Source organism: Ochotona curzoniae, unplaced genomic scaffold, assembly GCF_017591425.1.
Source record: "Ochotona curzoniae isolate NIBS_2020 unplaced genomic scaffold, NIBS_Ocur_1.0 contig_2688, whole genome shotgun sequence".
Classification (NCBI taxonomy): domain Eukaryota; kingdom Metazoa; phylum Chordata; class Mammalia; order Lagomorpha; family Ochotonidae; genus Ochotona; species Ochotona curzoniae.
The window spans coordinates 2,048,615-2,117,992 of NW_024465553.1; the positions used below are offsets into that span (position 1 = coordinate 2,048,615).

General features: G+C 59.3%; 1 protein-coding gene across 4 annotated transcripts; it reads right to left on the reverse strand.

Annotated features, from left to right (window-relative positions):
* Positions 1-24,187: 24,187 nt before the first annotated feature.
* DLK1 (delta like non-canonical Notch ligand 1) lies at positions 24,188-29,989 on the reverse strand. Of its 4 annotated transcripts, none has more exons than XM_040975535.1 (6): positions 29,756-29,822; positions 28,591-28,651; positions 28,097-28,227; positions 26,245-26,386; positions 24,960-25,179; positions 24,432-24,674 (listed from the first exon to the last, which is right to left on the reverse strand). In XM_040975535.1, the coding sequence occupies exons 1-6, from the start codon at positions 29,820-29,822 to the stop codon at positions 24,432-24,434; spliced, it is 864 nt and encodes a 287-aa protein (XP_040831469.1). The 4 variants fall into 4 exon arrangements, with proteins under 4 accessions (XP_040831466.1, XP_040831469.1, XP_040831468.1 ...); XM_040975534.1 differs by having other exon boundaries at positions 24,432-24,680; positions 24,900-25,179; XM_040975533.1 differs by having other exon boundaries at positions 24,432-24,746; positions 24,900-25,179.
* Positions 29,990-69,378: the final 39,389 nt, after the last annotated feature.

Sequence of the window (69,378 nt, forward strand, 5' to 3'; positions counted from 1 at the left end):
GCGCCCAGCCTGCCCTGGCACACACACAGCTCAGTGGAGCAGCAAGACCCCCACATGGAGCCCAGCCCAACAAAGCCCACCATCCCCACCCCCAGGGAAGGCACCCGCCCAACTGTCTCTGCTTGGCCGAGGGCTTTCCTGCTTCCCGGAGGTGGGCAGACAGCAGAGCCAGATGCCTCGAGCCCCCGCCACCAGAGGCATAATGGACCCCATTGTCCCCAAGAAGTGGGTGCCTCCCTGCCCCCAGCTCTGCACACTCCAGGGAAGGACATCCAATCATAAGGGGGACGCCCTAACTTGTCTCCCCTGCTCTTCCCTCCTGAGACACCCACATCCAGCCACCTCTGATGTCCCGGCATGCTCCAGGGAACAGCGCGGTGGGGAGGGGTCGCACACATCGGTGTACTAGGGCTGCTGTGCTCCTGGGCCACAGGCTCCCAGGCCAGGGGCTGGAGGGGCTATGAGTCTTATGGGACATGTGGGATGGGGAAGCAGAAATCAGCAGGATGGGGGACGTGTGTGTACATGGGGGGCCAACCAGGGCTCATGGAAGGTTCCAGAGTCATCACTGCTCAGTACAGGCCACTGTCTTCTCCCCGTAACCCCCAGCCAAACCAGGGACTGGCAGGTTCTTTCCAGCTGTCCACTCGGTCGGTCAGAAGTAGGTGCCGTCCACTGTGTCTATTCTCACAGTTCAAAGGGAAACACAAAAGACGGCATGGTGGCCCTGGTGCTGGCCCTGCACTTGGTGAGAGGGAAGGCAGAGGACAGGAGCTCAGGTGCCCGGGAGCAGGCAGTGGTCAAGAGGAAGCAGAGGATGGGGCCGGGAGGCCAGGCTGCTGCAGAGCAAGGTGACCACACGGGGCCCAGGGCAGAAGCTGGGAATGCATGGTATTCACGGACACCAACAACTGAGAGTGTCCACCAGACTGGCCATGAGCCCGAGGCCGTGGCTCAGCAGCCCTTGAGCGTGGGCAGCAGTGAGGTCACCACAGTGAGATCTGAATCGGGCAGGGCCCAGCGGCTCATGCTGGTCGTTCACACGAGTTAGCTGGCCAGCCTGTGGCCACAAAGCCAGCGTGATGGCTGTGCCTGGGGCAGAAGCAGGATTGTGAACCAGGCACAGCAGTGAGGGCCAGGGTGGCCTCCCTAGAGGCCACCGAGGCAAATCAGGCACCAAGACCAGCAAGCCAAGCTGCCAGATAGGACAACCGAGGCCCAGGGGAGGCCAGTCATTTGCTGAGGGCCACAAAGCCACTCGTGGGTGGGGCCAACAGCCTGGTGGCCCCGAACCAGCATCTGAGCCTAGAACCCAGGGGGCTCAGCCATTTCCAGAGCCAGAACCAGGCTGAGTCCCCCACACCCCGACCTCAGACGGGAGCTGCCAGATTGTGCAGCTAGAATAGAGAAATCAAGTCAGCCCGAATTCAGCGGTGTTATGCTGGGGCCCGCCACCTGCCCTCAGCCCTCATTGGAGGCAGCTAATCCCATCCAGGTGTCTCCTGGACGCCCTGATCAATCAGTCACTGCAATTGAAGCCGAGGGTAATTAATTATTCAATTTTGAACTGTTCCAGCCTAATGCATCTGGAATGACATCCTATAGCCTGGGTGTTCTGCAGGCTGGGGCCACAAAAGGCAAACAGGTCCTGACAAAGCCCCCCACCCTGAGCACCTGACCGCCTCCCAGTCTGCACTAAGCCTTAATCAGCCAGAGTGAAGCTGCCCCTCACACTGTGCTCCTGGGCGAGCAGGTGTGCAGCTTGCCTTGGGGGTTGCTAGCCCTAGTCCTCCTGGGGACCCGTGACCTCCCTGCTGAAGGGACCCTAATTCATCAGTGTGTTGTCACCTCCCTGCTTCCTGATCCCTGCTCTGCCTGTTGCCCAACTCCAGACCCTGAAGGAATATTGGCACCCGGGGTCCTCTGTGGACACGAGTGGCTGCTGTCCGCAGCAAGCTTACACCTAGCAGACAGTTAGGGGCTTTGAGTGGACATGTTCCCCTCTGTCTGCTCAGCCCATCCCCCTCTGCTGTGGGCCCAGTCCCTCTCCTGCCCACCCCCACTCCTACAAGCAACAACAGCGTGAACCATCCACACTGACTCCCAGCCAAGCCAGGAGCAGACCCTCAGCCTGCCTTCCCAGGGTCCCTTGTTCTGCATGGGCCACACACCTCTGGGAGTGGCCCCTGCCCCAAGTGGCACTGGGCTGGCATGGTTTCGGGGCGGTTGTGTCTAATTGCTGCTCTGGCCTAGCCGATTAGCACAGTAACCACCAGCCCCAGGAAGGAGGTGGACTTCCAAGTGCCAAGAGCTAAGCCGAGACTTTGCAACTCTGTGAGAGGCATGGATCCCGTGGGCAGGCTCGGGCTGCATCCAAACTCGGCCCCAGTCCTCATCCAGCCATCCTGGTGGGTACCCTGGGACTCTATTTTCCCAAAAAGCAGCTTGCTAGGGGAGGGAGCCATGGCGCGTGCTGGGCAGGGTGGCGCCCAGCCCCAGGGCGGGGGACACTGAGCCCATGGCTTTCTAAGAAAGGATTTGGCCAAGGCCTGTGGCAAGAGCGTGACCGCATGGCTTGGCCACAGCCGAGTCTGTCTGGGTGGATTGTCTAGGAATCGCTTGTCTCTGAGGATGTGGTCAGAGGCGGGTGGGAGGAGGCGGAGGGTTGGATGCCCGGTGTCCCCTGTGGGCAGCCATGGGCATCCCCAGCGCCTGGCGGAAGCCAGGGCCAGCTTGTTTGAATTTTTTACTTTTTGAAGCCAAAACTTGCCCGGCAAACACAACACAACACAACACACACACACACACACACACACACACACACACATACAGAAGCAGGTCCCCGGGGACCTCTTCCCAGCTTTTCCCTGGAGCGGGTGTCTGCACAGCAGGAGGCCACGGCGGGCAGCCAAGGACCAGTGCTACTGCTCCTTGAGCCCCAGGCACGAGTGGCTTTGCCAGTGTGGGTGGCTTCTTTGCACCCCATGCTCATACCCTTGGATGCCTTCTGCTCAGAGGAGACCCCTCCACTGCTCCCCATCACATACTCATGCACACAGGGCTTTCTGGAAGGACTCTCTGAGTCGTTTTGGGGATCCCTGATGAGCTCAAGGGACCCTTTGGGCACCACAAGATGGCCGCATGCCACCTGACACTGTCAGGATCCAGGCACCCCATGATGGATGTGCCGAGCCCCGAAATAGGTTTCAGAGCAGGTGCCACACGCGGTTCCAAATCCGGACTCATGGAGCTATTGGGTTTCCTGAGTTCTCCCGCAGCCTTGGTTACGGGTTAGCATGAACTTTCTCACCCCGTAATTATAGTTCTGGCATTCAAAAAACACACCAACACCTCTCCCACCCTTGGCGCCTGAATCTCATTCCTCCCCACTCCCAAGCGCTCTGCGAGCCGCAGTTAATCCCGGAGACTGTGTGTGACTTTCCCTGTCCCCGCAGGCCTGCATCCGACCACATACTCATTGGCCCGTGCCGGCTACCTGCCTTACAAGGCAACACTGCCCGCCGGGAGATGCCACTTTGGGACAAGGCAAGAGGACCGAGAATGTCAGGGTCCTCTAATGTGCTGAGCCCAGCCATTCCACAGCAAGCCGTGTTCTGCACAGAGGCGAACTTGGCGCTTCCAGCGGGCTGAGTGGAAAGAGTAAGCCCACAGCTTCCTTGGCTCGAGCCACATGGAGCAAATGGAAGCATCCAGGAGTTTGCCTCTGCCTCCACCCCCAGCCACTCTGCTTTCACTCTCATGTTTGTGAGCCACCTTGGAATAGATGAAAAGAGCCCCTCAGCTCCGGCGGCAGCCGGGGGACCACGGCCCCGATCTGCCTTCAGTGATAGCATCCAGGACGGAAAAAAAAGACCCTGGGTCCAAGAGCCCTCTCCTCCCCGCCATCCCCCCGGGGCCCCTCAGGAAAGGCACGGGAGCTCTGCCCAGGGGTGACAGAAAGCTAAGGAAAACATTGACTGGGGAGGAAGCCCAGGCGGGAGCCATGGGGGCCGCGGCAACCACAGGTCTCCCCACCCCACCAACGCCACGCCATGCGCCTTCCATGAATAGCACCTGTGTTCCCAGTGCGGGAAGGGGCCTGCGTGGCGCCAGCTCTGCCTCCGGCCGTGGCAGGAGCTCCCCCAGTGCCGTGGGAGGTGGGTGCTGTCTCAGTGCTGGCCCAGGAAGGGGGAGCCCTCAGGTGTGGGAGCCAAGGCTAAGACAGTGGGGAGGGGGACCCCGGGAAGCCAAGGGCCCCAGCCCTGAGGCCACCCCTCCCCAATGTCCCCAGAGCCCATGGTGGGGACACAAGGGTTTCTGTTCCTTGCTGTTCTCACTAAGAAAGAGTAGAGAGGGGGTGTCCCCAGGCCAGGACCAGCACCCCAGCTCTGTCCCCGCAGTCCCCCTCCCAGCGCCTGGGGCCAGCTCCTGGTGGCTGTCTACTTGTCCTTTTTTGGCCCTCCAGGGGCTTGGCCACACCCAGCTCATGGGGGCTTACTGGGCCATTCCTAAAGGAGTACAGGTCCCTGCCACCAGCTGCCACTTGCTCCCTCCCGCCTGCGGGTCGGGAGGGGTCTGCGCTTCTCTTAGGTCACCGTACAGAAATGGTGGCATGTGCTGTGCCTGCACACGGCTGTAACCAGATCGCACAGAGCCCCTCGCCCTCCTCCCGCCCAGCCTGTGGCCTCCCAAAAATAGCCTTGATGTATGTGAGGCGCCCAAAGCCCTCCTGGTGCCTGGCAGCTTGGGCAAAAGAGGGTGGGGTCCTTAGAAGTGTCCTTGGGCTGGGCTGGCATCAGTGTGGCCTGGGTTCTGAGACCCGCCATGACACCAGGGAGGGAACTCTGCTGTGTTCCTGCGGGAGGGAGGGTGTGTGGGCGGCTGGGGCCCAGACCTGGAATGCACAGGGGCTAGAGGAAGCTTGGCTATTGAGACTGTACCCTGAACAGCAAAGATCCCTCACACACCCCCACCCTGCGGAGCACCCCAAAATGTCCCCATCCGCCCAGACAGCTACAGTCTCGGAGCTGCACACAGTAGGACCAGCCTGCTGGCACCCTGTGTGGGAGCCTGCTGTCGCATGTGCACTCCTGTGGCATGTCACAGGGTCCCTGAACTCTCCTGCTCCAGGGAGCAGCTCCAGCTAGGTCCCACCTAGGTGCTCGTGTCTTCCTGGCATGGCTGCAGAGAGGGAACTCAGGGGACCAAACAACACACCAGGAGCTCAGCAAAGCAGAGCACAAGCTGGCGGCCCGGAGCAGGGGCTCACCAGGAGCAGATGCTGGTGGAAGGGGGAAGGCAGTGGAGGTGCAGGCCAGGGTGGGATGGCTGCTTGCTGCCTAGGGACCAGGCTACTCTGGAGGCTGAGGGACACTCATCCTGGCTTCCTCGGCCCTGGGATGGTTCCCGTCAGCCCTGTCCTCTCAAGGCAATACCCACATCCTGGCCGGCCCCAGTTGGCACCCTGGAGCCTAAGAACAGCATAGCTGGGCTGTTAGGGACCTGGAGATGCTGGGAAGTGTGGCTAGGACCCCAGGCAGGGCACCAGAAGCTGCCCCATGAAGCTTTGGTGCGGCCCTCATCACTGTGAACTGGCTCTGTGACAGACCTGAGCCAGGGAGGTCCTTGGAGGTCCCGGGAGAGACCCCATGGCACCAGGAAGGGCTCAACAGACACCACCTCCCAACACGGGGAGCGGGCCAGGGAGCCCAGAGCGGTGCTGGGTCCCGGACCAGCTAGCGGCCCAGCAGCCTTTGGTGCGAATGTACTGCCATCGTGTGGAGGCCCAACCCACCAAAGTGGGACACCCCCAGCCCCCACACCCCAGCCAGGCCGCCCCCAGGGCCCCCAGCCACAGGCCTAAGTGGGCCCAGATGGCCTTGGCAGCATTGGGCTGTTGGAACGGGCTGGGCTGCTGTGCCCCAGAGGCCCAGAACGGGGCTTAGCCCAAGGGAGTGGGAGGGGGGCTGGAAGGAACATCTAATCCTTGGGCCTGTCCAAACCTGAGCACCTGGGGCAAGAGGGAGTGGGGAAGGCAGCCAGAACCTGGTCTCAGTCCCGCCCCCCCCCCCCCCCCCCGCCTGGGGCCCCAGGGCTCCGGGAGCTGCTGCAGCTCACCCTGGACCCAGCCCAGCCTCCCTCCCACTTCCACTCCCAGCTGCACCCCTTCCTGTTGCCCCACCCCTGGTCCACAGGGGGACCCGGGTCCAAGGAGGGCTTGTTTCCAAAGCCTAAGAGTGCAAAAGGGAACTTTGGCCTTATCCCTCGACCACACACACACACACACACACACACACACACACACACACACACGGCCTTCAGACGACCCCAGCTGGGGCTCGCACTGCCCCCACCATCTGTGGCTGTGCACTCCCCCGCCACAAGGTTCTCCCAGCCCCACGAGAGATGCTCGCACCAACCCACCCTTACAGACACTTAAGGCACTAGACTGTCACCTTGGCCTCCTCTCTCCCTGGACCACATCCAATCAACGGGACGCCTCCCAGCCCTCCCACAGATCCACACTCAGAGCCTCCCAGGCCTTTCCTTGGGAACGTCTAGAATGCTTCCTTGGGAATTTCTAGTACGTTCTTTTTTGGGGGAACTTCTAGAAAATTCCTTTCTTGGGAACTTCCAGAATGTTCTCTTTATGTCTGCTGAGCTCTCACCTGTCTCCTCAGGGGGCAGAGAAGCAGCTATACCCCCAGTGGAGTCAGGGGGGTCTTTGAGGGACCTGGACCCCTGGCCTTCAGCTGAGCTTCCCCTGCAAGGAGGGACACGGGCAAGCATCCTCCCCCGGGGGAATCTGGGAGGTGCCTGAGCAAGCTCTGGGTTGTCTACCCAGGCATGCCCACTAGCACCCCCAAAATTTCCCCCACCCCCCCCTAACAGGAACACTTCAGAAAATTATGGCTCCAATCATGTCCCCACTCCCAACCCTGACGAGCAGGATCGGGCCTCTTCATTAAAGGCTGTGCGCAATCTTGGACAAAAGAGGCCTAACGTCCTCAAATTATTCCCCATTCTACTAAGTGCCATCCTTTGCCAGGCTCTCAAGGATGTCTGCGGTGTCCAGAGCTGCCAGGAGACCCTGCCTCCGATACTGCTAACCTGGCCTGGGAACGAGAAGGGCTTCCAGCGGGACTCAGCAGGGGGCTGCAGCCGCAGCTGGAGGCCAGGACTGCCCCACGCAGCAGCCCATGGCAGTACCCACCATGTGCCAAGCGGATTCGCACAGCCCCAAGGGGATGCTGGCTCATTTCACACACCAGGTGGCCATTGTCAAAACGGAAAGCAGGAGGGGCTCTGTGGGCACCAGCCCAGTGGACACCTCAATCTTCTCCATGCCCATTTGACAGCTAGAGGAACTCCGGTGGAGGGCACCCAGGTCGGTGGGCTCATCCAGCTCCTTGGGTGCCAAAGCACATAGGGCAGGCAGTGTGCTGGGCACTGCAGCATGTGTATCCCAGCTCTGCATCGCCTGCCGAACAGGCAGAACTCCCCTGTGCCCTTGGAGGGGCTGGCATCGCCCCAACAGGAGGCCCACCCTCTGGCCACTCAGGGTCAGAGGTTCTGCCTGCCACTCCCTCTGCCCGCCAAGGGAGCCAGCGCTACCCAGGCCAGATGCACATTGCTGTCCTCCAGCACAACCACTGCTCTGTCCCACAGGAACTTCAAGCTGCCCCCAGAGCTGCTGGAGAAAAAGAAGCAGACACACAGGGGATGAGGGGAGATGGAGAGTGTGCCTGAGGAGGGCCCAGCAAAGGGCAATCAACAGAGACCACAAGACCCTGCCCTTGGCCTTGAGCAGGGAGCCGTGCCTGTGGGAGGCAGTTCCAGTTGGCATGTGTGGGCCCTTAGGGGTGTGCTGGCAAGGGAAGTAGCCTCTAGGATGAGCTTAATGAGCTGCTGGGGCATGCGAGGAGGGTCCTGCTGCGGGAGCAAGGCCATCACTAACCACCCACCTGCCAGGAAGTGCGCCCAGCATCCTCACACTTGTCCCTGGTCAGTGACTGAGGGCAGGAGCAGCTCTGGCTCATTTCACAGGTGGAGGGATGAAGGCAGCACAGCCAAGGGACTCCCCATCACCCAGAGTCCAGGGCAGCCCTGGAAACGCTCAGGCACCCATCTCCCCCTGGCACACAGCATCCTGCCTCCGCACCTTGAGGGGTGTCCAGTGCTGTGCCTTGAAAGGTCCTGCAGGCATGCCAGCACCCTAACTGGTGTCCCACTGCCAGCGGCAGGGGCTGTCAGCAGTCCTGAGGAACAGCACCACTCCTTGCCTGTCACAGGAACTCACACCTGTGTCCACACACCTAAAGGGGGACCAGGGGCCACAGCTCCCACCCCCAGCGGGGCCTGGCGGCTGTTGGTGCGTGGAGCCTGCACGCGGGAGCTCCCCAGGCTTCAGCGGAGTCCTTGAGATGCTGCTACGGCAGCTCAGACAGACTCACTGGAAGTGGAGCAGCAAGTATGCAGCCTGAGCCCCGCTCGCTTCCACGTCTCCTCCTCTCCCTGCGTAGGCCTTTTCTCTCCTCCTGCCTGTCCTCCACTCCCCCTTCCCCTCTCTTCCTCCCCAGCCCCCTCCTTCCCTTCGCTCTTGGTGCCCCCATGGCTCACTCCTCCAGGGACTCCATGCTGGCTGGGATTTCCTAGCCAGTGCCAGCAGACGAGGGACCTGACCTCCTCACAGGCACACATGGCTCAGCTCTGTGCACAGGGATGTTTCTGTGGTGTTCTCTAGAGGGGTTGGGGGAAAGGGAGTGGGGTTTCTGACAGCCCCTACCTGACCTGACCTCTCTGAGTCCCCAAAGCAGGGACGCTGGGCTGTGAGAGCAGCACAGCTCTTAATGCAGTCTCTGCTATGTGGCTGATGCTAAGGAGAGTCTGCTGATGAACAAATGAATAAATAGAATCTGATTTAAAAAAAAAAAGAACCTCTCTGCTTCTGCACAGGTGTGCCCAGATGTGGGGCTTGCAGGTTCCATCCCTCCCATGAAGTCACTGCCCTCACTCTGAGAACACGCCTTCCAGGCCCATCCAAATCGGCTGCCAGAGCGCGCCGGGTGGCCCAGCAGACGAGGTCCTGCGTTCAAATCCCGACTCCAGCTTCCTGTGGCTATGTACTGCGGGAAGCAGTGATGGCTGGAGTCCTGCTGAAACCGTCATCCTTGTGGGAGACCCAGGTGGAATTCCCAGCGGCACCCACCACGGGTGCTGGCGGAGTGAACCAGCCAGTAAGTAGAGGCTTGGGTAAGGCGAAAGGCCTTAATGGCATGCTCATGACTGTTGCTGCTAGGCTTCCCCAGAACTCACCCAAGGGTGACTTAGCTCTTCATCCCAGCACTGAACCCTTGGCAACGTGCAGCTAGCAACGAGGCGGTGGAGGTTGCAGCACCCTTCGGAAATTGCTTTACTGGGACCGGGTCACAGTGTTGTGGGTTAATCTGCCACCTGCGATGATGATGCCTAATGTTCGAGTCCTGGCTGCATCTCTTCTGATCCAGCTCGCTGCTGTTATGTCGGGGAAATAATGGTTGGGCCCCTGCACCCACACAGGAGATCTGGATGGAATCCCGGGCTCCAGCTATTGCAGATAAAGTAGATGGAAGATTTCTCTCTGTATGTGTCTCTCCTCTTTCTCTGTCACTCTGCCTTTTTTAAAACATATTTTTAAAGATTTATTAATTTTATTGGAAAGGCAGATCAGATTTGTAGAGGAGAGACAGAAAGAACAATCTTCTATCTCCTGGCTCACTCCCCAAATGACTGCAACAGCTGGAGCTGAGCCAATCTGAAGCCAGGAGCCAGGTGCTTCTTCCAGGTCTCCCATGTGGGTGCAGGGTCCCAAGGCTTGGGCCGTCCTCGACTGCTTTCCCAGATCATTAGCAGGGACATTAACCAGCACCCATATGTGATCCCAGCACTTGCAAGGTGAGGATTTAGTTACTGAGCCATTGAGCCAAGCCCTGTCACTCTGCCTTTTAAACACTTTTTTTATGTATGTATTTATTTGAAAAGCAGGATGACCGAAAAGCAGGAGACACAGAGAGAGATCTTCTGCCCCACGGTCCACTTCCCAGATTGTCACAATGGCTGGGGCTGGAGCTGAGGCTGGAGCCTGAAGTCCGGGTATGCACCCCGCGTGCTGCTCCTCGGGAGCCTTAGTGTGAAGCAGGATGTGAAACAGAATATTCCTGGGGACCATAGCCCCCGCCCAGGGACTCACTCATCTCACCACCAAGACCTGGCTCACCGACTGCCCAGCGTGTCTTTGGCTGAGGAGTCTCAGCTGAGTCCTTGAGGCTGCCCAGCCTGGAGAAGACCTGTGTCAGCCGAGCTCATACCCCCTGCCAGACACATGGAACACCAGGAGGCATGGGGCTCCAAGTGGGCTCAGCCGGAATAGGACAGCTCTGGTGGGCCAACTCTGTCCCACTGGGGCCTCTGCCACGGCTCCACCTGCCCCAGCTTACATTCCCTGGGCCCCTTCCTGCCAGGCTGGTGCCAAAGACTTTCCTTCCTGTCTGCAAATTTACATCTCAGAGACCAAAGGCCAGGGATCCTGACCAGCAGCAGATGGTAACAGGAGTGGTCCAGGAATCCCTAAGGTGGGATTTGGGAGCTGGCTTGGCCACCCGGCTGGGCCGTGAGGACTCTATCACTGTGATGGGAAGCGGTGACGGGGCTTGGCAGTCAGACAGGTGCAGGCACTGGCACCTATGCAGCTGTGGCTTTGGAGGAAGACAAGCAAAGGCTGAGGGTGGTTAATCACCAATTAAAGGCTAATTAAGATAGCCAGAGGGTCCCCAGGGCTCCCTATCAATCTGAGCCTCTTATCTCTGCAGCTGGAGATGACCTGCAGTGGGGCTTAATTAGCAACAGTGCTGAGCCCTGAAGGAGCTTGGACCCTCTGCCCAGGCAAGGCCATGGCTGGCCTTCCTAGGGGCCCCACTCCCCGCTGGGTCTGGCACCCGGGCAGGGTGGACAGTCAGTACTTCCAGGATGGAGTCTGTCCATGGGGGTGGAAGGGACTTCAGAGCAGCTATGTCTCCTGCCACTGGCTCCTGGTCCTCGAACCAGTGTCCCACGACAGCAAAGCCAGGGGGAAGCACAGCCACCTCATGACCAGCCAACAAGGCCGTCCTAGCATCGCGGGGAGGGAGACCCTCTCGGGGCAGGGCTTGGGGAAGAACGCTACCAACTCAGCTGTGTCCTTGTCTTGGCGAGTGCTCTGGCCACTTCCCCAGAGGAGCAGGTGAAGGCGAGGCAGGGAGGCCTGTCAGGTGCAGGTCCACAGCTGAGAGCACCTGCTTTGAAGAGGCGGTGCAGGCCTCCTTGGGGACCTGGGTCAGTTTTCTGCTGCTGGGACAACAAGCTGGCTAAGCGATAAGCAAGAGACTCTTCTGTCGGCTCTAGGTCCTGGAGGCAGTCAAGGCCAAAAGCCTTATGGTGGGGTAGGGACCTCTTGTTTTAAATTATTATTATTCTAAGATGTATTTATTTATTTGAAAGGCCGTGTAGGAGGAAGAGGGAGAGACATAAAGAGAGATCCTCCATCTGCTGGTTCACTACCCAGATGACTGTAATAGCCAGGGCTGAGCCAGGCCAAAGTCAGGAGCCTGGAACTTCTTCCACATCTCCCACGCATCTGCTGCTTTCTCAGGGGCAGTTAGCGGGGAGCTGGATTGGAAGCAGAGCGGCTAGGACTCAAACTTGTGCTCTTACAGGATGCTGCTGCAGCAAGTGGAAGCCCAGCCCACTGTGCCACAGCACAGGCGCCAGCTGAGGATGTTTTTGCTCTATCAGGCAGCATGAAGAGGCGAGCAGGAAGAGGAAAGCAGGAAAAGTCCTATTTCTCTCAGGAGCCACTGATGTGATGATTAGCCCCTCCAGGGTGACCACAGCCACCCTCCCACCGGGGCAGAGCCCTCATGAAGATGCCCTGTGGATACAGCTGCCACGGCCACTGCGTGTCAAGGTGAGTCCTAGAGATGTTCATACCAGAAGGGTAGACAGGAAGACTTGGCCATCGGACACAAGCCCAGGGTTACGGCTCCTGGTCTAGCAGCTCTGGGCCCAGCACAGGACCAGGTATCCCAGGCACCTCTGGGCATTGCCAGCCACAGAGGCATCTGTTGGTCTGGCAGCTGGGGACCCTTCCAAACCTGGAAGAGGTGGCTACTTATGTGGACTGGAACTGACTGTTCAGCCTGGCAGAGTCCTCCATGTGAGTGCAAGACAGGGGAGACAGGGCATGGTGTGCACTCTGCAATCACCCAGGGCAGCGCAGATGTGAGCCACGACAGAAGGCTAAGGGATGTGGCAGGTGCACAGAGTATAGCCCCTCTGATTCCATCACAGCTGGATCATTCCCAATGCCGCTGGGCCGCTGGGGGCAGCTGGGAGAGCAGCCAGCAGGGAGGTCCTATAAGGCAGAGGGCATCCCAAGTGGGGAGCCGCCCCGGCAGGTCAGACTACAAGGGCCCAGCCCTGCAGATGGGCCATGCTCCTACTCACTGAGGGCTCTCTGCACCTCAGAGATCAAGCCTTCTGCTGTGGACATGGGGAAAACCTCAGGAAACTTACTTTTTAAAAAAAAAAGACTTGATTCTTTAAAAAGCAGAGTGACAGACCTTGCAGTCACTGGTTTACTTTCCAAATGGCCACAGCAGCCAGTGCTGGGCCAGGCCAAAGCCAGGAGCCCAGTGTCCCGTGTTGGTGGCAAGAACCCAGGCACCTGGACCGGCCTCTGCTGCTTTTCCCAGGTACATCCCAGTACATTGGACACGGCTCCAAAGCAAATCTTCTGGGACTTGGACCAACGCCTTACTATGGCACACCGGCATGGCCCTGGGACTTGGACCAATGCCTCAGTATGGCACACTGGCAAGGCCCTGGGGCTTGGACCAACGCCTCAGTGTGGCACACTGGCAAGGCCCTGGGACTTGGACCAATACCTCAGCATGGCACACTGGCAAGGCCCTGTCCAAGGTTGCCCCATAAAGGTTTGTCCGCTTTAAGCATCTAAGTTGATAATTTCTAAGAAATGTGCTGAATTTTAGAGCCATCTTCCTGATCTAGTTTTAGAACAATTTCATCTTCTCAGTAAGATGCCTTTCCCCATGCTGGTCCCCAGTCCCATCAACTACTCGCCTGCCTCTTGTCCCTGTCTGTGTTCCTTTTCTGGACATTGCATAGCAAGTGAATGCTGGGACTGGTGCTGTAGTGTGTGGGTAAAGCCACCATCTGTGTCCCTAGCATCCCGTAGGGGCTCTCGTTCAAATCCCAGCTGCTCCACTTCCAACCAAGTCCCTGCTGATGGCTGGGAAAGCTGAGGACGGCCCACATGCTTGGGACCCTGCACCCACTGGGAGACCTGGAAGAGACTCCTGGCTCCTAGCTTTGGACTGGCCCTTACGGGAGTGAGGCTGTGGCTGGATGATCTGTCTCTCTTTGTCTCCCTCTCTCTGTCTCTCTCTATATAAGTCTGCTTTTTAAACAAATAAAATAAAGGGAAAGGAAGCTACAGCTTCGCTACACGCTCCTTACTGCCTGACTGCTCTGCTTCGAGCACATCTGTGAATGCCCACCTTCAGTCCTTGAAACCAGGGGTGGTTCCTTGGTGGCCCCCCTCCCCTGTCACCCAACGCCCGGCAATGGCCTCTGGACATCGGCCATGGAGCGCTGAAGGTTGCGCGTGCGAGCTCGCGTGCTCTGCTTTCCAGCAGCCCGCCCCCAGCCTGGGAACCGCCTCTTGGAGAGTATGTCAAGCCATTTTCCAGAGCACCCGAGCCACTTGGCCTGCCCACAAGGACACGCATGCCCACCCACGCCCGCCACTGTCTCTCTCTAGTGACAACGGTGGTGGACATGAAGTGGCCCTTGCGGTAGTTCTCATTTGCGTTTCCCTGATGGCAGACGCGTCCCAGCATCACTCCAAATGCGCATTAGTCGTTTGTTTCTCTTCTTGGGTGAAACGCCCGCTCGCGGCCTCGGGCGCTTGTCCTTTTGTCACTGTTCCCGCCAAGAGACCCTGACCAGAGACACAGTTCCCACTTTCCCTCAGTCTGCATCTTGCTTTTGTGGTTCTCTGATGGTGTCTTGGGAAGAGCAACAGTCCGTAATTTGGACCAAGTCCAATGTGTCAATATTTCCCTTTATGTGGGGTGCTTTTGATGTGGAATCTTGGGGAACCTTTTCCTAACCGTGCTGCTACAGTGTTCCTGCTGTGCGGAGAGCTCTAACACCCACATCAGAACTACATCCATGTCGAGCCACCCTATTCCTGGACAGGATGAACCGTGTACATGTGGGTCTTCGGCTTTGTCCATGCCACCTGTAGGATAGCCCACCATCTTGCGTGGAAGGGCCAAGGTTCACTGAGCTTGCACTGGACCCCCAATTTGGCTTTCCTGGTGTACTTGCTCACTTTTGTGCTGGGACAATACTTTCTCGGTCTCCACAGCTATGAAGCAAGTTCCGGAAGCAGGTGAGAAAAGGCCTCCCTTTTTGTTCTTTTGCAAAATTGTCTTTGCTCTTCGGAGCCTTTCCGCCTGCCTCTCAGCTGTGAGATCAGCTTGTCAATTTCCGTGGAAGAGCCTGCTGGGATTCAGATGAGAACCGCGCCAACGCCGGACGTCACTTGGGGGGAGAACTGCTATTTTAACAATATTGATTCTTCTCATCCCTGCATACGAAACGTCTCCATTTATTTGGATATTCTTTAATTTCCTTCAGCTATGTTTTATAGTTCTCCAAGAACACATCTCACACCCTCTTTTATTAAATTTATTCCTAAGTATTTTATTCCTTCCGATGCTATTGAGTGGGATTGTTTTCTTAATTTCCTTTTCAGATTGCTCATTGCTGGCATATAGAGACACGATTGATTTTTGGATATTGATTTTGCTTCCTGTCTTGACTAAGTTTATTTATTAATGATAATAGTTCTTTTGTGGGCTCCTTAGGAGTGTCTTGATGGAGCTGGTTTCTCTGCCCTTTTTCTGCCTGGCTACCTTGGCGTGTCAGGCCTGGTAATGCCCAGGCCTGCCAGGACCCACCCGATCACCTCCTGCCCCCAAGATGGCAGTGGACACACGGTGAGACAGCGCACGTTTGGCCCCTGCGGTCGCCAGAGTGAAGGGTTCTGTGTCCTGCCCCACTGGCATACTGGTGGCCTCTCCTTCTCAGGCCGACCTGCTCCTGCCCAGCCCAGCTGTCAGGAACTGCTGTCATGCGTCCTGGACATCGCCCACTGTGGTTTGCAGGTCCTGTAAGGTGGTCACAGGAGTTCTACTTCTCTGTCATTTGAGTTCAGGATGCCACATTCGTAGACTTCTGGCTGTTAGTACAGCCCTGGCTTTCTGGGATGAATCTCGTGTGGTAATCCTTTTGAGATGGCAACACTCACTAGGCTGGTGTTTTGTGCAGGACTTTTTCATCTGTATCCATAGGGGTGCTGGTCTGTAATCTTGTCTCCTTGTGACGTCCTGGTGTGGCTGCCGGGTCGGTGTCAGGCGGCCCCAAAGGACTGGGTGATTTTGTTCCTTCCTCCTCAGTTTTCTGGAAGAAAATATTTGGGTATTGATGTTAATTTTCTCCTTTTAAAAGGTTTATTTTATTTTTATTTGGAAGGCAGAGTTACTGAGCAAAAGAGACAGAGAGGGAGAGATGTTCCATGTGCTGGTTCACTTCCCAGATGACCGCAATGGCCAGGGCTGAGCCGATTCACAGCTGGGAGCCAGGAGCTTCTTCCGGGTCTCCCACGTGGGCGCAGGGTCCCAAGGGCCGTCCTCGACTGCTTTCCCAGGCCACAAGCAGGGAGCTGGACAGGGAGTGGAGCAGCTTGGATTCAACTTGGCACCTATACAGGATGCCCTGCTAGAGGCAGATTGGCCTATGACACTGTGGCGTCACCCCTAGTGTTAGATTTTTCTGTAGCATTGATTAGCCCTGGGAAGCCTTGCACTTACAGATCTTTGGGAAGTCAGATTTTATATTTCTTCTGAAGTTTGGTAGTTTACATCTCTCTAGGAACTTTCATCCCTCAGCTATCTAATTTATTAAGATAAAATTGCTCCAAGCATTCACTTATAATCTTTTTGTTATTGTTGTTCTAGAAGATTTAAGTTATGTCATTTCTGATTTTTGGTATTTTTCCCCTATTCTTGGTATATTTAATGTAATAATTTTAAGGACTTATTTTCATTGGGAAAGCAGATTTACAGAATGAAGGAGAGACAGAGAGAGAAAGATCGGCATCTCCCAAGCAGCCACAGTGGCCGGAGCTGAGCAGTTGCTCCTTCCTGCTGAGGCGTACCAGCAGGGGTTGGTTCGGGGCTTGGTTCCCAGGCCCCACTGCACAGACCCGGACGGAGTTCCATTGTGCGATCGTGGCTTCAAACCTGGCCCAGCCATGGCTGCTGAGAGCATTTGGGACATGAACCAGTTGATGGGGAATTTCTCTGTTGCTTTGCCATTAAATAATTAAAAATGACTAAGCAAGCATTTTTTAAAAGTCTATTTTTCTGATATTAATCTACTCCAGCTCTCTTATTGTTAACTGTGTAGGTATCTTTTCTATACTTTTACGATGTAGTTCATCTATTTGTGTGTTTTTGCAGAAGGTTTGTTTATTTGAAAGTTATAACATCAGGACCTGATACAATGACTCAAATGGCTAATCCTCCAAGCACCAGCATCCCATATGGGAACTTGTTCATGTCTCAGTTGCTCTACTGCCTGTCCAGCTCCCTGCTTGTAGCCTGGGAAAGCAGTTGAAGATGACCCAAAGCCTTGGGACCCTGCACTCATGAGAGAGAGACCCAGAAGAGGCTCCTGGCTCCTGGCTTCAGATTGACTCGGCACCCACCGTCATTCATCTGTGGGATGAATCAGGTGAGGGAAGAAAGAATGGCGGCATCGGTGAGGACACTTGAGCCTGTAGAGTTTCTGTCATTGGTTCTTTTGCTGCCTCCGTACTTTGCAGGCTCCTGTTGTGTGTTACCGTCATGTTTTCTACAACTCTCCCTTGGCCCCACTGGCCACATTTGCAGCCGCTGATGGAAGCCATTGTCCGCCGAGGGACACAGGAAGCCCTCGGACATGCAGCCAGATTCCACTCATTTCTTCTTATCCTGAGTATGGCTGGCTGTAGCTCCCTGTGAGTTTCTTTCAAATTTTTTTGGAAGTCAGATTTTTGGGTGAATAGTAAAGTAAATGTGGATTCTGATTGGCCTTTGTCCGGGGGTTATTTATTTGCTCAATGACTCCCTAAGAGTCTTCTCTCCTCTTGTAGGGGCTTTCACAAAGTCTCACCTTCACTTGAGAGCCAGCCTTCTGTGGTTGTGCCTGGAGGGGGCAGCTGGCAGGTCCGGGGATTTGCTTACCCCCTGAGCAGGTGAGGCTTCCAGCCTGTGTGTGCTGTGCGTGCTGAGGCACTTGTCCCAAGGCCAGGCTGTCCCTACGTTTGTCCTAGCTTTCCCTCGAGGTCAGCCACACACAAGTGACTCCCCGGGGGCCTCTCCAGGACGTGCACACAGCCACGCAGCCTAGCCGGGAACACAGGGCTCCTGTCAGACCCCCTCGGGCCATCGCAGTTTCCATGATCGTATCTGGCGGTGGCTGCTCTCCGGAGCAGCTGGGACTGCTGCCTCCGGCGCCGGGGGCCTAGCCTCCCCTAATTGTTTGCTCCAGAAGCAGCGACTGCTCTCCGGCCTCTCTGGGCCTGGTGCTTGCTGTGGCTCTCCAAATTAGATCAGGACAGGCGACCAGGAGCGGCTGCACGTTGAAACGGCCCAGACGCTGTCATTGCTGCTGCTTGATTGAATAAATGCCTTTCCATTTGCTTTATGCCTCTGGCTGCTCGCCCGAGTCCTGCAGCAGTTGCTTTCGACCATCTTATCCTATTGTATCATCACGTTCGCAGAGGTGAGACAGCTGGACTCTCCTGCTGCCTCCCCCAGCACAGCTAAACCCTTGCTTCCCTGCCCGTTTGAGGGTCCTCGTGTCCAGAGACCAGGAGACAGGGAGGCGAGCCTTTGTCCTGGGAGGAGTCGATGCTCCACGCCAGCAGCTGTGGAGACGGGAAGCCACCAAGGCACTGCCCGCCACCGCTCTTCTTAGCACCTCTTTGAGGGTGACTGGGCAAGCAGCCGCCCTCTGCATGACACCTGGTGGCCAAGGGGTCACCTTGGGGTCTGCTCTGAGCCATTCTGTCCTCTGAGACACCTGGACCATCGTAGATATGATGTGCAGATGAATAGTCACACAGGGAAGCAGGTGTCATCACAGCCCCAAAGGCTGCTGTGGCCACTGGGGCACCGAGCTTCTGAAAGTTTGTATTTTATTGGAAAGGAGGATTTACGAGCGGCAAGACAGACAGAAAGATCAGTGAATCCTTGGTTGGCTCCCCTGACCTCTTGGGGACTGGAATCTGAGTCTAGCAGCGTTTTCCGGGTCTCCCACAGAGGTACAGGGTCCCAAGGCTTTGGGCCATCCTCTACTGCTTTGTCAGGCCACAGGCAGGGAGCTGGATGGGAAGTGGAGCAGCCACTGGTGTCCATATGAGATCCTGGCATACTCAAGACAAGGACTTCAGCCATTAAGCTACCAAGCTGGATCCAACCAGTTATTTCAAATATCAACAGCAGAACCAGGTAAGAGAAAGAAAACTGGCATAAGCATGGGGCCACCTCTGTGGCCAAGTGACCTTGGGTGTTGTTTTCACTTCCTTGAGCCTTGGCGTCCTGCGTGTGATGCTGGGGCAGTGAGTGGACAAGAGCGTGTGTCCAGCACGCTTCGCACTCCGCCCAGCTGGGCTGCAAGCCGCTGACTTCAGCTCCTGACGCCAAGGCCCAGCTGGCTTCACTCGTGCTCAGCACCGCCCCATCCTGGGCACATCCCTGCCCTGTACCTGTCCGCAGGTGCCAGACACTCCCATCCAGCTTGTCAGTGCCCGGTGTCCCTTGAAGAGGGGGGAGCTGTCCTTCATGGAGGAACATGTTGAACACACAGGTAAGGCTGGGCACCTGGAGTCCGCCCTATGCATGCACTGACTCCTGAGGCTTCTATCCAGGGGATGGACTGCGCCCAGTGCCCAGGACACCTCCTGTCCTCACGTGTGATGCCACACCTTGCCCTTTGCCAGGTATTGCCTTGTTTGTTCCCCCGATTCCATTCTTTAGATCATCCCATCGGTTAATTACCCATCTCAGATAGATGGCATTAAACTCATCATCTAAGGGACAAATAGATATGTCACAGCACTCAGTCTTTATGTTTTAAGCTGTATTTACTTATTTATTTGAAAGGCAGAGTTACAAAGAGGAGAGACAGAGATAGATCTTCTGACTGCTGGTTCACTCCTCAAGTGGCCACATCAGCCGGAGCGTGGCCAGGCCTGGTCTCCCACACCGGGGCACTCCAGGAAGCTGGTCAGAAATGGAGGTGCTGGGACTCTGCTCTGGGATGCTGGCGTTGCAAACCTCAGCTTAACCCACTGTGCCACAGCAGGGGCCCCAGAGACAGTAGGTTGTCATATAGATGGCTTAGAGCTAGGGAGTTTCCTAGTGTGCTCCGAGTTTCTTTAAATTCAGAAATGCATTTTATTAACTTCCCACTGACCTCTATGGAAGTGGATATTCAAATCTGCATGCTAAATACATGCACATGAATATTTATATTAAACATGTATACGTGTATGTTTGTATTAAATGCATACACTATTTATATGCACATTCATATTAAATGTATGCATGTACATGTTTATCTTAAACACATACACACCACATATATGCACATTTGTTTTGAATATGCATACTTGTATTAGATAATATATGCACACATTTATAATAAATGCATATATGTGCATACTTAAATGCGCACATGAATGCGTTTATATTAAACATGTACATGTGTTTATATTAGATTGTGCACGTACACATTTATATGAAAACGTACAGATGTACATTTATATTAAATGCATGCGTATGCACATTTACATCGAATAAGCACATATACAGATTTTTATTAAGTGTGTATATTTATATAAATGCATATTAAGTAAGCACACATACACATATGCACACGTGTATATTGAACTCGTGCACGTGTGCCTTTACATGCGTGCATGTGTGTCGAACATGTGCGTGTTAGGCTTGCACATGTGTGCTAATCCATGCGTGCACACATTCAAGGCATGCACGTTTATATTAAATACATGCTGTTTACATGAAGCATATGCATGTACACACTTCTATTGAGCATGGGCATCTGCCCATTTATGAGAAATCCACACACATGTCTCTCCTGACCCTCTCCGGGGTTCCTGTGGTGGGCAGCTTCACTGTGTTTCTGGGCGCAGGGCAAGGCTGTGCCACAAGTGGCCTGGGGTTGCTGTGCCTCCTCCCCGTGTTCTCCCCCTTGGCTGGCTGATCCTGAACAGCATGCCCCTGATCTTGAGCAGTGGGAGAGAAGACCACCCTCATGGCCTCGGACCCCGGCTGCCCAGCTCACTGAGGAACTGACCCCTCAGGGCCCATGGAGCCCAACTTCCTCTGGTCCCTGTCAGAGGGCCCCTCCCTGCCCCTCAGTGCTCCTTCTAGAACCTTCTGCCACCTGCCCGTGTGCTGCACACACCCTCCCAGGCTGCCCAGCCCTCTGTCCAGGCCTGTCTCCCCCTTGCTCTTAGCACATCAGGCACAACAGCCTTGCTTTCCTAGAAAACGTTCACCTGGGTCTCTGATTCTTTTAAAAGCTCAGCTTCTGATGCGTCATCACACCACTGGGGACGGTCACGTCTCTACTCAGGGACAAGGACAACAACCCCCATGTTGTGGGCCACATGTGCCAGGGCTGCAGCTGCCCGTGAGGACACCTCCCACCGGCACTGTCCACCCCAGGTCCCTGCCGATTTGCTCACTCCCTTGTCGGCCGTACCTGCTGGCTGCTTGGAGGAACATGGAGTTCACATTTTCCTGGGAGACACATCCCTTTGCTAAAAGTTTCTATACTAGTGAACTAAACATTGTGGTGTTGCTTCCTCACTTCCCACTGTGTGTTCTGAGCTGCGGGGGCGGATGGGGGGAGCAGGGAGGCCACAAAGAGAGGCCAGCAGAGACGCAGCCGCTGCCCTGCACCAAGGAAGGGGGAGGCTTGGGTAGGTGGGTGGCCATGGAGACCCCTGGAGAGGAGAGCCAGGTCACACAGACCAGACCTCTTCCTGGCCTCAGCGCCTCCACTACAGCTACCTGTCCTGGGGGGCTCAGCAGGCCCTTCTGATGTGTAGGGGGGTGCTCTGCAGCAGTGTCCTGAGCTGAGGGTGCTGGTGCAGTTCTGAGCTGGAAGAGGAGCAAGGAGAAGTGTGGGTGGGGCCCCCCATCTGCCACGTGAGGGTCTACAAGGCCCACATCCCCCCAGATATTGAAAGAACCACGTGATCGCCACCCCACAGAAAACCCTGGGAGGCTGTAGCCCTGAGTTCAGGGGAGCTGGCCCTGCATGGGAACCCCATCACCCACACAACCCAGGTCCATCCAAGCCACCTGCCAGCAGCCACTCCTAGGGAGACCCAAGACCCCTGGAGCAGAAAACCCCCAGGTTCTAAGAACCCCAAATGTACAGAGAGGGGGTAATCAGAGAGCCGTGTGACCTCCTTGCTGGAGGACCCCCAAAAGCATGGGCCCTGATCCCTGGCCCGGTGGATGGTCACTCCCAAGGACACAGGTGCCACACACCACCCCCAGCCACAGCCCCACCTCATACACAATAAGTCAAAGAAACGGTCAGAGTTAGCCCTTGTTGTTTATTTTTGAATAAACAAGGTTTTTTTTTTTTTTTTTTGCATGTCTGGATTGTAGTAAACGGGAAAGCTAAAAAGAGCGCCACTGACATTCCTTGAAAGTTTTGGTTACAAATCCTCCACAGTTCCACTTCCTCCTGGCTCAATTTGGGACCGAATTAGAGGTCATGTCTTAGCCGTCTTTGAGCTTCACCGTTTGTTGCCTAACTACACACAACTCGGCCGCACACAGGTGCGCCAGCAGCCACACATCCCTACCCTCTCAGCAGAACCGGTCCCCCACGGGCGTGGGAGCCGCTTCCGCGACATGAGACCGAGGCGAGCCTGCGGACTTGCTCCCCGCGGGGGTGGGGCAGCCGCATCTGCGCTGGCGTGGATGGATGGCGTGTCCCGGTGGGGGTGGGGAGGAGGGAGAGGCAAGCGTGCGAGGGACGTTCCTGCGGGGGATGCAGCCCTCCCCCAGCGTGGACCTTGCTCTGCTGGGCTGCCCAGGGACGCTTGCGTGTCCCGGCCCCAGCCCATCCCACAGCTGCCTGCACGCCTCTGGATGAAACGGACGGTGGGAAGATGATGGACCGATGCGGGGTGGAGTTGACCAAGGGCAAGGACGCTGGAGAACGTCCGGCGTCCTGACCCAGGTCTCGGGTGGGGAAACCAGGAACAAAATGGATTGCAGAGTCGGCGAGGTGTCTCACGCTGAGAGGGTCCGTGCGGGGGGACTAGCACCCCGCTGGACACGTGCCAACAGTTCTTTCGGATTTTTTTTTTTTTTTTAGATTTTTATTTCTTAAAACAAACTCAAAATGAGATGGGAAAATGAGATGGCAAAAGTCCTGGGGGGTGGGGGGAGCTAGGGTTGGGCTGGAAGGATGAGCAGGGGTTTGGAGTGCGGAGGGGCAGGGCAGGGGTGATGGGCTGCCAGTGAAGGCTTGTGGGGGGTGGGTGGGGATGGGGGCTAGAGACTCAGCAGGGACCAGGGGTCACCAGGGAGGGCAGGGGTTGAGATGGAAGTGTGGGCGGTTTGTGGGAGGTGCTGGTCGGGCTTTGTGAGGAAATGGCAGGGTTGGGACGACGTGTGACGGTGCCGCATGGGGTGATGACGACGTTGAGCATGGGGTGAACGTGAGCTGAATGACCACAGGTGATGATGATGATGGCTCAGAGCAAGGTAAGCACGGCAGGTTGTACCTAAGAAAGCTAAGAATCTAGATTTCTATCTAAATAATTGAAGAAGCAAAATATTCCCAACTAGTCCACAAGGGCTGTGTAGCTGCCCAGCCCTGGACAGACCTGCGAGACTACACACAACTCTATCCTATTTCCTTCTATTTCTGCAAAAAAGATAGATGCTCTCTCTTTTCTAAAAAAATAAGGCAAAAAAAAAAAAAAGTCAAATCCATAATTCAGAAGCTGGCTAGGTCTTTGGGGATGTGAGGATCATTACCTCAGCAACACAAACACACATCCATGGCTGTGTGGCCGGGTCTCACACCACTCCCACCACGGAACAAGATGCCCCGCGAGTGGCCATTTCCACGGAGCCCCGGGAAAGCCTCGCCAAGGGCACTGTTGCTGCCCAGACTTTGCCAGGGGCACTTGCGGTTCAAGCTGCATTGACTTTCTCAACTCTAATCTACGGGAGGGGCAGGGGCTGGGGGGGTGTGGCCTCAGTGTCAGGTGGTAATTCACAGGGGCCAATCTTTCCCAGGTGGAGGGTGGCCAGGGGGCTCCCCACTTTGGGAAATACAGTCAGGGTCAATCCCAAAGATCAAGTGTGCATCCAGGATAGGCCAAAACCTCTCGGATCCCAGGATGAGAGTCTCATCGGATCCCAGTGTCGGGGTCAGAAAGCAGCTTTTGGTACATGTCCCACCCCCCTCCCCATTCCTAATTCAAAGTCTGAGGGCTACAGACCTCTGCTGAGGAGGCTGGGGTGGCGGTGGTGGCCTCAGCCCCTCCCTCGAGACGGGCAGAAAGGCGGGCCTGGGGCTGGGAGGGGACTCACCAGGGGTCATGAGGCAGGGCTGGGAGGGGATGCTGCCCACCTGCCCGCCCGGGGGGGGGGCACTCTGCTGGACACACAGCCGCTGCACTTCTCAGAAATCTCAAATCAATGGAAAGATCTAGGGTTGCAGTGTCAGGCGGGGTATGAGTGCGAGTTGAAGGTGGTGTGTGAGAATTAACGAACAGAAGAGTCTGTAAGCCCTTTTCACAGTGAGTGGTCGCGCACAGCACTCGTGACGGTTTCACGAGAGCCCCGTGGCCACAGCCCCGTGGGGAGGGCGTGGGCACCGAGCCCCGGTTCTGTTGCCTTGTTTTTTTATGATTTTTTTGATATTTTGCTAAGTTTAGAGACTAGAATAACGTACTTATTTCTCTTAAGAGTTTAAAGATGAAATTCTTATTATTCTCGTAGGGTGGTGGGTGGGGGAGTCATGCATGAGGAGGGAGGATTCTCTTAGCAGGTGCGTTTGTCACACAGCCACACACAGACAATAAATGTAAGCGTAGCGTTCACCGGACTCCACACACAAGATGGCAAACTCCACCACGAGGATGAGGACCGACCGCATAGAGTGGGCTCCGCGGAACCCCGCGCACGGGAGGGGGCCCACAGGGACGCGGCCGCTCAGATCTCCTCCTCGCTGGCCTCCTTGCTGAAGGTGGCCATGTCGATCTTCTCCGGGATGATGATGTTGACCGCCAGGTCCTCGCCGCTGTTGTACTGCAGCAGCAGGTTCTTCTTCTTGCGCAGCATGTGGTGGCAGCGCAGATTGGACACCCAGGTCTCGCACTTGTTGAGGAAGATGATGCCCACGGTGCCCAGCACCACCAGGCTGGTGAGCACACCCAGGACAGTGAAGCAGATGGCCTGGCCCTCGGTGAGGAGAGGGGTACTCTTGTTGAGCTCTTTCATGGACACCTTGAGGGTGCGGTGCTCGGGCTGCGACACGGGCAGCTCCGGCACCCCGGGACTCAGGCGGTAGGTGAGCCCCTGGCCACTGGGCAGGCGGGTGACCTGCTGGGGGTTCGGCGCGCGCTTCTTGGCACAGGTGGGGCCCGTGAACTCGGCCTGGCAGAGACACTCGTAGCTCACCTGGGTGTGCTGCAGGCAGGTACCCCCATTCTGGCAGGGCTGGCTGGCACAGTTGGTCACTGGGCGGCTGCAGGTCTTGTCGACGAAGCCAGCCGGGCAGCGGCAGCGGAAGTCGCCCCCGATGTCGGTGCACACACCGTCGTTCTCGCACGGGTTGGGGGTGCAGCTGTTGGCCACAATCTCGCAGAAGTTGCCTGAGAAGCCAGGAGGGCACAGGCAGGAGGCATGGGAGGCCCGGCCCTCGTCGTCCACACAGGTGCCGCCGTGCTGGCAGGGGGAACTGCAACACAATGGGTACGCGGTCAAGGGCCCTCAGAGGCTGTGACAGGGCTGCTGGGGGTGGGCAGGAAAAGGGTTTGAGGTCAGGCAGGGAAGGAGGCACCCAGAGGTGTGGACACCTTGTCTGCAGGGTCTCACCGGCTGTTGGAGGGTAAGGTGCTCATCTCACCCCCACCTCCACCACGACACCCACCTTCTCTCCCACCTCTCACCTCACTGGACAGGTGGGGACACTGGGTCACAACAGCCAGGTCTAGAGCAAGCGCCATCCCCCCTCACTCTTATTTTGAGCCCACAGGCTACTGTGGGGGGCACTTGTGGTCTGCTGAGAGCCGAGGGACACACCGTGTGTCTAGGGGGCGGCAGGGCGGGGCAAGTCCTTTGTTTTCTGGTAAATGACAACTCCAGGGAGGAAAGGGGCTGCCACTGGGTGGGGGGCTCTACAGTGACAGAGTAGAGAGGGAGAAGGGAGGCACGGTGAATGTCTCCCCTTTGGCTAAGCCACACTGCAGCCCAGGCACCGCCCTCCCCCACAGCCCTGCACCATCACCACCTTCATCGGGAAGACAGCGGGTTTTGTCTCCCAGGTCCGGGGGGCTCCTGGGGACCCCTGGATGAGGACCTTGCCTGCACAGTCTCAGGTGCAGCCAAGGGTGAGAGCCAACTGCTGCCAGGAGGAGGGGACAAGGCAGCGCCCTCACATTCAGCCCACGGCTCCCTCCCCAGACTTCCTAGAAAAAATCAATTGCAGAGCCCACCAGGCGGGCAGGAGGGTCCCTGAAAAGATGGGAGGAGAGCCTGACAGACCAGCTCAGCCTCACTGAGTCCCGATGCCTGTCCCAATTGCCTTCCAAAAGGAGCCCCAAAAGAATTATGGAAAGGGCACATTCTCCCCAGGAATCCCTGGACCGGGGCAGCCCCCTGAGGGGCTGCAAAGAAGGTGGAGGAGCACTTACTTCTCTTTTGTCAGGCCACTCGTCCTGCGGGGTCAGGTGGAAAGAGTTTTGGGTAGGGGTGGGGGCAATGAGGGGCAGGAGGGAGAGTCTGGGGTTCCAGAGCTATTTACCCGTTGACCACGCAGGGTCCAGCCTTCTGCTGGCAGTCCTGGCCCGAGTAGCCGGGGATGCAGGAACACTCGTACCGGCCGTCATCCAGGTTCACGCAGGTGCCGTTGTTGGCGCAGGGGCCAGAGGTGCAGGCCCGGACATCTGAGGGCAGAGAGCAGTGGACCTCAGCTCTCCATTGGGGACACAAAGAACTGCAGTTTGTAGGAAGGCAGCCTCCCCCAACCCACCCCAACCCTTGAAGTGAGCAAGCGAGAGTTCAGGAAACTGAATGGGTGTCTTGGAGTAGCCTCACCCACCCCAAGACTTGGACACTCCAGCTTTGGGGAGTGGGTCCCTGTGCCACCTATTCTATAGACTGTCCATTTGAGACCCCTGCTGGGTCCCAGCTTTAAAAAAAAAAAAAAAAGAAAGGCCCACCCCTTGAGGAGATAGCACAAGGCAAGGCAGGATTGGGGGTTCTCTGGGACCCCGGCTTCCTGGCTGAGACCCTGGCGTTCGAACCCCCTGCTGCCAAGCTTGGTTCCTCAGTTTCCCTCCCAGGCTGATCTCTGAGGAGGGGCTTCTGCTGGAGTGGGGCCAGCTGCCCAGGTTTAATTAGAAAGCCAGGCAGGCCGGGGGAGGGAGAGGGGCTGCAAGATGTGCACGCGCCCCTCCCGTGTCGCGGAGACCCAGGTCCGCGTGCACAGGGAGCGCAGCCAGCAACATGGAGATGCCGCCTCTGCTCGGTCCCAGGGACAGCGCCAGCCAGCAGCACACCAGCTCGGCGGTCAGCCTCCTTCTGCAGCCTGCAGCCAGCCTCCCTCCGCAGCCGGCTCCTAATTCTGCCGCCCGCTGGGAATCTCAAGTGCAAGGTGGTCCCCAGCCACCCAGCTCTGCTCCCCGCAAGCCCAACTGAGCGCCTGGGACAAGCCAACTGGCCTGGTGGCAAGGGAAGGGGTCCAGCCAGGGCTCCGGGCGGGGAGCTTTGTCTAGCAGGAAGGAGGGAGAGGAGAGGGTGCTGCTTGTAGATCCCAAAGGGGCTGGGTTCAGGCTAGGATCCTAAATGGGGGCTTCCCTGTGTGCCCCCGATGCTCAGAGCTGCTGCTACTACTGCAAGGGGCAGCAAAGCTGCAGCCAGAGCGTGAGGCAGCTGCGGGCAAGCCTGGCAGCATAGGGAGCTTCAGGGGCAGGTTTGGTCTTCAGTTTCTCTATCTACACCCTGTGTCCGCATGCTAATGCTGGGGAGGTGGTGGGCAGCAGCCCTGCTGGGCGTGTGCTCGAGGACTGGAGTTGGCCTGGACTTGAGGGCAGAGCTTTGACCAGCCAACTGCCAGCTCTCTCTCTCGGGGTAATGGAGGACAGAGAGGGCAGAAATTGATGAAATCCACAGATAAACCCAATCTGCTTCTTCACCCCTTGGCGGCTCCCCTCCAATTCCCTGGCACCTGCCCCCACTCCCTCCCGCTGCTCCTGGCTCCCCCATTGTCCCCCTCCCCCGTCTGCAAGTTCCGTTTTTCCCGCAGCACTGCATGCAGCAATGTGCGAGATTTTCTCAGCTGACACCCCCTCCACCCCCACTCTGGGTCCTTGGCCCTGTGTGTACGCAGGCAGTGACCTAGCCAGCCGGTGTGTAGGGGGGGGAGCTGGGGGTCTCGGCCAGGTGGACACAGCATAACTCTTTATTCAACAGGCAGCTCCCTGCTCCCCACCCCTACGCCATTCCAGCACCTTCCATGGCTTCTTGGTTGCTGACAGTGTGCGAGTGAGCAGAGGAGGGCGGCAGGAACCCATTGCAGGGCGCTGGTTGGACTGGGAGTGGGCACCAAGGAGGGGGCTGGAGCGGGCTAGGGGCAGGCAGCAGGGAGCGCCCACCTGTGTCGCACAGCTTTCCGTCCCAGCCCTCCTGGCAGAGGCACTGCCAGGGCTCCTCACAGAATCCGTTCACGCATCCGGGAGAGGTCACGCACTGGTCACACAGGGGGCCTTGCCAGCCAGGCTGGCACCTGTGATAGAATGAGACGTGTAAGCGGGGTGGGGGGAGGAGGCACTCAGGCCACCTCAGGTGGAACCCAGAGCGCTGGGAAATAGTGGCGCGGGGGTCAGAGAGCTGCGCTGCGGGGTGGGGGAGCAAGGCATGTTGTCGCATGTTGTCGCAGCACCCTGCAGTGGTCTCAGCCGATGGCACCCCCGTCTGAGAAAGGAGACAGGATCCCTGGGCACCCCCCAGCCGGCCCCTGCCTGAGTCTCCCCAGTGGAGGCTCTGCAGGGGGGCGGGGGGGGGCTCTCTGCCGCAGCCCCCGCCCCCACCCAGCTCTGAGGCTCCCGGGCTGCTCCCCCTCCACCCTCCTGCCTCCGCAGCTGCATACCTGCAGATGTGATCCTCGCAGACTCCATTTAGGGGGTCACAGGCCGGGAAGCATTCAGCCCCTAAGGCACAGGGAACATGGTACAAATTCACCCCGCCATCTCCTCCCAAGCTAGGGCGAAGCCCCCTCCCCACAGCTGGCTGGCTGCCTAGTCCGCTGGGAGAAAGCTCTGTGGGCTGCTGGGCCCCTAGGGGACAAGACACACACCCGGTCCCCCGGAAAGCAAGGAACCCCAACGCTCTGGGTAGGAAACCTGGACTGCCTGTGGAGAAGGCGCTGACCCCATCACACTTTGCAAGCTGAGCTCCCAGGGAGGTCCGGGACAGGCCTAGCAGCTTCCCCTGGCAGCTTCACAGCTGCTTGTCTGGAGCTGAGCTTCCCCCCCCCCCTCTTTTTTGCCAGGTTACTCGCAGTTAAGTCAAGCACCCAGGTCTGGGTTCCCTCATGTCTCCCACCACCACCACCCTGCCCCTGACACCTCACATTAAGACAACTGCACAGTTAAGCAGGGCGGGCTGAGATTCCGACACTACTCTGAGGCCTGACTAGGCGCCTATTGCGTGCACCTCCTCAAGCAGTGGTCCAGAGGCCCCACGGCCCCCTGAGCAGTGGGGCAGGGGCACCGCCAAAGACAGATGGCCACTGCAGACGGCAGCGTCGCAGCTCTGACCTAGGAAAACCCGCCACCCAGAAGGGGCTTCCCCACTCCCCTCGTGGGTATAGGGATCTAGAATAGCCAAGTCAACCTCCACTGCCTCCCAGACTCCTGGTGCCCTATACTCATTCTCAGGGGCGCCCCGAGGTACCCATCCTAAGCGCAAGATCCCAGAAGACCCCCGCCCTCTGCCCAAAGCCGCCCTTTTCCCGTGCCTCCTCACAGTGCACCCACGCCCCCCCCCCCATACGCCACTTCGGCCAGGTGGGAAGGGAAAGGGCTTCGGGGGTCCCACACCCACCACCCTCTTCTCCCCAACGGAATTCCAAGGGCGGGCTTAGCATGCAAGGGCGGCGGGGAGGACCAGACAGGTAGAGCGCGGGGCTTAGGGTTAGGCGTGAGAAGCTGGAGTCCGGGCGCGTGGAACGGGGCGCGCGGGGCACGGGGCGGTCGGCGGCGGGTCGCAGGCTTCCCCAGAGGGGGCGCGAGCCAGGTCGCCGAGGGTCTCACCAGAAGAGCTGTGGCCGAAAGCCAGCAGGAGCAACAGGACGGGCAGGAGGGCTCCGGTCGCGGTCATCGCGGGGCGGTCGGGGGCGCGGTCCAGGGAGAGGTGCAGGCGCAGATCCGGCTCCGGGCGCCGCGCTGGGCTTCTGGTTGCGGACACTGAAGGGGGCGCGGGCGTGCGGCGAGGGGAAAGCCAGGGCTGCACCGGGCTGCGCGCTGCGCTCTCAGCCACCGCTGCCAGGAGCTGCTGCCGCCGCGGCGCGCGCGGCCCTTTTCGTACCGCGCCTCCCCGCCCCCCGCCCCGCCCCCGCCCGCGCGCGGGGCCGCCACCCGCCCGCCCGGTGACCCCCGCCCCCCACGGCCGGGCCCGGCGCCCAGCACGCACGCGGCTGAGCTGGCCGGACGAGCAGGTACCCCGCGCACGTCCTGCACACGGACCGCGCACACACGCACACTCATACACACTCTCACACACACGCACGCACGCACGCACCGGCCGGCTTAGGACAAGTAGCTAGAGCCGGCTCGGAGTCCGGGCCGCAGACCCTCAGCACAAAGCGAGTACATACTCCAGGGTGCTGATCACCGAGGCCCCGGGCACAGGACGCCCCCCATGCCGGGTCACAGGCCCAGCAAGGCGCAAATGCGCACCACCAAGATGTGGGAGACGCAGAGGAGCACGCCGCACTCAGAAAAACGGCGAGCAGCTGCCGCACGACCCCGGGGTCCCCGGCACGAGGGTGAGGGAGGGGTGGGCACACTTGCAGGTACACGCGCGTGCAAGCCAAACACACTGCAGCCTACTTGAACACGTGTGAACACACACGTTCACACGCAGGCCTCAGCGACGGCACCCCACACGCTTCCTCCAGGGGAGCTCGAGCTGCTGGTGGCTGGCAGCTGGCAGCTATGAAACCCTGGGTCCCCTCTTCGCGCGGAAGCACGCACAGAGCCGCACACACACCTCCGTCCACAAGCGCACAGTCCTGCTCGGGACCCGAGCGCGCAGCCAGTCAACCTGCACCCAGCCCACACGCGTGCCGCCGGGAGCCCGAGGTTCGCCCGCACTCTCCAGACTTGTTCGGCACACGCTCGGGGTCTCACACGCCCGCTCCCGCTGTCACTTCAAGCTTTGCCGCGACAAGTGCGGGCAACCTCGTACACAAACTTATGGACAGTCGCTCACTCGGCGCTTCTTCCCAGTAGATCCCAGATCCCCCGCGATGCCTCTGCCAGAAAACTTCGGGTCCAGGGAGCCCGTTCGGCCAAGTGCTCCCCACACCACCCACACACAGTCCGCAGCCCCCAATCCCTGCTTCCAGGCCGCTGGAGCTCCAGCCTTCTCCCTTTCACCTCGTAGGGACCTAGGGACGGGAATATAGGGAGATAGGGAAGGAGAGCGACTGGGAGGGGGCTGCGGGTCTGTAGCCTGCGGCTCGGCATTTGATGTGGATGGGCCAGCTAGGGCGCACAGCTTAGTCTGAACAGGAATCTTCGTACTCAGAGCGGGTTCGTCCCCGGCTCACAGCCCCTTCTCCACGGCGCTGGGTGAGGAGCGCATTGCTGCTGCAGCGAACACTGGAAGGCTGGGTGTGCTTTGTCACCTAAGGGGCCCTGGCCAGTCTAGGGACAGAGGGATGTGGCTGGTCCAGGGACAGCCGTGGGAAGGCCAGACTGTGTTCTAGGTGGGGCAGCGGGGTTCAGCAGCTGAGGCTGAGCCCGTGGCTGCGGCAGAGCCCGGATCTGCTCAGGCCTGATTCTACTGTGCCACCCTCCACCCGCGGAAGATGTCTGCTCCTTCAGCTTCTGCAAATGACCACAGTTGAGTTCGGGCAGGCTGGGAGTCCCCTCAGCACCCCTGAACTTCTTTGCCTCTGCCTCCTCCCCCGCCCCCCCGCCGCAGGGACGGTTTTCTCAGATCCAGAACCTGAGTTCAGTATTGACAGTCTCTGGCCCGGGCTGGAAGGGTAGCGGCGGGCAGGCTCAGGGCTGAAGCAGGCTCAGGGCTGAAGCCACTGTCCACTGCAACCGAACACAGAGGTCTCCCTGCTCCCCCCTCCCTCTGGAGGCCCCTGACCTCAGCCTCCAAAATTATCCGGCAGTAGGCAGTGGAGGTGGGGGTTGGGGTCTCAGCCAAGAACCAGGAGAGGGCTCCTGAGGCTCCTGCCAGTCATCTGGGGGCGGGGGGGGGGCAGGCGGCACAGGGACAGGCGAGTCCCTTCTCCAAGAGTCCTCCCCACCCGTTTCTGGAAGGGGGGCGATGAGGCAGGGAGGGGGTCATGTCCAAATGTCACGGGCTTGGAGCAAGCGCCTGTGCCCAGGGCTGACAGCACCTGCTACCTAATCCATCTCCACCCTGTTGGAGCTTCCCGAACTAGAAACAGGGATGGCACACCTGTCCCCAGAGGGACCCTGGGAGTCTCCAAGCAGAAGAGTGTTGTGTTACAAGGCTTGGCCCTGGCGCCTCTCGCCCCCACCCCCCAACAGCTGCAGCCCCAGCCAGCTGGGGGGCGTCACAGACCAGGGCCTGCTGACCGCACTCTCAGAGCCCCCTGCAAGGCTGCTGCGGGAGTGAGGTGGGAGGGGGGCTTGCGGGATCTGTGAGTGGAGAGCCAGGCGGGAGACACGGGCCGGTTTACACTGGTCTCAATAAAGCATTTGTAAATTCAGGCGGCTGGGATTTCTGCAGAGCAGACGCCACTGCCGCGGTGAGAAAGGGTAGCTTGGAAGCGACTGGGGGGGGGGGGGGATCGTGACTGTCCAGGCTCAAGGCTGTACAAGCAGCGAGGAAATGCCAGGCTACTCCCTCAGGGAGAAGCTGGCCCGGCTGCTATGTGCAAGCGGGCCCTGGGGCCTAGGAGCAGGGACTGGAGGAGCCAGCCTGCACCCCCTCCCCAGCTCAGCTTCTCCCTCTCCTCCCCCTTCCCTGCTCTCCCTGGAGCGCCAGCAGCGGAGGGGAGACCCTCCTGGGAAGCCAGCAGTCCTAGATGTGGGAGGTGGGGTTCACAGGTAGCCAGGGCTGTGGTGGAGTACAGCAGAGCCCGGCCCCAGCCGAGGGGGCAGAGTGCAGTGTAGGGTGCAGAGAAGGGGCAACCCCAACCCCTCCTCTCCAAACACCAAGCTCACTCCCAGCCAGCGGAGGGAGACTACCAGCCCTAGAATTTAGACAGGGTCCAGCCAGAGGGCCTGGGCGTGCCAGCAGTGGGGGTGGGGCTGTGCTGGGGGCTCACCCCACCCCCACCTGGACACCCTGCTCTGCCTTGAGGCTTTGTTCTTGCCCGTGCGCCCACTGACCATGTCCCAGTAGCACAGAAAATGATACTCTGGCCTCCACCCACACAATGCCCACCCCTTCAGCACTGTGAGGACTAGGGACTCGGGTCAAGGCCAACAGATACTGGCCGGGAGCCTCTCCCCACCTCGCCTCCTCCGGGAGCCTCAGAGCAGGACCCAGCGGCATGCGGAGACTCCAAGAGGCACACAGCCCACAGGCAGCAGGTCTGGGATCCAAGGGCCCAGTTCTTTGTCGGACCCCAGGGAGTAGAAGATGGACAGGGCTGAGAGGTGTGGGGCCCCCCAGCCGGGACACCCTCAGGGCGCTGCTGGCTTTTCTTTGGGATCGTGGAAGGAGGGGGCTTGTCAGAACCCATGCAGCTTCTAGCAGCCACAGGAAAGAGAGAGACAAAGACAGAGAGCTACAGCTGTGGCCCTTGGGCTCATGGCCCCAGCTCGGAGGTTCCTCTTGGGAAAGAGAGATTTGTTCTGCTCACGGGGTTCCGGGAGGCAGAAGACAGCTCGGGAACACAGGTTCAGCTTCAAGCTCAACCAGAGAAAAGCCTCTTCAGGCTCAAGTGTGCTGCACGCAGCAGAGAGGACGCTGCCGTGCCCCGCCCCGTGCCCCGGCCTCATGAGACACGTGACTGTCCCGGACCCACTCCAGGCTCTCCTGGGCCACAGGGACGGGTAGAAAGGGGAGCCCCCAAGAGCCCCCAAGAGCCCCCAAGGCAGGCCTGTTGCCACTGTCGTAGCACACACTCCTGGCCGACAGACAAGATCAGAAACCGCCCCCCCAGTGTCACGAGTTTGGGTCCCTACGCGGTATGGGCGCCTCGGGGGTCCCAGCCCTCCCTCAGACTCATTTTCTCGCCATCGACATTCACATTAAAAATAGACTTTGCGTCTTCTTCTTGCCGAGGAGGCCCATGAACGTGAGGTCTGTGAATCTGATTGTCCATGTCATCAATCAAATTCTCCCGTTAAAGGCCCTTCAACTGAGTCACGCTGTGCACGCGGCAGGGCGGGGGGCGGGGGGAGAGACTGACAAGGACCCCCACACCCCATACCCGGAGAGGGGAAAATCGGGGAGCTGAGGAGAAGGAGTCTTTTCATCTCTCAGTCTGTCCAAAGCAGGCTTTGGCAAAAAGTACAGTAATTCTTCATTCATCAGAAATTCCCAGAAGTTAATTTTCCATAAGACAGGCGCTCACCTCTTTAAATGCAGTCTTTCATCTCCCCAGCCCCCCCACACTCCCAGGGCTGTGTAAGGGGCTCCCCAAGGGGTCCTGGGGTGCATCTCAGCCCAGCCCCGCTCCTTGAAGACGTGAGGCAGCAGCCCTCCGAGATGGGAGAACAGGGGTCATAATGTGAGTGTGTGTACACACGTGTGCACTGAGGCAGGGTTAGGTGAGCAAGGCTGAGGCTGGAGAACATTGCAACGGCCTGCAGCCCCGTGCTCTTCTGAACTGTTCCGGAACATCCTGCAGCCTCCCTGCCTTGGCAAACAAGAACCCGTGGGACAAGAATACCCCCCTTTTTCCTTATAGCAGAGCCACCTAAGCAAGGAGTCATGCCCAGACCTGACGCTGAGTCACACACTCAGCACTGCCACCCACACGGCCCCCACCCTCCCAACCCCTGCGTGAACAAGTGGCCCTAGCCCCTGCGAGGGACTAAGCACCATTTAGGGGTGCCTATGTCTGTGAGAGAAGCACGTGCCGAGGCCTGACTTCTTCGGCTCCAGGAATTTCGTAGTCTGTGTCTGATTTATGGGGAAGCAAGAACGTTCTCGCTCAATGAGACTGGTGTGTGCTTCCGTGTGCTCACTACTGCGTGGCATGCCGGCGTCAGAGGTGACCTGCCCAGATCTCGGGGTGCCAGCCGCACAGCCCAGCTCTTCCACCCCTGCTGTCTCCAGCCTGCTCATGCTTGGCGCCAACATGCGCCCCCGCCTGGTCCCGGGAGTGAGCCGAGGCCTCCACCGGGCCAGCCGCAGGCATCTCTGCCACCCTGCACCACTCCCTGCCTGGTGTTAATGGGTTTTGCACGTGCACCTGACCCCAGCAGGGCTAGATACTGCTTCAGCCCTGGGCCTTGCAGCCGGTGGCCTGCAGCGCTGCCCGCGGGGTGTTTATGGATTAAGTGAATTAATGAATAAATGAATGAGGTACAAAGTGTTCTCGGAGGGTTACCAGGGGCCCCTCAGACACGGCGTGTGTCCTAGCAACTGGTCCCTGCACACAGCCCTCTGCAGACAGCCAGCCTCTCCCCACCTCTGAGCTTGCCACATCTGATCAGACCGGCTCCCTGTCCGGGGGGCCTCCAAGGTTGCTCAGGAGTTCCCACTGGTTCATCCCTGCTGGGGCACCCCCAAGGTTTTGTCCTGAGACCCCATCCAGGCCCCACAGCCACCCACCTGCCCGCCTCTCCCTGACTCTCCCGGGCCGTTCCTATAGCGACGGCCGCACCTCCAGCAGCCCTACCCAGTGGCGCCCAGCTGAGCTCCCGCCTGGGTGGGAGGCAGGCAATACCCAGCCTGAGTTGATTCCTGCCCTCACCTGTCACATACACAGGCCTGGGTCTGTTCATCACACACACCTCAAACTTCATCCCTGCACAAAAACCTTGGTTCCCTTCTCGCTTGAGGCTGGGTGCTGGGGCCCAGAGAGGCTGAGTGACTCCACATGGGTCACACAGTAAGGGGCCTGGCAAATCAGGGCTTCGATGCGGGGCTGCAGCCCAGCCGAGGAGGTCTGGTTCCCTTGTGAATGTCAGTCCCTCCCAGGCCTGGCCCTAAAGCCCAGAGTGAGACAGAAGGAATTCTGTCCAAGGCAGTGCCTGTCTCTGCTGCCCCTGGACCCGGTGGCTGGACACAGTGCCCACTGCCCCCAGCCTCCCTTTCTCTCCTGCCTTGGGTCTAGCCTGAGCCACCTTTGTGGGTCCTCCCAACACACTCCCCGACCTGCTCCCCTGCCCCGCCTCCTCCAGGGCCTCTGCTACCTGCAGCCACCCTGGCCCCTCTGGGTCCACGGGCCCCATACCCTGCAGACTGAATCACCTCAGTGGCTCCCAACTGGGTCACCCCCACTTGGCTACCACCACTGGCCCCTCTCACCAGTGACTAACCACATGGGTCACACAGTAAGGGGCCTGGCAGATCAGGGCTTCCATGCGGGGCTGCAGCCAAAGGGGCTTGACCCTTTGGGCTCGCTGTCTCCTACCGCCTGCCCTCCACGCCGGCTGGGTCAGTGGGGAAGGAAGGGAGGAGGGACTGGCAGAAGGAAGTGGGGCTGCAAGCTGGGCAAGTGGGCACCTCCACTGCGGTTCTGTGGCCCCGCACTGCCTCCAGGACACAGCTTACCGTGGCCCAGGGGCGAGCTGGGAGAGGGCTGCGAGGCTCGGGCAGCAGCTCCCCAGCGTGCAGGTCTGCCCCCCTCCTCCGCATCCTCTTTCCCTGGTTCCTTTGTCCCGCTCCTCTGATGAGCCAATTATTTCTGATCGTGTTTTACGCAATTCTGCCTCCCCCTAGAAGTGGTTAGGCAGCAGCCTCAACTGTCTGTGGCCAACCACAGGGCCCTGATTGATTCCCATGGGGACCCCCTGCCTGGCACAGCCACACTGCAGCCGTGGCTTTTGTCCCCACTAACCAGGGAAGTGTTGTCTGTGTGTTCCATGTCCTTTAATGATTCCTCTGCATAGGGTCAGGCAGAGTGGGTGGTGAACTTCACAGGGTGGGTCAGACTCCTGAGTGGGCCTCTGTGAATTCCCTTGTGGGGGTGGTCACTCCCCTGGCCACTACCCTTGGCAGGTACAAAGCTCACACTCACCAGTGGGTGCTGGTGGGTGGACAAGGGCTGTGCAAGCAGCCAGGTCAGGTTCAGCCCCTGGCCATCCTGACCCCAGTCTCTGAAGCTCGGCCCTCAGCCTCGGCTCCCACCTTGAGGCCTGGCCAGTCTGCAGCGGCTTCTACCAGCCCCCACCCCCAGACAGCTTGAGTTAACCAAGGCCCCAGGAGCCATGGGGCTGCACGGGAGGCCCAGGGGGCTGAGTGACGCAGGCAGGGTCCTGGCAGAAAACAGATGGTGCACACAAGACAGCGAATTCAGTGGGAGTTTAATCAAAGGGCCATTTGCAGAGGTGTGGGTGGGGGTGGGGAGGCCAGCGAGGCGGCAGCAGCCCCTTCTAAGGCCTGGAGGGGGCGGGGTGAGGCGGTGCCTGGTTCCCTGAGCTGCAAACCCACAGACCTGGAGCAGGAGGCCACGCTGGGCCATGCCATGCTGGGGGGCGGGGTTCTGGGGGTCGCAGACCACGGAGGCTGCCCCCCCTCCATCAACCTGCTGTGCTCCTGGTGGTACAGGCTGCTGGTACAGGCCGTTTGGGGCACAGGCCAGGGCAGGGCTGGAGGTGGGGATGGGTCTGTGGGAGCCAGAGAAGAGGGCACAGCGCCCTGTCCCCAGGGGCGGGGGGAGCTGAGACTACAGGAGCCCTTAGTGACACGAGAGAGACTCAAATCCCAGACTGCCGCCAGGGCTCAGCTCAGGACCCTCCTGCTGCAGATTTTTTGTTTTTCTGTTCTATTTGAAAGCAATCAGAGAGACACACAGAGAGATCTTCCACCCACGCGTTTATACCCCAGAGTTGGCTAGACCAAAGTCAGCAGTGTGGAGTTTAGTCGGGCCGGGCACGTGGGGCCTTACCGGCTGCTCCCAGGGGCTCTGCCACAAGCTGCGGCTGCCACGGAGGAACTGCAACTTGAACTTGGGCCATTGATTTGGTCATGTGCCACTCTTGCCCCCACTTCAGGGTCCACATCAGGGGGGAATACTCACAGAGTACCCGGCCCCTCCTGCCCAGGGTACTCTTCAGGTACGCAGCATCAGGGGGCACTCAACTTTTACACCAGGTAAACTGAGACCCCAAGAGGGCTCCCCCTGGCCTGTGGCACTAACCCTTAAATATCCTACTGTTGGTCCACGTGGAAATGTCTGGTGTCCTTAGAGTTACAGCTCCCCATGCCCGACCCCAGAGAAGGCCCGGCAGCTAGCAACTTAGACTCCTCACTCCGACCCCCACCCCTGCTTTTTAGACTGAGGGGATGCTGTCCTGCTCACAGACTGGTGCGGGGCTGGTACAACGCAAGTGGTCACCACGCTCCCTGCAGTCAACAGGCTGCGTACCAACTGGGCAGCCAGGAGGCCGTGGGCAGGGATTCCCGGTGAGGGCTAGTGCCGAGGTGTTCTCAAGGTTCCTGGGCCCCTGCGACCTGCACACCCCTGTCGGCCCAGCTTGCAGTAAACATTCCAGTTAAGGGGAGCAGTGAGCAACACAACCACCCTGCTAAGGGAAGCGAGAAGCCTCTGGGGCGAATTGCCTGGCACATGCACACACCCCCGAGCCCGCCCCGTCTCAGCCTCCTCCTGCAAGAAGTCACCCCACAGACAGGCAACAGGCTCCCCTGTGTGATGCCCGGGACAGGCTGGCGTGCGGGGCGGGGGGATGTCTGTTCACCTCCCCCAAGGCAGCTGCTCAGCTCCCAACCACCAGCTGTCCCCTGCCATCTCCTCTCTGTGAGTCCCTTGGGGTACTTGTTTCACGCTGTGGCTCTACTCTGGTCTGTAGGCATGCAGCAGCCTTTCACTACACCCCACCCCCACCCTGCTCTCTCCCCATCTCCATCCCCTGCGCTGCCTCAGTCCAGAGCATGCCTCCTTCCCCATGGCCGCAGGACAGCTGCTGGCCTGTCTCCCGGGAGAGGACATGGCGAGGATGCCATCCGCCAGGCATTCCTTCTGTTCCCGCTGCCCCCACCCCGCCTCTGTGGGCGAGAAAACAGAGGCGCCTAATAATCACGGGGCTTCCTTGCCCAGGGTTGGTCTGTCCTGAAATCTGGAGAGATGTTATCCTCAACCTTCAACCGTAGGGAGGCCACCTCCGTCAGACCTTAAAACGTCCATCTCCCCACCCCCACTGCCGACAAAGCCACACCCGGCCTCAGTGTGCGCATCTGTGAGATGGGGCCACAGTGCCTGGCTGGGAGGGCAGCTGAGGTTCTGGGACACAGCAGGCTGCAGCCATTGGTGATGGCTGAGGCCCGGGGCAAGCCCAGGAGAGCCAGGGTGTGCTGGTGACAGTTGGCCAGCAGGCATGCCTATGGGCACCCCAGAACCCGCCTTCTCACTCCCTCCCGCCCCTGCAACACACACACAGCTTCCCCTCTTGTGCACGATGCTCAGCCTGGGCCAGCCGACAGCCCCGCATCAGCTGGCCCCCACCCCACATCTGGTCAAGGCAGGGAGGGGCTGCTAGCATGAATTACAGTGCTTGTTCTATGCTTCTGGCCCTGATTTGTGAAAACATGGGCGGGACCCTTCCTCGCAGGCGAGAGGTGCTGGTCCGTTGTGCGTGCCCTGGGGTGGCGGGGAGAGCACCTAGCTAGGAATCGAACAGGCACAGTACGGGGCAAGTTGCTCCTGACCAATCATCAAGACACAGGGGTCCCCAGCCGCAGGGCAAGCTGGGGTCCCCTTCCCTGCAGCTGAGTGCCCAGGCTGGCCCTGGGAGCCTCTGGAAGACCTCCTAGTGGAGGTGACCCTGGGGACGGACCTTGGAAACCGCACATGCAAGGGAGGGGGAGGCATTCCCGGCAACAGGGCGGGCCAGGGCACCAACGTGCCTGGCTATTTTAGGAGCTGAACAAGAGACCCAGAGAGGGGAGCAGCTGTTCCAGAGAGGCCACAGGGTGCAGGGTCCTGGGCACCAGGTGCTACACGGAGGGGTGGAGGGAGGTCAGCACTTAAAAAAAGGAAAAACCAGCGCCCTCTTGGGGCAGCCACGGTTGAGGAGAGCGCCGGGCAGCAGGAAGCCCCGAATACGCGGTTGAAGGGCCTTCTGAGAAGGGAGGGGTGCCCCAGGGCTTGGGTTTCTGCTGGCCTCACTGGTCGCTGAAGCAGCAGGACCTGCTGGTCAGTGTGTATGTGCAAGGACCGCCATCTTACTGCTGGCGGAGACAGATCCAGCCCTCTGGCAGCTGCAAGCCTACACGTGTATGCATGTTTCCTGGGTCCGCGAACCTGCCCTGGTCGTCCTTCCTGGGGAGCTGGCTTTGCACTTAAAAAGTGTCACCTGTGTGTTTTAAACAACTTCTAAAACAGAAAAAAAAAATGAGGTGAATAGTATATGCTGTGCTGGAGACGCACATCCATGCATGGAGAGAGCAGAGGGCTGGGAAAATTCCAGAAGCATCCACTCTCCCTCTCCCAACACACACTCTGTCTCTGCCCCAGGCTGGGCCCCCTGAAGGGCAGGACCAGTGCCCAGCGGGTAGTCACCACCTGGTTCTCCCTGGGCCCACGGCGCCCCCTGCCGGCGGCCCTCTAACCCTCCCAGTCTGGTGCCAACGTGGTGGAGAGGTGGCGCCCCCATTTCCCTCCCAAGGAGAGGTCTGCTGCTTCAAGAACTGGAACGTGTGGCAGAAAGATAAGCGCGACTAGTTATTAATGGAGACAGGAGAGAGGAAGATATTCATATGGTTTCCAGCCCAGTGAAGGCCTCTCCCAAGTGACAGACTGCTCAGGCCGTGAGCGGGAGACACGGTGCGGGAGCCACGCGGCTTCTTCCTGTCCCCTAATGCCAAGTTCCTGGGTGCAGCCCACACAGGAGGGCAGGAACAGATTCTAGAAACAGAATCCCACCCATGGTTGTCAAGAGTCAAGGGTTAGTGCAGTGGTCTCCTCCTGCCCATTGCCCGCCTGCATGGGAGGCCAGACAGCGGGAGACTGAGGCTGGGCGTGAGGGTGTAGCCCAGACCTGGTGGACACCCTTGGCTGGTGGTCCAAGAGGGCAATGCTTCTGCTATCCTTGACTTTGGACATTTGGGTGTGGGGGCAGCCCCTCGGAGCTGCCTTTCAGCTGCTGGCCCTGACGTCCATTCCCAGGGGTCACAGCCAGCGGCTCTGGCTGCTCCCACCCTGCCGGGGGCCAGCACACACACAGCTGTGTTCCCCCACGTCCAGCCTGTGGGGCCCGGGCGGTAACACCTCCCCACCGCTCAGCCCAGCTCAGCCAAACGGCTCCCTCGGCGGCGTGCTCAGGGTCTAAGCCTGACTGTCCCGGCTGGAGGGGCGCCCAGGCCAGCCCCGGCTGCACCTGGATGGAAGAGAACAAGCAAGGAGGCTGAGGAGCCCAGATGGACCTTTGGCAGCTCTCCCTGCCTCCTTCCCCACACCACGGCCTCCTCCGGAGGGAGTGGCACGTGCCCACCCCTGCCCTCGACCCCTGCCTGGGATCCTTGCCCTCTGCTCCCATGTGCCTCCTCCTGCTCCCCCTCTGCACTCAGCAGGCAGTGCTTGGGAGCAAGTGGCATTTGCAGGCCCCCAGCCCTGAGGCTGCCACCCAGGACATCTGTCCAGCCTGTGGGGCCACAATGTGGCGGAGTGGGAGGGGCAGGCGGCAAGGCAGGGCCGTCTCCCAGCCTAGGGCAGGTGGAGCCACCCAGAGGCCTGGGCCAGTAACTGGTGCCAGTCCCCACCTCCAGGGTGCCCGGGTTGGGGGTGAGGGTGTGTCCGGAGGTAGGGGCCTAGACCCAGCCTAGCGCTAGGTGATGGTGTAAGGGTATGGCGATCACCAATGGCCCCAAGGCTCCCCAAGGGGCAGAAGGAGCAACCGCAGGTGGGGGTGGACACTCAGGCTCAGAGGGGCTGTCCACGGAGGAGAGAGACACAGAGCCTGCCCCACCCCTCCAGCACTCAGCTCAGGGCCATCTTCCTCCCAGGGTTTTTGCATCCACTCCCTCCAACTCTGCTTCCCACGCCAGAGCCTGCTTGGTCACATCGCTGCTTCTCATCCCTGCAGTGGCCTCTCTCTCCTCTCGCTGTCCCTCCCAGCTCTCTGCATTCCCCCGCGGTGGGAGTCTGGAGCTTCTTATCAGAGTCCCTGGGAGCGAACATCTGGTGGCCGTGAGAAGCGGCATCCGGCGAGTCTCCCGTATCCAGAGGAATCCCTGTAAAGGGCGTTTGGAAAGCAGAGAGCTTCCCACAGAAAGCATGTGGGCTTAAATTCAGCTGATAAAAGCAGTATGGGCACATTTCAGAAAGCTTAGGGGAAAGCACGCGGCCCCAGTAACCCTGAGAGCGTCCTTCAGTTTATGATCCAGATGTCAGAATGTGTGAGTGTGCGTGGCACATGGTGTGTGCATGCCTGTCAATGTCCAAAGGCATGTGGCTCTGCCTGTGTGTGAGTGTGCAAGGGTCGGCACAAGCATGTGTGAGTGTGTGTGAGTGTTTGGGGGGGTGTGCATATGTGTGAATGTACAGGGGTGCGTACATGATTGTGGGTGACTGTTTATGTGAGTAAACCTGTGTTAACTTATGTGTCTATACATGTGAGTGTGTATGTTAGTGCATGTGCAGGTATGAACTGTGTGTATGTGAACAGTTGAAGGAAAGAACAGTCTAGAGCTTCCTTGGGCAACAGCTCCGGCCTGATGTGCCTGCCACGGACCACATCCAGGACTTGCGCCCCACTCGGCAGAAGCAATTCTGTCCAAGCACCACGGGCTCTGCCCACCTCCTGGAGGGCAGGTTCTAAGGACCGTCTGGGAGTCTGAGTGCTAAGGAGCCACAGGAAGCTGGCCCCAGGCCGCCATCCTGGCCTCTCGGCCACACTGACCCACGGCTTTACACCATGCTGAGGGAAGCCCTGTGTGTATGGGTGCTGCCAAGGACCCTGGTGCACACTCCCAACCGCCCTCCCCAGTGGTGAGGCCGTTCTGGGACTGTGGCTCACCAGTGGGGGTCAGTAGGGGTCCCCAGGAGGTGGGGCATCTGTGCTGGATCCAGACTGACTTTGCCTCTGTCTGGCACCCTTACCCTGCACTGCCCACACTCGTCTGGACTCCTCTGCTCTCTGTGCCCCTCGGGCAGCAGACAGGACCCCAGCCTCACTCCATCCCTGGTGGAGCTTAGCCTGGGCGTCTCTTAAAGGGACTTGGATACATGCTGTTGCTGTGGCAGCAAAACCTCCCCAGGGAGCAGGTGAGCCTCGAGCTGCGCTGTGTGTCCCGTCTTCCTCTGCCCTCCCTGGAGCCAGCGACAAAAGGCTCAGGGCCTTGCCAGGGGGTCCAAGGCGGTCCCTGGGGCAGCCTGGAAGGAAACTACAGGAACAGTGACTCCTCGGGCGCCACAGCTATCAGGAACTGCCGTGTACCTGTCCCCAGCTTTAGCAGCTCACACCCAAATAGGCCCCCTATGTCCGGAAGTTAAGCTGGGGCCAACCAGTAGCCCAACCGAGGTCCCCACCAGCACCGCAGCCTGTTTCTCTGTGCCCAGATCCAACGTCCCCAAGCCAGACAGCAGGGAACCAGGACCCAGGCCTCACTCTCAGGGCTGAGTCACACAAGAGCAGTCGGGGACTGCACAAATCCGGCCACAGTCAACACACACAGCCACTGGACACACAGCCTTTATCAAGCCCTGTCAGACACCTGGCACCGTCAGTGACTAAGCACCCTGAGACTGAGGCCTCGTCTCAGGTAGATGGTACACAGGCCCCAGTGGGCACCCCCCCACGCCCCACCTGGAACCACACAGCAGCATGCCTTGTTCAGGGCCCGTGTTGATCTTGGAGGGCACACAGGCACTGCCAGTGTTCCTCAGTGGCTTCATGGAAATTATTTGTTGGTCTGTGTAGGTGTTGGGCTACTCCGATCCTGCAGACATTTCCAGGCTAAAACTGCCATGACCGCACCCACGGAGGTAGGTTTGGGGGCCTGGAGAACAGGCCCATCTTGGACAACAAACCCCGGCTTGCAGGCCCCTGTGGGTCTCAACCTCTTTGAGGCTCCAAGCCTGGTGGAAGCAAAAGCTGGCCCTGGGTTCAGGTCTTCTCTGCTTCTGAGGCAGAGGCGTGGCTGACAGAGCCAGGGGTTCCTCGGGACACTAGACCCCTGGCCTGTGCCTGAGCCCTCCGTACCCATGCCCTGCCTACCCGCTCCCAGTTCTCCCTCCGCTTCTGTACATGAACCTGCAAAGCCTATTTCAAAATGCAGAAGAAGATAAGTAACTGATTTTAATTTTTTTTATTTGTTTGAAAAGCAGAGTGACAGAGAGAGACCACTTCCACCACTGGTCACTCCCCAAATGGCCGAAACAGCGGGGGCTGCTCTAGGTGACAGCCCGAGCTTGGAACTCCATCTGGGTCTCCCATGTGGGCAGCAGGGCCCCAGCTCTTGGGCCACCTTCCACTGCTTTCCCAGGTGCGGTGGCAAGCACTTGGACTGGAACTGGCAGGCTGGTATGGGGTGCCTGTAGTGTCTGGCCCCAGAATTTGCTTCTAAACAGCATGGCATCTCCCCAGGAGGTCGGCAGAGAAGCATCCAGCGGTTCTGGGGCCCAGCTTCCAGAGAACTGAAAGCAGGGACTGAAATCAATCCTGGCATGCTAGCATTCGTAGTAGCATCATTCGCAAGCACGAGGCAGAACGTCAAGTGAATGCTGCTGGATGAACTGAGCGAGACGCCGATGCAGGTGCTCCAGTATGGAATGGAGGAGCCCTCAAAGGCCTGTGTGGCGGAAGGTCAGCCAACGTGGGAAGAGAGGGTACTCCCCTCCGCACACGTGGTGGCCGAATGCACCCGAAGACACTGCGCTGAGAGCTGTGAGGCCGTCACAGTAGGACGTAGACTGCCAACCCACTCACATGGGTGCCCTGAGCAGGAGGGGCTGGGGAGCCGGCTGGTGTGGCTGCCATAGTGGCCATGCAGGGGCTCCAACGGAAGCAAGGCTCACCACACCGCAGCTGTGGAGACCACACTCAAGAGCAGGTGCAATGACACCCAGATGCTGCGCGTCTCTCCCTCTGATTTTAGGCATCCAAAGCTTCCTGTGCCCACGCCTCTGCTGTGTATTTCTGCACAGTTTCTGACAGGCTGGTGCCAGGTGCCAGGCCAGAGTGCCTGGCTCAGCGTCCCCCTGCTAGTGCCCTGGGAGGCGCAGGTTTGCCACAAGACCCCAGGCCCCTGCCCCTGGACAGTGCCAGCTTTATGCTTTCAGTCTTGGCAGTATTTGGGAGCTAAGCTATTGAAACCACCTGTGCGTCTCTCTGCTTTTCAAATAAATTAGACCATTTTTTTTTAAAGACTAATTTATTTATTTGAAAGCCAGAACTATACAGAGAGGGGGAAAGGCCTGGAGAGAGACAAAGAAGTCTTCCCTTCGCTGCTCACTCGCCAGATGGCCACAGCAGCCAGGGGCCAGGTCAGGCCGAAGCCAGGAGCTTCTTGTAGGCTTTTCTGTGGGTGCAGGGATCCCCAAGTGCTTGGACTATCTTTGCTGCTTCTCCCAGGCCATTAGCAGGATCCTGGGTCAGATGTGGCACACAGGGAATGCCAGCTTCCTGGCCTGTGGTTTTAGGTGCTATACCACAACGCTGGTTGCAGTTTGTCAATCTAGAAGCGCCTGTGATGGTGGGGTTCACCTGGGACTGTCACTACCCATCTCCAAGGGCCTATGGTTGCCACAGCATGGTAGGAGAGAGTGCCCCGGCACCCAGTGGGCAGAGACCCGCAGTACAGCTCAGCACCTGTGACACCCAGAGGGACCCTTCTAGGTTCCCCAGCCCTGCCCTGGGGAGGGGTCACGGATGACCATGAGCAAAACAGAGGTGCCAGGCCTCACCCCACAGCTCAGTGGTGCCAGGCCTCACCCTGCAGCTCAGTGGTACTATAGTTGCCTGCATAGCCGCAGCCCATCTCTGGGCACCCAGGGGTCCAGGCCTGGCTCCCCCACTTAGGATGCAGCAACCTAACACCTGGGAGGCACCAAGTGATGGCTCAAGTCCTCAAGCCAGTGTCATCTACTGCGGGAGATCCGGGCAGAACTGGGCTGCAGTGGAGTGAACGGGCGGTGCAGAACAAGCAGATGGAAGGGCTCTTGGTCTCTCAAATAAAATGGAAAATGAACGGATGAACGCTCACAAGAGTAATGCTTCAAAAACCACCCGGAGCACTTTTTCTGCATCTTGGTAAACAGGATATTTTTTAAGGCCAGAATACCTCACTGACACTCCAGCTCAGCCAGGCTGAGCTCAGCGGCAGGCTACGATCCAGGGGATTTGGGGAGCCCTTGCCCAGGAGATGGGCAACTCCAGCATTAGCACCTGCATGTCCCAGCCTCATCCCAACACCCTCCCCAAAGCGTCTGCACATGCCAGCCACAGTGAAGGTGGCCACATGGTGCAAACGGAACAAACACCAGCTACGTAATCCAGAACAGGGGGTGAGTGGGACCCCCACACTGAGGGGCCCCAAAGGGACCTTTGGGGTGTGCCACCGGCCCTCCCAAGGGGCACCCAAGGCACAGGTCAGAGGAGCAAGACTTAGAGGTCACTTGAAGTGTCCTGCCCTTTTCCTGCTCCCCAGCCTTACTCTCCACAAGCGGGATCTTTGAAAGCAGTTCCTTGGGAACAGTGTAACAGTGCAGCAGCTGAGCCTGTTCTGCTGTGCGAGCCTCCCTCCCTGGCAGACCAGGACACACCAGTGTTGCAGGTACATAGAGATCTGGTGACCCTTGGACATCCTCTCGCCCTTGCCAGCAGTGTTGCTGCCTTACAACACCTAACACAAGGCCAAGGCCGCCTGCACCACACTGCGTGTTTTAGGAAAGTCGGCATCTTTTTTTTTCCCCAAACATTCTCAGTCCAGAATGTGCAGGTTCGAAGAGCAAACTGTTCTTGGTTTGCTCACTTAACAGAGAGACCTGGCGAAAGTGAGCAGCTCTGGGCACAGCGGGCTCCTACCAGCATTAGATGTGCCTGCTCAGAGTCCTGCTCCTCAGCGGCTGGCCCATCTCAGTGAGCAGCATAAGCTGTGCCTCGGTTTCCCCAGGCAGGAAGTGGAGCCACTGTGACAGTCCTCTGGGCAGACTCCTTCCCTGCAGCTGTGACCCACCCCCCTCTCAAAGCATTTTGCCCACCCAGGAAGGAGCCTGTAGACGCTGGGGGCTGACGCACCCTGCCCCCTGCTCCAGACCTCTGCAGGGGTGAGTCCCCCCCGGTCCCTGGTATGCTGGAGGCAGAATGCCTGGCTTACTGCCCCTCCCTGGTCCGCAATCCTGCCGGGGGCCCCAAGCAATCATGAAATTACACACAAATCCCAGGCTGAGGCTCTGCCTTGGGAACCCGGGCGCCCAGGGTTATCGCGAGGATTAGACAAGTTAATTTGTTTACACTGGCAAGCCAGGGCCCCCAACTGCTGCACACTGTGTCCTTGCAATGACTGCCACCCCCAGGGCCCCTACTCCCACGTAGATGGCTTGAGGACAGGGCAGGGAGGGTTGGGGGGCTCCCAGCCCCTGTTCTGCTCACTGACATGCAAGCAGTTCTAAATGATGCTTCAGCTGGATTCAAAACCAACTCGGGGCATGAGGTGTCCAGCAGGGGACCTGTGGGCAGTGAGGACAGTCAGACCTATGCCACACCTTCCAGTCATGCCCGGGTAGGCCAGGCCACTGAGCCCCCACCGCCCACCCCCAGGAACTCAGGGTTCTCATGTGTATGGTGAGACATGTTGGTGGCTGCTTGTGGCTGCCTAACTGTGAACAGAGCCTGGGAACCCATCAGCTGACAAGTGGTTGGACATGGCCCACCCTATGGCCCACCCTAGGGTGGGGCAATTCCAGCTGTGAACAGGCCATGCCACGAACAGACCCACACAAGCACCGGGGCAAAAAAGCCAGGGTTGGATGCTTCTGAGCACAGGAATCGTCCAGAGTGACAGGGTGTGTCAGAGCTGCCTGGGGAGGAGGGCAGGAAGGCCAAGGTCCCTTCTGCTGGTGACTCGGGCCCTCTTCGTGGCCCGTGGATGTCCTGCTGAGCCATGGGAATTAACCAGAGAGGGCATTGCCACAGGCGAGCTCTCAAAAGCAGGCAGATGGTACGGGATGGAGGGGACATCACAGCCCAGGGCTGCAGTCACGGCACTGCCCCTGTCAGGGAGGGCAGCAGGAGCCAGGGTTCAAAACCCCCATCTGGGGCTGGCACTGTGGCTTCATTGGTAAAGCTACTCCCCGCGGCACTGGCATCCCAGTGGGCACTGGTTCAGTCCTAGCTACTCCACTTTCCATCCAGCTCCCGCTGATGTGCCAGGGAGAGCAATGGAAGATGGCTAAAGTCCTCAGACCCCTGTACCCTCCTGGGAGATACAAAAAGCTGCTGGCTCCTGGCTTTGGATCAGCTCAGCTCCAGCTCTTGCAGCCATCTAGGAAATGAATCAATGGATGGATGGAAGATCTCTGTGTCTTTCCTTCTCTCTCTGTAACTGCCTTTCAAATATAAATAAATGGGACCCAGCGCGGTGACCTAGAGGCTAAAGTCCTTGCCTTGAGCGTGTCGGGATCCCATATGGGCGCTGGTTCTGGTCCCGGCAGCCCTGCTTCCCATCCAGCTACCTGCTTGTGACCTGGGAAAGCAGTTGAAGATGACCCAAAGCCTTGGGATCCTACACCCAAGGGAGATCTGGAAGAGCTCCTGGCTCCTGGCTTCGGATTGGCACAGTACCAGCTGTTGCGGTCATTTGGGGAGTGAATCAGCAGATGGAAGATCTTCCTCTCTGTCTCTCCTCCTTTCTGTATATTTGACTTCACAGTAAAAATGAATGGATCTTTGGGGAAAAAAACAAATATAAATAAATAAACCTTTTAAAAAGATTTCTTTGTTCATCAGATGTCGGCTGGACCGGAGGTGTCCTTTGGGGCCGGAGGTCCTGGGCGTTCCCCCCAACCCTGCCCGGGTCAGGTGGCTGCCTTGGGGAGAGGGGCTGAGAGGACAGAGTGGATAATACGGGCAGCGATGGAATGATAAGGCCAGCTGGTCGACAGGGCCAAGGCCACCCTTGTCACCATGCCTGCACCCCCAGCCCAAGCCCACCCTCACGCCTGTCCTGAGCTCGGCTTGGACAAAGGGTGGCAGTGAGGATGTGGGCTCGGTCCCTGGGGTCAGCGCAGGGGAAGGGCGGGGGGAGCACTAGAACCCAGTCTTGGAACAGTTAAGCCCAGCAGGTTCCTCTGGTCAGCCAGGGGCCGATCTAGCCGGCCCAGCGAGCCCCGGCTGGCGGCGTCCGTGCTATTGATTCCCACTTCATTCTACAGCAGCTTTGGAGGGCTTAGAAAGTGACACAGGAGCAGCCAGATAAATTAGAAGTGGGTGAGAGCAGTAGAACAGGGAAAAGCAGGGCAGGGGAGGGGATAGCGGGCAACACGCCCTCCAGGGAGCACTGAGCCTCCTGGCAGAACATGGGAGCAGGCAGGGGAACGGTGAGGCTAGGGGCTCAGCCAGTGCCCAACACAGGAACAAAGTGACAGAAGGCATGGTCAGGGCCCACTTGTCAGTGGGAGGGAGCTAGCCCCAGTGGAAGAGCCGCATGGAGATCTCAGAACGGAGCTCAAGTTGACCTCTGAGATGGAGGGCAGGAGAGGACACCAAGGCCACTCATTGCGCACTTGCAGGGTGCCTCATGCCAGGCAAGGCCCTGGGCATCATAGAGGAACATATACATGCCGCCACCCCCCACACACCAGTTCTACTCCTGCCTGCTCCTGGGGGACAAGAAACAGCAAACAAGACAGAGTCCGTGTGTCAGCAGGATCAAGGGGCAGCCCCCGGGGCCCCGGAAGCCCACAACAGCGGGCAGGATCAAGGGGCAGCCCCCGGGCCCCGGAAGTCAAACATCAGATGGGGGGGATGTTTGCTGTCTCGGGCGAGGGGAGTGGTGTGGAGTGGTGTGGTGTGGTGTGGTGTGATGCGACATGACTTGACGTGGCATAGTGTGGTGTGAGGTACATCCAGACAGGCACCTGCTTGTGCAAGGGTCCTGGGGGAGGAGCAAACCCTGGGCCCTGGGATGGAGCAAGAGGCCTTCACAGGAGCCCCTGGGGGCTGAGACAGGAAGGCCAAGGGCACGAACAGAAGCAAGAAGGCCGGGTTGAAGCTGGGGGTCAGAGAGAGGACCCCCATCTCATGTTGACTCCAGGGAACACAGAGGCTCCATCTGGGTCTAGGCAGACTGCGGGTGCCCATCTCAGGGCCCAGGGGAGGGACCCAGGGGTCCAGGAAGTCGTGCTGGCTGCAGACAGGCAGCCAGGATCCGTGTGTACATTCACCACCTTCCCCCACTTTCGCCAATTCTCAGCCCCTCTGCCCAGCGACAGGGACTTGAACAGGAAGAGCCTGGGTCCAGCTAGCTGCGACCTGTGCCCCCCCCCCCCCCCCCCCCGTCTTCCAGCTCCTCCCTGCCAGGGCTGTTTGCTTCAGCGGCGCTGAGGAGGGGGTGCGTGTGCAGAGCGAGATCGCCAAGTGCAAGCGATTGATTGCTTCTGCTGGCTGACCTGTCTGAGTTAATGAATGCTAAGCAGATCTCTCTCCCCTTCTCTCTCTGTAAACAGGCGGTCCATCCCTGTAACGACCACGTTTCCCAAACCCAGGGCCACAGCCACCGCAGCCTCACACGGAGAGGCCAGGGATGCCACGGGGCCAGGGGGAGGACCCAGGAGGGGTGGTCTGCGGCCAAGTTACCCGGCCCGCACCCCTCATGCATTCTGCCCGCGTGTCAGGCAGGATATTAAGAGCTCCCAGACGGCTGCTATCTCCCCACGCACCCGCACTTGTAATGGGGTGACTTCGGCAAACCCATTTGGGAGGCTGTTATCTCTGACTTGTGTTTCTGCGGTGGCGCTGGGGGGCGGGGGGTAGGGAGACGCTCGAGAAAATGAACACATCCGCCAGCCGAGCTTCCCCCCTTCTGCTCATCACCGCCTGCTGCTGCTGCGAGCGACAAAACAGCCGGCAAAGCGGCAGCAGCAGCAGTCCGAGGGTGGGTAGAGCGGCCCAGGGCCCAGCGCTCAGGCCAGGAGCCAGCCCCAGTGCTGCCATCCAAGCCCCACCCCAAGCGTCCTGTGGGACACGGGGACCCTAAAGCAGTGGAGTCTCCTAGAGGCAGAACCACCAGCCCAAAGACACACAGCCAGTAAGAAGAAGGAAAATTGCCAGCTAGCTTGTCCTCCAGAGCCCCTGGCTGCCGCTGGTCTTGGTGCACTCACACAGCATACGGGGCTCTGAGGAGGAGGTGACCCCCAAGAGATTCCAGACTGAAAGCTGGGCGGCTGTCCGCTGTGGACACTCCTCCCCCTGCAGCTGGGGAGATTGGGACCAGCATTGCAGGTGGACATGACCCCCAAAGCAGGGAGCCGCTCTGCTACAGACACTGGAGAGGCCAGGGGGGCAGGCGAAGAGCCGGGCAGCCCAGGGAACGCAGCAAGCCAGGCCCAGAGGAGGCCTAGCATCTCTGGAGTATGAGCCAGTGCCATTAGCACCCATGAGCCCCCAGCCTTGGCCACTGCGGACACGGGGAGCAGGGCGGGGACACAGGGCCCCAGGCCCTGCCTAAATCTGTAGAGCTGCAACCTCCATGAACAGCACACAGGCGCATTCTGTGTGGTGGGCGAGCCTGTCCTGCCTCAGGACCCAGGACACCACACCTGGCTGTGACTGCCAGAGGACACGCTGTGACTGCCACGGGTGCATGAAACAAAGTTACCTTTGCGATTAGAGACACGAGCAGGAGGAAAGGTCTGGAATGTGGAGTGCAACTGCCATGGCTCCATTCGTAAGCTTTTCAAGCTTCCTGCTCGCAGCCAGCACGGCTTACTCTGACGCACCAATGCGTGGTCCCCACGTAGGCTCCTGTACACCGCATGCTAACGCTGACCCTCCCTGCAGAGGCCCCTGGCCCAGTCCCCTGCCCCCCCAGCCTCAGCCTCCCGAGGCCAACAAGCCCATCCATCTCCCCGCTTCCCAGGCACCCGGCCGCCACAGAGCTCACCCCACTCCAGACTCTGGGGAGCGGGTGAGGATGAGATGCATGAAGGCGTGAGGGGCATGGGAGGGGTGCTGGGCAGGCTGCATTTTCTCTCCACCCTGCAAGAGACCACCCGTGATCCCCTGTGGTGAAGTAGCAGGGCTACTTCAAGCCCTGCAGGGACCCCCCCCCAGAGCCCATACCTTCACTCACTCCTTCATTGATTCATTCCTGCCCAGCTGTTTGCTCCTGGCCCTCCACTAACTGACTCTGCTCAGTGGGGCATGGGGTGGGAGCTCAGGGAAGGCTTCGTGGAGGAGGAAGGTGGGGGCAGGAGCTATGCAGAGTGAGGGGTCGGCCAGCGGGAGCAGCAGAGACTGCTGGTGCAGTGGGAGGGAGGCCTGTCGGAGGCCCCGGGGGGCATTGGTGTGAAGAGGGGCTGGGGGAACCACAGGGCAGCCAGGCAGGGTCGCCTTGAGGTTCTGGGAGGCCCCAGGGATCATGGGAAGAAACGGATTCAGCTCACGACATGTTTAAACTACCATGCCATTAACCTGGGTTACATTCCCCAGGGGAAACTCCGTGCGGTGATACCAGAGGCTGTGAGCTGACCCTGCCTATGGAAGGTTCCAGATCTATCTGCAGTGCAGCTGGCGCAGGCTGAGGCAGGATGTAACTCACAGCTCATCACATACTCTCTGGATGTACTTTGCCCTCCTTTGGGGTGGGTTTTGATTCACGCCAAGCCTGGAGCCAAAAGATTTTCTTTTAAATCGTGCCTTTCCTGAAAATGTGCAGGCTTGGGTCTTTCCTATTCCCTAAACAATGTACTCATCGCGTTTCTATGGCGTTAGGTATTGCAAGTCAACCAGAGGTGACCCTGGGAACATGGGGAGGGCTGTGTGTTGCACACACGGGGGGGCGGGTCGGGCAGCTTAGTAGGTCCTGGGAGGAGTAGAGGGGGTCGGTCTTGGAGCCCTGGCATGCAGAGACCTCTCCGTGCCCAATTGGGCTGTGGTCCCTCCGGGTCCCCTGCACACTTGCGACAGCTTCATCACAGCCCTGGGACCTGTCAGCATGGTTTCGTGCCCTCTGCCGCTGTCAGGCCTGGTAGCCAGAGCACACGGAGGGTTCAGCAGGCTGCCACCTCTGCTCCAATGCAAAGAGCTGCTGGCTGGCTGGCTGGCTGGCTGGCAGGAGGCAGCAGCAGGCTCGCTGGGCTCTCTCGGGGTCAGCAACCTTCCCAGCCTCTCTGGCAACACACCGTGGGTGACTCTTCAACACGGTGTTCAGTTTAAGCGCATGGGTTCTGTGCCCCACCCTGCGTGTGCTCTTAAGGCTGGGGTCAGCCGTGCCTGATGGTAGCCCAGATGCCCATGCAGGGCGCACCAACACAGGGCTGTTTTTCTGCAGCCCGGGCCAATGGGTAGCTCTCAGCTGCCGCTGTGCCCTTGGGACCCCTGCCTTCGCCCTTCGTGGCTCCTAGCTGCGGCAGATCTGCTCCCTGCTGGAGAGCTGATGTCTGAGTCTAGAGAGGAGGGAAGAAGGGCAGGAAGGTGGCACACAGGCCGCTGGCCAGCAAAGCACATGGGCAGAGCACAGGGGGCACAGAGCATGTCTGCTTGCTTTCTTGTAAAACATGCAAGACATCCATCGCTGTGACCACTGCCCACTGGCCAGCCAGTAGTGCTAGGTGCGTGCCCGCCACTCAACAGCCTCACTAACCCTCCCCAGACCTCCCACACAATGCCAAATGGGAACCCCAAGCCCCTCAATCCGCAGCTCCCAGCACCGTCCTCTCACCCCCAGCCCTCGGACCCTAGGGCCAAGCAGGGCCACAGGGGACATTCAGCACAGTGTCCCCAAGCTCCCACTGGGTCACAGCCCATGCTGGTTCCGTTCAACTGAGAGCATTCTTTGGTGTGGACACACCACCTTCCCTGGAGGGACACTGACATTGCTTTCCTTCGGGTCTCCTGTGGGCACAGGTTTGCCCACAGTGGGCATGTGTTAAAGGCGTGGTCACAGACCCCCTTTGAGCAAGGTCTCAGAGGGGACCAAGAGATGGGCAGTGCCGAGGCCAGCAGGGGCAGTGGGGTTGCGGGGCTCTGGTTTCCGCCTGCCACCAGTGGAGAAGAACTCTGTCTGCCTCTCTCCCACGTGGCAGTGCAGAACTTGTCAGCTATGGGGTCTCCACTGATTGACGTCCCAGATGGCCGTGTCTGGGCCAGGCTGAAGCCAGGAACCAAGAATTCCCTCGGGGTTTACCACACAGGTACAGGGGTTGTCTCCTGCCTTTCCGGGTGCTTTAGCAGGGGCCTAGACTGGATGGAGAACAGTTGGAACTCGAATCAGCATCCCAACACGAGATGATACGAGATGCTGGCATCAAGCACAGTGCCCGTCTTGCAGCTTCGGCCTCCAGTCACCCTCCTCTCCACTGCCCTGCCCAGTTCCTCCTGTAGTGTCAGCCCCTCCTGTCCTCTTGGGGGCCCCTGACCACCCGGGTTGGTGTTTGGGGTCAGAAGGACTGGCATATGGCAAGGCTTGTGCTCAGTGGGCCCTCCCAGGGCGACCACAGACCTCGAGGGCGAGGTGAGGTCACGCCGTGGGGAGACCCTGCACCCTGGCAGGCAGTGGCCTCCATGCCATCTTTCACCACACAGGGCTCCTGGCCGAGACTGCTCAGGCCGCTGTGTGCTGTTTTAGGAGACTGTAGGGCTGTAAAGAGCACACGTTGGTGAAATGCAAAGGCAGCTAGCCAGGCCTCTGTGGTGGTGGCAGCGGCAGCTTAGCCACAGGACACCCGCCAGGCCTCTGGCAATTCCCACGTTGGGGTGTCAACCATATACCTACAGGGGTCTCGGGATGTTGGGCCCCAGGCCGGGATCACGGTGGTAGTGGGAGTTGGGAAGAGGCCAAGCAGTGTGGTCTGGTTGGAGACCCAGGCCTGTTGCTGCCTAGCCAGTGCCATGCCAAAGCTTGTCCAGGGCTCCCTGACCTTTCCTCCAGGAGACGTTGCCCGGTACCTGGTGCACGTTTGCACCCAGCCCCATGCCACGCTCTTTCCTTTCCCAGCGCAGGGCCCTCCTGGAGCTGGCTGACTGCTCGTGCGCCTCGTCTGGCGTTCTCTCAGCAGAAAGGAATGTGCGGGCCCAGCAGTCCCTGGCAACACGCAGGAGGTGCTGGCCAAGGTCAGCTGTGTGGGGCCCCAGCCCCCAGCCCCTGGGCCTCTGGCCGCAGAAACTGCCTGGAACACTGAGCAGGACACGGGGTCAGGGGGCCTCCCTTGCATTGCGCTCATCCCTGCATCAGTCATTAGAGCCCCCAGGGCCCCTTGGCTGGGCTCACTCCACCCTTCCTGGCTCCACTGAGTCCCCAGGAAGGGCCGGGGTCAGGGCGGAGGCAGGGGCCTAGTTGGAGGAACTGGGGCCTAGTGGAGGGGGCTGGAGGCTTGTCTCTACCAATGCTAGCCTGGATGCATGGGGAACTCAGAGCAAGGTCTTATGTTTTGGGCCTCAGTTTCCCCAAACTGCATGTGTGGGCTGCCCGATAATGCAGCCATGAGCATGGCAGAAAGGTCATCATTGTTGCCACCAGGAACATAGGCCCATGGGAAAAGAATAGGGATGGGCAGGCATTGTGGCACTGTGGGCAGAGCTACCCCTGGCCACGTCGGCACCTGTGTGAGCACCGGATCGAGGCCAGCTGCTCCCCTTCCCTTCCAGCCGCCTGCTTATGTACCTGGGAAGGCCGTGGGAGACGGCCCCAGGGTTCAGGTGCCTGCATCCACATGGGAGATCCTCAAGAAGCTTCTGGTTCCCAGGTTCTGCCAGGAAGAACACTCTCTCCTTCCATCGCTCTACCTCTACGATTGCCTTTCAACTCAACAGAAGTTCTGAAAAATAGAAAGAGATGAATAACAATGGCCTAGGGTCCAATTCGCAGGAGCACAGTGTTCCCAGTTAGGGAGCTGAGACTGGGCCATGGCTGAGGCTCCCGAACAGAGCAGGGCAACCAGGGCAGCCCAGTGGTGCCACCCTGAGACAGCCTGAAGGAGAGGCCACCTCCAGACATACTGGTCCCTGGAACCTTCTAGGAAGCCCTGTCTTGACCATGGGAGCTCCTCAGCACGTTGACAGCTCTCCAGGTGTGGAGGGGAGCTGGGCAGGGGGCATCCTGGGGTTCTGGGCCCATCCAGTGGCCTGGGCTGTCCCCTGGGGGAGGGAATCCAGGGGGTCTCTGTCCCCCCAGGGTAGGAGGTGGAGTTCAGGGTCTGTGCTGCACCCTTGGGATGGCATGGAGGCTCTTGGAGGACAGGAAAATGGCGTCTTGCAGGCAGACCAGGCCTGGGGCTCCCAAGCTCTCCTGCATAGGCTCAGAAGTGTGTGCAACCCGGGTCACCCACACTCCCCAGGGTGGCCCCCCAGCCATCCTGTCTCCCCCTTCGGCTGTGCCTTCGCCGACCCCCAGCCCTCTGCACCCACTCTTCCTGGACAGGCTGCTTTCTCCTCCCCGCCTCCCTCAGTCCTGTTGTAGCTCGGCCGGGGGGATGGTCTGCCTGGGCCCCCCAAGAGGAGGGCGGTGTTCACACAGCAAGGCTGAGGCTGAGCAGACCAGAGCCCCCTGGCCCCCAGCCCCCCTCTCCGGCCCCCGCCCCCGCACAGCTGCTGGGGCCTAACCCAGGCCCGTGGGAAGAGGCGGAGGCGGAGGTGATGGGGAGGCCGCCCAGCACTGCGGGGCTGCCTGGGCTCCCGCCTTGGGAGGATCTGACAAACTTGCTAAATTGCAATTCTTTGTGGCTTTGGGGATCTGGGCCCCAGCCAGCGTGTGCATTACACTAGGCAGCTGCAGGCTGCATGGAGCCAAGGCGTGGAGACAGCAGGGCAGGGGGCTCCTTGTCCCCCGTCCACGCAGGGCCTGGCGCCTGCTGGGGTGCTACCCATCCCAGGAGCCCTGTGTCCTGCCGATGAGCCTTCCCTGAGGTCTGAGGGCTGGAGTGGGCAGAGTTACCATATGCCCACCCTTCCTGGGAGACCCCAGGATGTTGAGCAGGTGCGGGGCTCTGAGCCCCTTCTCCCAGGTGAGGCCACTCCCACTGTGCTCTGGGCTGGACACAAACTATACAGGGCTTCCTGGTCCAGCTCTGAGTGGGGCTCCTGGACTTGGAGAGCTGGGTTCCCCCAGGATGCCCCAGCTCTGTGCCCACTGATGAGATCCAGGACATGACGTACCCAGAGGCCAGTGTCCACGTGCAGGCCGTGGTGATGGCAGCAGCAGCTGCCCCCAGGCTCGGGGCTCACAGCAGCTGTAGAGGGTATCCAGCTATCTGAGAGAACCGCCCCCCCAAAACAGAGCAGAGGCCATGAGAAGACACAAGAGAAGCCGGCACACAGTAGGCCCGACGTTTAGTCAGCCCTCAGTGTGTTGCTGGGTCTACGGCAGAGGTCTGAGCCCCAGACAATGAATTTGCATGCACGTACACGGGGCAGTGGCGCCTCTGCTGCTGGCAGCCTCAGCTCCTGGAATAGCTGCCTTTTCATTACACAGATAGGTCACCAGGAACAAAAAAAGACAGACCGGGAGAGCCAGCGTCGCAGGACCTTCATCTGCGCATCTGGGGACCCCGTGGCAGAGGCCGGGGTCTCGCGGGGCTGCCCACTGTGGAGAGGGGTGCCTTCCTCCCGCATGGCTCTGGATCTTTACCTGGCCTGTGGCACCAGGGACAGCGAGTAAAACAGCCCCAACCCTGGGAGAATATGGTCCAGTGTGCGTGGCGGGGCCGAGAACCAGCAGGGCAGACGGCTTTGGTTCCTTAGTGCAGGGCACAGCAGGCTCTCTTAGTCTTTCTCTTTACATTTTTATTTGCAAGAGGAGCAGAGAGGCCTCGCTGATGGGCCTGGCCTCCATCTGGGTGGCCCACTTGGGAGCCAGGGGCCCAGAGGCCTCAGCCCTCACCCACTGCCTCCCAGGGTGCACGCCGGCTGGAGACTGGAGTTGGGCACTTTCCTGGCTTCCCTGAGCCACACAGAGAACCTCAGGGGGAACAAACCACAAAGAAGTCCCTTCCAGGGTGTCCCTCATTTCCCTGGGGAGCCCCCCCAGCTCTTGGTGGAGTCCCCCACCCCTCAAATGTGCTAGGTGGGGCAGGCCAGCCCCTCCCTCTCTGGCGGACAAGCTAAGGACTGTCTTAGCTGTTGTCTCTGGTCCGGGAGCTTGGGATTTACTAGTGGGATCAGCGGGATACGCCTGTCCCCCAGAGGCTTACTTAAAGGCATGTCTTAAAAACACAGCAAATCCTCCTTTTATAGAAAAGCAACAGCAACCGGGGTGAAGGGGGGCGCACCTAGGCGTGGGGGACCCACTGGACTGGTCCTGCTGCTGTGGCTGGGTGGGGTGAGGGGCTGAGGCCTTCATTTTCCTCTTTGCTTCCGGATTCTGCATGCACCCCCGCTTCCTGCTGCAGGTCCCCAGTCACCACCCCGAGGTTTCCAGGCAGACACACAGCTACACACTGCAGCCGGTCAGGCACACGGGTACCCACTCCACTCGCTCTGCCTTAAGGAGCCTCTCTCTCCTCCAAGTCCCCATAATTATGGCCGTTATGCGGCCTCTTCCTCCCGTGGCCTGGATCCTTCTCTCTCTCCCCGGCGGGAAGGAGTGGCGGCCCGCAGAGCTGTTAGGGGGAGTGATTGATGGGCCAGTCGGAGCCCTGGAGAGCCAGCCGGCCTTATTAATCCTGTATACCTGTCTGGCCCGAGACAACTGTTCCCTGTGCTTGCGCACGTCGCCGGAGCCAGCCTGCCAGCCAACCCAGCCCTCCAGCCCTGGGTGAGGCGCCGGGTGGGCCTTCACAGGGGCCCAGTCCCCAATCCTGGGTGTTCCAGGCCTCAGTCTTTGTAGGGTTCCAGCCAGGAGCCCTGTGCCCTGCCGAGCCAGTGCTGTGGGGCACCACCCTGCAACCCAGCACACAAGGTCCTTACAGAGCCCACTACACACATTGTGGCCAGCACATGTGTGGCCAGCAAAGGGTTCGAGGCCACGGCATCCCGAGATGTGCTGAGCTGGCTGAGGACTTATCACAGAGACCTCCTCACCCCAGCCAAGCCCTCCTACCTACAGCTGGAAGTAAACAGCTCTGGGGAGCGGAGGCGCATCCTTCACACACCAGGAGCCCAACCTTGAGCCCCAGGGCCTGTGCACGGACACACGGGGCCTGTGAACTGCAAACCTGAGCCAACAAACTGTGACCACGGCCTCCCATGTGCCAAGGCTGACCCAGGGTCGCCTTTCAGAGCTGCGTGTATCACACATGCGCAGCTCTTTCAAGAACTCGAGGGCTCTGTGCTCCTGTCGCCTGACCTCTTCCATGACGATCTCCCAGGACGCATGCACCAAGCATCGAGCATCGCTTGCGTGCTGGGCGGGGCCTGGTGCTGAAGCGGCTCTGGATGCAGCCGCAGAGCTCACCTGGGAACTTTGGGGCGGGAGGGGACCTTGCTGGCCCCTCAGTCACTTTCTCCCCATCCTCCAGCCACACACACCCTACTGAAGCTACGCAAGGAGCCCCCCCAGCGCCTAGAAGGACAGGTGTCAGGAGCGTGTTCTCTGTCCCGAGCTTCACTCTCCTTTCCCACTGTCTTGCAGCTCTGTACCCACTCTGGCGTCCACCTCGAGCGCCCTGGAGGCTGCAGCGTCTGCAGCGGGCCTTCTGCTCACCTTCCACTGGACCAAGACCTGCAACCTCCCTACTCCCGTGTCTGCTCCATCGCCACCTTTGCTCAGGCCCATTGTCATCAGAGCTCACACACAGAACCTACCCCTCCGGCCTGTGCTCCAGAGGCTGCCGGGCTCCTCGCGTGTGCCAGGAAGGCAGGCAGGAGAGCAGGGAAAACCATCAATGAAACAACTGGGATCTGTGAGCTGGTGCCAAGCCCGCAGCTCTGGGGATCAGCTGTGATGGGAGGATTCACAGTAAGGAAAGCAGGTAAACCCCCAAGCTGGCCTTTATTCCCCCAAGATCCCGGGCCTCCCACCGGCCAAACCCCCAAATGCAGCGGGCTCATGGACTCTCGGGGCCAGACTGCTCAGCTTCCCAAGCCTGACCTAGTCACACAGAAAGCGCTTCGGAGCAGCTCCCTGCGGGAAGCTCCAGGCCAGCCCCAGGCCTCCGCGGCTCCCAGGCTCCAGCCGGCGGGGGTGGCCAAGGTTGACTGAGGCCCTTGGAGGGGGTCCTTCCTCGGGAGGAGAGCTGCCACTCCTGGGATAGAAATTTGGAGCAAGCTTTGCTTCAGATTTGCTCTGCGTGCGGGGTTGGGGAGGGGTCCGCTCTACAGCCAGCAGAAAGAGCCAGCACCTGGATCAGCAGTTCAAATCCCGGCTGCTCTACTTCTGACCCAACTCCCTGCTAATGCAACGGAGGGTGGTCCAGGTGCTTGGGCCCCTGCACCCATGAGGCAGACTTGGAAGAAGCTCCTGGCTTCTGATCGTCCCAGTTCCTGCCTTTACAGCCATTTGGGGAGTGAACCGGTGGGTGGAAGAGCTCTGCTTCCCCTGCGCCAACCCCCTTTCTCTGTAATTCTGCCTTTCAGGTAAATACATAAATCTTCAAAAAAGAGTGCAGAATGATCTCGGAGCCACCGATGGCACACTCCGTGACATGGGCTTGGGCAAACAAGACTTTCCTCTTGATAGCAAGAGGTTGTGGGGGCGCTGCTCGGCTCCCCAGGTCCGCCTGGCGCTCTGGCCTACCAGATTCCTGTCACAAGTGCCCTTCTATCACCTGGGGCCAGGCGCCTGGGCTGCAGCTACCTTGACTGGCAGATGGCCATGCCCGAGTTAGTGAGCCAAGCACACAGCAGAGTGGCAGGCCAAGGCTGGCAGGGCTGGCGGCTGCTCCAGGTAAGGTCTGCTCACCATCTGTGCTATGAACTATGTTGTCCGGCTGCCCAGTGCTACGTGGTGGGTGGCTGGGAGCTCGCAGAAGCACCATTACCCTTCCAATGTTCCAGGGAACACTGCTTGCCAAAAGATAAGCCACTGTGGCTGCACAGGGGCCAGCCTGGAGGGGACAGTGCACTCGGCAGGGCAGAGCAGGAGGGCAGCCACATGCACCCTGGATCCTGTGTCCCTGTCCATATAGAGGCCCGGGGAGGCCCCCTGTGGCCACAGTGTGGCCTGTGCTCAGCAATTCTGCCAGAAATGGGCGTGAGAGCAGTTGTTGCCCTGTGCCAGAAGGTGGCGGCTTGGGGAGACAGCAAGCAGAGTCTTACAGGGCCACGAAGAGGCCCTGAGGCCAGGCTGGCAGGGCGAGGAAGGGCGGGAGTGCGAGGAGGCAGCTTCGGCACTGTTTGGTGGCTCCATGCTCAGGGCTGCGGGGTGGGGAAGGCCTGGACCAGGAGGGCACCCCGGGGGCCAGAGGACAGAGAGCTGTCAAGTACGAAGGCTTGCTCTGGCATACTGTTGGGGTTGCCGAGTGGAGACATCGTGGCCTTTGTTTCTGGTCCCCATCTGGTCTGTCACTCTCACTGCCTCCAAAGCACCTGCCTACAGCATCTGCAATGCTCTGAACTGTTCTCATCTGTGCCCTGCCTGCTGGAGATGTTCCAGCAGTTGGATCTGCCCCCTCCCTCACACTTGGGGTCTGTAACCCCACTGGGCACACAGTCAGGTGAAACAGGGCTTGCTGGGTCTGCGGCTGATGAGCCTGACCTTGGCAATGTGAGTCTTCAGGGATCAGGTGCCCTGGGGGCCTAGCAGAGGACCTGGCATATAGCAGGTGTCCGGCAAACCGTTCACCCAGCAAAGAGGACCATGTCTTGACCAGTGCCTCCGTTGCTGGGGCCAAAGAGGGCCAGGAATTCGCGGGGTTACACAGCGCAGACAAAGGACCCCTCCACCAAGCTATAGCAGCCCAGACCTCCAAGCCAAGCCGGACTCAAGGTTTCATGCTGAGAGGAATTTCTGCTCCCCCAGGCAACACGAGAGAGGGAGTCCATGGCCAGGCAGTTGTCCCCACAGTTTTGGAACCTAGGATCACGCCACAGCCCTTGCTGTGCCATCATTGTCACCCTTCGAGGTTTCAGAGCAGATTCCTAGGCGAAATATGGCCCTCCTAGCAGCCCAGGGCCAGGTAATCCACTCCGGCACAAGTGGGATGCCACGCCACCCCTCAGTTTCAAATGAGAAAGTCAGAAAAACCAAGGGCAGAGGTACAGCGAGCTGGAAGCGATTGCCTTTGGGGGTGTCAGGGGAGTTGGAGGCGCCTGCCTGCCCCCATCCATCACGCCCTTGCATGGTCCTTGAGCGCCAAGCCAGCTTTATTTATGACTCTTCTGGCCGGCTCTTGGCTCTCCAGGGAGGCAGGGATGATAACAAACCCCTCGCACAAAACTTGAGCTATCAAACAGTAATTAGGGGGAATTTCCCCCTTTGCGGGTGGAGGGGGAGCCAGGGACTCCTTTGGCCAGCCCCAAAGCCTTTGGCCATGGATGTATTCTGCTCCAGGGCCAGAGCCACCCCCGCAGGGACAGAGGGATGAGCGGAAGAGAGGGGGGTGGGGTCAGAAGCTGGCCAGGGGCCCACCCGGCGCCTGCCTGTACTGATCCGCACTGAGCAAGAACTCCAGGAAGCAGCTTTCTCTCTCTCTCTCTCATGCTCTCTCTCTTTCTGGAAATGTGAGAGCAGAGGGTGACGGTGGTGCAGGCTGCTGATGGGCAGTTGGGAAATGGGGTTTGGGCATAGCATGGGGAACAGTGTGACGGGTAGAGGGACCAGCATTTGCAAAGCCCCCATGGCTGGAGGCTGTGTTTGCTCAGGCTTGCCATTCCTGCGGAAGCCACCCAGTACCAAGCATTCTGTTTCTACAAAGTCGGGGTGGGGGGCACCCTTTCTGCTGCCACTCCTGCGGAAGCTGGCTTCAATCACCTTGGCCATAGTGACGGCCTCTCCTCTATGTGCAAAGGGTGACAAGCTTCCCAAAATGCATTTATTCTTTGCAAAGTGGAACATAAAGACAGAAGCAGAAAAAGCTCTTTTGTTCACTGGTTCCCCAAATGCCCGCAACAGGCGTGTCTGGACCGCAGAGCAGCCAGAAGCCTGGAACTCAATCAAGGTCTCCCAGGTGCATGTGGGGAACCCAAGTCTATGGGCCACTGCCTGTGGCCTCCCAGAGTACATCAGCAGGAGGCTGGGATCTCCAGCACATCTGGGACTCAAACTCAGGCACCGACCCTGGACGCTGGCATCCCAGGGCCTAGCGGCCTGACCGGCGTGCCGGATGCCCACCCCTGAAGGACAGGCTAAGCAGCTGCCTCCCACAAGCTGGGAGGTGTGCGAGGCTATGGCAGGCCTCCAGCCTGCATGAACGCCGCTGTGCAGTGCTGCGGGCCCGCCCGCCAAGGGGCACACAGGCCAGCTGAAGCTGATGGCCACCCTGGAGCAGCTGGTCAGTCTGGGGCCCACAACCTCAGCAGCACCCCTTCCCACTGGGCCACCCTGTCTCCCGACTTGTGTGGGAGGAAGGCCTGGCTCCTGCACAGCCCCTGAGCTGTCCCTTGGGGGCCTGCGGGGGACCAGACCCAGGGATCTCTCACAGCAATGAGGAAAGCACCAGCCCGGTCCAAATGCTCCCCAAGGGGCTGCTCTGCGAACAGCACTCAGCCAGGCCTTGCCCAGGAAAGCCCGGGCACTAGGCTGCCCCCACATCGTCACACAGTACACGCTTGCCTGCAGTGCAGCTGGCAGCCCGGAGCATGGAGTTCAGGCGCCGGTGTCCCCGGCAGGGCCCTGCCTGCCCCCATCAGGGGCTCCTGGCTGGGGTCCAGCAGGAAATGCCGGAGCTCCCCTGCTCCGTGCTGGTGGCCTCTCCAACAGGCAGGGAGATCTGCTGGGTGGGACCCCAGACCCCTGGCCTCCCAGGCTGTGGGCGTGCTTGCAGAACAGGAAATTGGGCCCCTTGGGGCCAGCGTCGCTGGCCCAGGCTAATCACGGGGAGGGCTTGCATGTGTGCCCGCTCAGCCCCTCTGGGCCCAGCCTGGGCTACGCTGAGAACAGGACTTTGTGTGGATCTGTGACACAGGGCCAGGGCTCTTCTTCCAGGACACAGCCCGGGCCTGTGTACACGTGGTGGCTCCTCTCTAGGACCTGGTTCCACGCGGCCCCCTTCCTGCTGCTCATCTGTCTCTGTCGCTTCCTCAGCTCCCATCTCCCCTCCGGTTTGAGTCACCTCCAGCTGGTCTTGGAGCCTTTGATGGGCAGGGCCAGGGACAACCACCCCTTCCCCAAGTGCCCGCTCGGCCAGTGGCTGAGTCAGCCCCTGCAGTGAGCCTCCAGGCACAGGCCCGTGGGGAAGACGGTTGTGCCCTGTCTCAGGAGTGGCCCCAGCTGGCGAGGGGGCCAGGCAGGCCTTGAAAGATCCAGCTGCTGCGATTCCTCGGGCCAAGCAGGCCCTTCCATGAGAGCCCAGCTGCTTGGCACTGCATGGGCAGCACCTGGGCGAGACCAATGTGGGTGGAGGTTAATCCCCGTGTCCACCCAGCCAGGGAACACTTGATCCGCTGGCGAGAGGCTGGGGGCACGGCCTTCCCTCCGTGGCTAATGGATATGCCTTGGAAGCCTGAGCCCAGGGCTACCAGAGCAAGGATGCTGGGCCACCTGCTCTTAGCACTGCAGTGCCTCCACTCGGGCCATGCTCTCTCTGGTCCTTCACCAGCACACACGGAAAGGCAGAGACTTCCTGCCTGTCTTGGGGCCTCTGTTGTGGACAGTAGCTTTCTCTTAAGGGACACAGAGCCAGATATTTCACAGGCTCCAGTTTGTGCCCCTCTTTCCCACTACGGCCCCTCTGTGCAGACTGCCAAGTAGAGCAGGTCAGGAATGGGGAGCCCCTGTGGGCTAATTCCCACCCCCGTTAACCCTCTCAGATGCCCAGCCCAGCCCCCACAGGTGGGCAGCTATTGAGACCGTAAGTGCTTTGCCCCCTTTGCCAGCCCGGAGCTGAGCCTGAAGGTCCCTCACTCAGCCATGCCCACCCACTCAGGCAGCTGCTCCCCACAGTCCCCCACCGCTTCCACATGGGGGTCACCGGCAGCCCATGCTCACAGAGCAGCCCAAGCAAGTCACCTGGGCTGTTTGTCCCACAACCTGAGGCAGGCTCCTTCTGCTAGACCCCCTGGGGCCTGGGGCTGGCAGAGCACAATGTGTCCAGCTTCTTGGGTGACTCTGCCCACTGCGGCGGCAAACCTCGGACAACGGCACATCGGCGTGCGCTCTGCCAGTGAGGGAATCCTGCAAGCATGCAGGGCCATGCGGCAGTCTTCTCTGGGCCTCGACCCCTCCTGCAGGACACAACCATGTGCACTTTGTCCCAGACCTCCTGTGCCCACACTCCCACGGAGGCCCTTGGGCCCTGACGGCGCCCATTCTGCACCACAAATGGCCACTGCTTACTGGAACATTCCCTGCATGCAGAGCTGGTACATGGGGTCCTTGTGCCTACTTTCCTGGTGGGTACACTGAGCCCCGTGGAGTGCTTGCATGGCAAAGTGGTGATCCACAGCTCCCTAGACTGTGACGCCAGTCAGATTGAGACTTGGCAAGGCCAAGTTCCAGGCCCTGGTCTCCCTGCCATCCTCCCTCCCTGGCTTCCTCCCACAGCAGTTGTTCGAGGTCTGTTGGGTGCCAGACATTGTCCTCCATGCCAGGGCTGCAAGGGCACATCCGACACGGGCTGCTGTGGGGACACTGATCCTGCTGCAGATGCTGCCCAGATGGGCTGGTGGCGGGAGCAGGAACAGACATGACCTCCGGATGCCATTCAGTCTGCGCAGCCACAAGCAGGAGAGGGCGCTGCTGAAGGGAGGGGGGCAGGGGAGCCCCATGAAGAAGACAGAAAGGCTTTGTTTCCAGCAGCCCCCAGCAAACCCAGGCATGGCTGGAGCCCCAGAGGCCGGCGTGCAGCCTGAAGCCTGTTCCCTGTTCCCGGCCCGCAGCTGTTTGCACACTCGTTGGAATCCGTGATGACAGCGTGGCTGTTGAATTCCCAGTAAGAGTGAGGGGGTAGGGGGTGGGGGGAGAGGGAGATATGTCAGGGTCAGGGCTACGTCTTGCATAAAACATTTTGATTAAATTCTGCTGGCTGGGGAACTGCTCCACAAGCCACACTCGGGGACTCGAGTTGTTCCCTAATTGGAGCCGCTGCCTCGCCCGAGCATCCGCTGCTCTGTGCCTTTCCTGCCAGATCCCTCCCAGCAGTGACCCCTCGGGGCCAAGGGAGGGACAGGCGGGGATCCGCAGGAGGGGGCTGGCAGGGGCTATGGGGCTCTGCTTGCAGGCTGGACGGGGGAGAGGGCCTCTGAGGGGCCCAGTGGGGAGCAGGCAGATGGGAGGCCTCCCGCAGCCTTGACCGGGCCATCAGGCACACCAAGGAGCTGGCTGCTTCCTGGGAGGGCTTTGGACAGGCATAGAGTGCACTGGGGTCCCGAGTGGAATGAGGGTGTGGGCCAGAGGTGATCCAACCCCGAGCTGGAAAGAGAGAGGGCAGGGGGCTCCCAGGCCCAGCAGTCAGGCTTCCACGTCCCAGTTTAGGACATGGGGATAAGCAGGATAAGCGGGAGGCGGCAGTGTGCGGGGCTTGCCATCCAGCACAGGCTCAGGGGCCTGGACCGGGAACCTGGACTCAGGACCCTGGGCACCTGGCCCCATGCAAAGGTTGAGAACTGGAAGGCCAGCACGAATGAGGCCTCGGGGGAGGACCAGGGAAGTATCCATGTGAGCACTGGGGCCCGGCCCCGTTCCCTGCTCAGCCCAAGGCCCAGTCTCGCCAGAGGGGTACAGGACCACCCACATTCACAGCACACAACGAGCCCAGAGCCCGCTCACACACTGCAGGCAGCAATGGCCGGCAGCACGGGCCAGCCCACTCCTAGCATGCTTAGCTGTTACACTTGAATCTCTACTTTTATTTTTTAATTGGAAAGTCAGTTATACAGAGGAAGATCTTCCATCTGCTGGTTCACTCCCAAGTGGCCCAGGACCTTGGGACCCTGCACCCGTGTGGGAGACCTGGAGGAGGTTCCTGGCTCCCGGCTTCGGATCGGCGCAGCACTGGCCATTGCCGTCACTTGGAGGAGTGAATCACTGGATGCAAGATTTTCTTCTCTGTCTCTTCTCCTCTCTCTATATATCTGACTTTGCAATTAAAATAAATAAATAAATAAAGATTCTCTATGGCGCAGGAGGCCACACAGCAAGGCAGACTGTGAGAGCATGGCACGGCAGCCAGTGTGCCAGGTGGAACCCAGGGTGGGCACAGCGAGTTAGGGAAAACGGGAGAGGGGTTTCACCTTTTTCCATGGTGACTGCTGGTCAACAATGACCCGGCATTCAGGCAACTGTGAACAGCGCCCCTGGTGGCTGGGGGGGTAAGTGCATCTGTATAAAGGGCATGGACCGCTGGCCGCCCCCCAGTGCAAGCGGCTCTCTTCTGTGAGACCTACACAGGGCTGGAGTGTGGGGGGCCAATGCCTGGCACCCCTGCACCCACTAGGGCTGAGAGCAGCTCTTTGCTGGGGAACCCCAAAAAGGAGTGTTTTGTACGGCAAAGAGAGAGGAAGGGAGAGAAAGATACAGAGCACTGACATTCTCTGGGTCACTCCTACAACAGCCAGGGCTGGTTCAGACTTACACTGGATCCTGCAACAGCAGCCTGGCCATCATCAGGGCCGTCACCCGGGTGACGTGCACTCCCAGCCAGGTCAGGACTCGGGCCCAGGCACTGCAACGTGGGATGGCACCTTTCAAATCATATCTTCTTATTTTGGCTTAGGATTTATTTGTTAGGACTGGCACTGTAGCATATAAGGTCACACCTCCGCCTGTGGTGCCAACTTCCCATTACATGTGCCACTTTGCGTCCTGGCTGCTCTACTTGCAATCCAGCGCCCTCCTAATGTGCCTGGAAAAGCAGCTGAGGGTGGCTCAAGTGCTTGGATCCCTGCACCCATGTAGGAGATCCGGTCGAAGCTCCTGGCTCCTGGATTTGGACGAGAGAGTCCATGTCACAGGTGGGAAAAGAAAGGAATGATATGAAGTGTTTGTCCGTAGCAAGCAAGACCCATGACGTTCCTGGGAGCTGCCTTAAGAACCAGCAGGCATAAACCCCAGCCACTAGCTACTGCTCCACAGAGAATTCAAGCCTACCCCTACCCCAACACACATCAGCAGTGGTCAGAGCCACCACCCAGCAGGCAGGGCTCCTGGGGTGGTGGCCGGGTCCTGGGGCCTTGAGCCTCCCTCGAGCTCACCGCCTGCTGGTTAAATGAGGGAAAGGCCCAAACAAGGGGAAACTCCACAGCGCCCTCACCTGACACTGTGCACCTGCAGGGACCAGGGAACAGGAGAAGCCAGTGGAGAGGCAGAGCTCTGGGGCCCCTCCTCCCCCTAACTCTGTCCGCTCTGGGGAAACCGCATGGAAGGCAGCGGACCGATGCATCCAAAGGCCTCTCAGGCAGCTATTGAGGAGCCCTGGAAAAGGAGCCCAGACTCTGGACCTGGCCTTGAACCCTGGCCAAGGGTGGGGTCCTTAGGATGTCACAGCTCCCTGCAGGCAGGGCCTGGGTCGCTGCACCCACAGCTGCTGGCCATCTATGTCAGACTTCCTTTATTAGTCTTAATAGCTCATCTTCTCGGAGACAGCATTTTTGATCCACATTCCGTCAAGGCAGAAAGGCTCTACAGAACAAAGACTTTGACACAGTGGCCAGGAGACGGGCAAGGACTGAAAACAGCAAGCGAGGGAAGGGGTGTTCAACTTCACTCTTATAAATTATGAAATAGCCCCAAGTCATTAAAACTTCAGTAATTATAATTCCTATCAAGTTGCTGGGCAAAGCTTTAGAGCAAAACCTGACAAAATCACTATATTTGCAGCAAAACTGATGCGCATGGCATTTCCCCCCCACACACAAGTGAGCGCGTGCAGCTGTCTGTCTTCCTGAATCTGGCTTATTTCACTCAATGTGGCATCCTTCAGTCGCAAGCACTTGGCAGACACGCCAGCGTGTCCTCTGCGTCGCAGGCTGTGTGCACGCAGAGTCCTGACCGTGGGCACATCAGGAACGTGCTGTGGCAGAGGTGTCTGATGGTTCGAGCCTGTGTGTGCCCCCGGACAGGACCCAGGGCAAGTCTACTTCCTGTTTGTACAGGAATCGCCATCCTGTTTCTCACAGTGGCTGCCCCGACCTACACGCCCACCTCCGCCAGCCTCATCCACCTTGGTGACTCTGTACTTCTGCTAACAGATGCTTTCACGCGCATGCGGCGGAGACCTCCTGTGGCTTGGATTTGCGTCTCCCTGTGACTGGTGGGATTATTTCTTGTGTGTGGGTTGGCCATTTTCATTTCTTCCTCTGAGGATTGTCTGCTCAAGTCATTCGCCCGCTTCTGACTGAGTCCCGTGGGTTCTGCTGTCTGGCCAGTGCTGCCAGCATATTCTGCATGCCAGTCCTTG

Bases quoted from the DNA above. Each gene is read 5' to 3' on its own strand.
- DLK1 (XM_040975532.1), bottom strand. From the start codon at position 29,822: ATGACCGCGACCGGAGCCCTCCTGCCCGTCCTGTTGCTCCTGCTGGCT. The intron at 28,228-28,590 runs GTATGCAGCTGC...ATTCTATCACAG, and splicing joins TGCGAGGATCACATCTGCAG to GTGCCAGCCTGGCTGGCAAG. The intron at 25,180-26,244 runs GTAAATAGCTCT...ATTGTGTTGCAG, and splicing joins GGACCCTGCGTGGTCAACGG to TTCCCCCTGCCAGCACGGCG.